Source organism: Tiliqua scincoides, chromosome 1 (assembly GCF_035046505.1).
Source record: "Tiliqua scincoides isolate rTilSci1 chromosome 1, rTilSci1.hap2, whole genome shotgun sequence".
NCBI classification, from domain to species: Eukaryota; Metazoa; Chordata; class Lepidosauria; order Squamata; family Scincidae; genus Tiliqua; species Tiliqua scincoides.
In genome coordinates, this window is record NC_089821.1 from 66,363,262 (window position 1) to 66,434,281 (window position 71,020).

At 45.2% G+C, this 71,020-nt stretch overlaps 2 protein-coding genes across 3 annotated transcripts; both read left to right on the forward strand.

Moving 5' to 3' along the window:
- The first annotated feature begins 4,746 nt into the window (after window positions 1-4,746).
- On the forward strand, window positions 4,747-33,627 carry PATL1 (PAT1 homolog 1, processing body mRNA decay factor). Of its 2 annotated transcripts, none has more exons than XM_066611343.1 (19): window positions 4,747-4,857; window positions 11,382-11,493; window positions 11,983-12,197; window positions 12,637-12,723; window positions 15,760-15,954; window positions 16,596-16,697; window positions 17,841-17,930; window positions 20,253-20,458; window positions 20,559-20,648; window positions 21,492-21,675; window positions 21,959-22,082; window positions 26,210-26,307; window positions 26,499-26,558; window positions 27,273-27,421; window positions 28,272-28,431; window positions 29,064-29,219; window positions 30,185-30,276; window positions 31,445-31,594; window positions 32,165-33,627. In XM_066611343.1, exons 1-19 carry the CDS (start codon window positions 4,843-4,845, stop codon window positions 32,184-32,186), a joined length of 2,307 nt encoding a protein of 768 aa, XP_066467440.1. In that variant the 5' UTR covers window positions 4,747-4,842; the 3' UTR covers window positions 32,187-33,627. The 2 variants fall into 2 exon arrangements, with proteins under 2 accessions (XP_066467440.1, XP_066467441.1); XM_066611344.1 differs by having other exon boundaries at window positions 12,640-12,723.
- A 2,985-nt stretch (window positions 33,628-36,612) lies between these two features.
- On the forward strand, window positions 36,613-59,866 carry OSBP (oxysterol binding protein). The gene is made up of 14 exons (XM_066611345.1): window positions 36,613-37,082; window positions 45,143-45,351; window positions 46,948-47,198; window positions 50,844-51,042; window positions 51,241-51,343; window positions 53,629-53,683; window positions 54,482-54,613; window positions 54,857-55,102; window positions 55,353-55,473; window positions 55,906-56,009; window positions 56,221-56,316; window positions 56,685-56,866; window positions 57,353-57,573; window positions 57,904-59,866. The coding sequence occupies exons 1-14, from the start codon at window positions 36,724-36,726 to the stop codon at window positions 58,044-58,046; spliced, it is 2,421 nt and encodes an 806-aa protein (XP_066467442.1). The 5' UTR covers window positions 36,613-36,723; the 3' UTR covers window positions 58,047-59,866.
- Window positions 59,867-71,020: the final 11,154 nt, after the last annotated feature.

Genomic DNA, 71,020 nt, shown 5'->3' on the forward strand with positions numbered 1-71,020 from the left:
CACAAGAGGGGGGGGCACAATTGAATCAAACACAGTACTTCTTACCACTTGGAAAAGAGTATGAGGGTCCAATGCTATCCAACTTTCCATCACCAGTGTAGCTGCAAGTAGTTGGCTTTCCGCCTGGGAATACCAGGTGCTGTAGGCTTACACCATAGTCTTTCTAGAATGAAGGTTGCCAACCATTCGTAGCTGCAATGCAGACCCGAGCTAAGGAAACAAATACCTTGAGCAGCTCTCTGTGTCAGCCTCCCCACCACAGGATTCAGAATATGCACAGCTGCACTGGCACTGGAAAACTGGATAGGACTGGGCCCTGACAACCCAATCCTATCCACACTTTCCTGGGAGTAAGCCCCAATGACTCCAATGGGACTTACTTCTGAGTAGACATGCATAGGATTGGGCTGTGAGACAGCTATTCCCAGCATGAAATGCAAAATGGGAGAAACTGTTAAAATGTGGATTAACTCTAATACTTAGGATTACAGTCAAAACGAACAAGGGAAGTAGTTCCCATGAAAATCATACAGGACTAAAAACTAAGACAGAAATTCTGATTCCATGTGTTCCCTCCCCCAGTCTTTTGTTTTATGAGGTCATCTCACTGTTTGGCAAATTTTCCTGATCCTCATCCATTCAGACAACTTCCAATTTGCCATGATTTGCAGAATTCAACATACTTTGACTTCTGTTGCCCAAGTTGTAAGAAACACACTAATAGCCCAATCCTAACGTTGGCATGCACTGGTGTGGCAGTAGCTGCACCAGTGCTCGATGATGTAAAAATGCTTTTTGACACCCAGAGAGTAAGCAGTGCTGGCGAGAAGGCCTGTGCTATCCCGCTGGCACTGAATCCAGGGGAACAGCCTCCGATACCAGTAAGTACAGTGCTGAGCAGTGTGGGGGCAGGGGTAGGGTGGTGGAACGGAGGAGGGGAGAGGGGTTTCGAGGTGGGAGAGGGCAGGGATGGGGTGGTTCAGGCCCAGGTGTGGGTGGGTGCAGCAGAAGAGGAGTCCACCATATCTTAACCCCTGTCTCTGGCCTGAAAGCTCTACACAGGGCTATTCAGATTTGCACCAGTGATTTAGATGGTGTAGATCCAAGTAGCCCCATTGAGCAGGCTGGGGCTTGACACGGGGTAAGAGTATAAATGTTCCTGTATTATGAGGAGACCTACAGCCTGCCCAGTTTCAGTACTGGATACTGTGCCTAGGCCATGCAGCCCCACTGCACCAGCGCTGAACAGGATTGGGTTGTAACAGACTGCAAATTCTATTATTAAATTATTATTCTGCAAATAAAATAGATTGTCATACATCTGGCTATCTTATTAAGGGCACAATCCTAACCCACTTTCCAGCACCAGCATAAGGGCAATACAACTCCGAGGTAAAGGAACAAACATTGCCTAACCTTGAGGAGGCCAACGTGATTGCCCCCCAACTACAGGATGCAGCACATGCCCCACTGGCACAGCTATGCCAGAGCTGGAAAGTTGGTTAGGATTGCGCTCTAACTTATTCTGGTTCTCATAGGCATGTTCAGCTTTAAGTATAACTGGACCAATTGCTCCCAGTTTGGCCCCACACCAAAGGGGGCCATGCTAGGATAAGAACATAAGAACAGCCCCATTGGATCAGGCCATAGGCCCATCTAGTACAGCTTCCTGTATCTCACAGTGGCCCACAAAATGTCCCAGGGAGCACACCAGATAACAGAGACCTCATCCTGGTGCCCTCCCTTGCATCTGGCCATCTGACATAACCCATTTCTAAAATCAGGAGGTTGCGCATACACATCATGGCTTGTAACCCATAGTGGATTTTTCCTCCAGAAACTTGTCCAATCCCCTTTTAAAGGCATCCAGGCCAGATGCCGTCACCACATCCTGCGGCAAGGAGTTTCACAGACCAACCACACGCTGAGTAAAGAAATATTTTCTTTTGTCTGTCCTAACCCTACCAACACTCAATTTTAGTGGATGTCCCCCGGTTCTGGTGTTATGTGAGAGTGTAAAGAGCATCTCTCTATTCACTTTATCCTTCCCATGCATAATTTTGTATGTCTCAATAATCTACTGTAGTTTTGTATGCCATTTCATATTTAAAATGTGCTTAGATCCATTTGGTTCATTAACTCATGTGCACATTTTTATTGCTTCCCATTCTACCATAGAGATTTTGGGCACAACCCTACCCTGCACTGGAACAGGCAAGCCAAGAGACTTGTGCTGTATCCAGCGCAGGATAGGGGCCCAAAACGGCTCAGCCAGAGGCAAGGGGAAACTTTCCCCCTTACGTCTGGGTAAGATGCCCTTGCCCCTATGGGTCTCCTTGGACTTGCGCCACCTCCTGAGGTGGCACAAGTTCGAGGACAGCAGAATGACTTGAAGCCGCTCTGAACTCCCTGGGAACAGGGGTTGGGATACAACGTAAGTGCTGGATCCCAGCCCTGCCTCCTGCTCCCCACCTGCCCACCCCCAGGGCAGCCCAACACCCACCCTGCCCCCCATCCAGGAACGCCCGCCTCCTCCCTGCCCACCCCAGAGCCTTGCATCAGCCCAGCCGGGCGACACAGAAGCCTCCATGGAGGCTGGATTCAGCCTCCGTGCACCGGCGCAGCTTACTCCCAAGGAGGCGCAAACGTGCTTTATGGCATGTTTGTGACCCTCTTGGGTCAAGTCATTGTCTGGATTGTGCCCATAAAGTCTGTAATTCATTTTATTTATACCTCTAAGATTCTACAGACTTTGCTGTGATCCTGGGGCCCTGCAAAAAAAATAATGTTTCCAATTGAGCCCTGCACTTCCTAATGCTGGCCTAGCTCATAAACTTGGAAGAGGCAAAGAGTAAACCACCATCTTATTTTCACACAGCTACTAGCTTGTTGTTGTTGTTTTAATGAAAGCTGAGATTACTGAGATATACAGTAGCATACACTCAATTTCCTTCACTAATAAGAGGGATGTCTGTTAATGCCAAAAGTGTGTTAAATCCAAATGCATTGAAGTCAGTGGAGACACACATGCACAAAACATATAGAACTTGTTTTTAATGGAGCAGAAAACATCCATTGTTTCCAAAGCCTGTTAAATCAAGGTCTGTAAAAACAAGAGTTTGCTGTACTGAACTGTGCACCCCCTACATAATCCTGCACCTTTTTTCTGCATTTATGCTGAATCATGGGTGACAACAATAGAAAGCAAAGGGTTGGGTACTCCAAACTTGTCTGCTGGATGCAATCTGAGCATCCATGCCTGTGTAAATAGCATCTGGCTTCAAAGGATTGCATTGTTAAACTCTAAAGCAGGAGTGTCAGACATTAGGCCCTTGGATGGAATGCGGCCCCCAGAAGTAATTATCCAGCCCCTGTTATAATTGGGCTCCCCCAGCTTGATAATTGGGTTCTCTCATATCTTGAAAATACAAACAAGATTTGCACATTTTCTCTTCTGTCATTTGCAGCTAATGAGTTTCTATGTGAGAACAACGAAGTCCTTATTTCTGGCCATCATCTGCTTAATGTTGTCACTTCCTGCTTAATGATGTCACTTGTGGCCCTCAGCAGGTGCCGTAAATGCTAACTTTGGCCCTGTCTGCAATGAGTTTGACATCCCAGCTCTCAAGCTTTATACTGTTCACTAGACTGAGCAATCTACAAAGGGTCCAGTGGCACCCTGAAGACTTAGGGCCCATTCCTATCCAATTTTCCAGCACTGGTGTAGCTGCAGTGCAGTCCCAAGATAAGGGAATAAATGTTCCCATACCTTAAGGGGATTTCTGTGACTGCTGCCTCATCACCAGATGCAGTGCATGCCCCACTGGCATGGCAGCACTGGCACTGGAAAATTGGATAGGATTGATGATGAACAACAGCCCACATGCATGAAGCATTTATTCTCAGTGGGCAGTTACATCTTCAGGGGTGTGTAGAGCACTGTTTCCCAACCAGTGGTACTCATACTTGAGGTGGTGTCTGGTGGTACTTGTGGGGCTGCCAGACTTCTAGAACCTGGCAACCAAGACCAGCATGGCACTACGACAAGCAGTGGTATTGTATTGGCAACCTTCAGTCTCGAAAGACTATGGTATCGGTGGTAGGAGGCTCAGATCCCAACCCTATCCAGTTTTCCAGTGCTGGTGTAGCTGTGCCACATGCACTGCATGCTGTGGTGGGGAAGCAGTCACAGAGGCCTCTTCAAGGTACCACTAGGTACTGGTGGTACCTCTGGTGGTACCTTGAATAGGCGGTCCATGTGAAGTGGTACAGTGGGGGGACAAACAGTGAGAAGGGTGGTGTACAGCAGGGAGGTGCAGTGTGTGGGGAGGCAGGGGAGGCAGAGCCTCCCCACCGGAGCCCTTCAAGAAGTGCCGCCGCCGTGTGAGGCATGCTCTGCGCGTGGGTTGTGGGTGCTTGGGTGCCTCACATGGTGGCGCTGCTTCTCGAAGGGCTCCGGTGGGGAGGCTCTGCCTCCCCTGCCTCCCCGCACACCTCACCTCCCTGGTGTAGAGAGCACAAAAGGCCCTGAAATGCAAGGACTGAGCCATTTCCAGGCAAATCTCCTCCATATGCCCCTGCAGGAGGAGCTGCAGTCTGGCTCTTTAAAAGGACACTCCCCCTTATAAAAAGAGGCACTGTCTCTTTAACAGCAGGACAGGGAAAGGCCCACAATGCGCATGCGTATTGAGTCTACGCAAGACGAACCCTGTCTGGAGGATCTTACACGATGACGTCAGGACGTAGGGCACGTCGTAGGGGCGGGGTTCCGGACCTGGAGCAGGGTCCGCGCGGAGCCTCCCGGGCGTTGGGGGGCGGGGGAGCCTCCGCGCCCCGCAAACCATGTTCCGCTACCAGGTGAGAAGGTGCCCGACGGCTCATGGGAAGTGGGCGCGGTCCGGCCCCCCCCGCGGGTGGAAGAGGATGGAGGCGGCCAGCGCCACCCTTGCGGTGACCTTTGACCCTTCCTTGGAGCTCTGCGCTCGCCCGCTTCCCTCTTCGAATGGTCCCACCGCTCGTGCCGAAAGAGGGGCCGCTCTAGGAACGGGGGGGGGGCTGGGAACAATGACCCAGGAGGTTGCGTGCCCTAGTGTGCAAGGGGGGCAGGCAGGCAGGCAGGCAGGCAGCCTGGGCTGGGGAAGGCGAGAGAGCTGCGCACTCAGGGGGGTGGGGGGGAAGGCTCAGAGCAGGTCCCAGTTGATAACTAGCAGCATCAATAGACATTAAGCTCTGCCGATTCCCTCGCCCTGGAGCCTGTCCCAGGCACCCTCTTCACAAACGAGCCACCCGCCTCAGCCACTGTTGGCCACAGGGACGTGTGGGGGTGGGCAGGTGAGGCAGAGCCTCCCCTCTGGAGTCCTTTGACAAGTGCTGCTGCCGTGGGAGGCACCCAAGCACTCACCACCCATGGGTGAAGCGTGACTTGAGAGTGCTTGGGTGCCTCATATGGCAGCGGTGCTATTCAAAGGACTCTGGTGGGGAGGCTCTGCCTCACTGCGTGTGAGTTGTGGGTACTTGGGCGCCTCCCATGGCAGTGGCACTGTTCAAAGGACTTCAGTGGGGAGGCTCTGCCTCACCTGCCTTTCCACTCACTGCACATCCCTGTTTGGCCATAGCTTACTGCAAGTGCTTTCCACTGTGAAGCCTTTTAGGAAAGAGAACACTGAATGTGCTTGGGCATTTTTCCTAATGGCTGTTTTCATGCAGTAACATGATTAACATGTAGAGTAGCCTTGAGATAGTACAACATGAAAGTACTGTACTTTATTGTTTGTAGACTAAAGAGGCCTGTAAACTTGTTATTATGGATCAGGATGGGTTTTCTTTAGGAGGGTCACACGGAAGTCGCAAATGTGTGAGGTAGGACTGTGGTAATGAGGCCTGTTAATCGAATTGCCAAGTTTGAGGTGTAGGAGAAAACTGATGGACTGGGGCCAATGATTAGGATCCTGAGAGGTAGCAGTCGTGGGGGGGGGGCTGTCTGTGTGGTAAAGATGATGCTTGTGAACCCCAGATACCAATAGCTCTCTGTGTTTTGATGGGCTCTTTATAATAAGCAAGCATCTCTTGAAGCCAGTCAGGTCTGGGTGGGAGATTGCTTGGGAACCCATGTAAGCAGCCTTGAGCTTCATGATGGAAGAAAGCTGAGGTGTAATTGTAATTGGTACCTCCACATGCAAAAACATGTTGCGTTCCTGAATAGTACAAGTAAGCGACATGCCTGTGGACTAGTGATGTTTAGATCCCAAAGGCAAACTTGCAAATATTACTTTAAAAGGTGCATCTGCCTATCACATTGACCCTTGACAGAAGAAATGGACATGAGAAGTCATTTTCGCTTAAATAAATGGTGGAAGTGAAGAGCAAAACATTCACCCTTTTGTATGCTTTCTGTGCAGTGTCATACTAATGGAACAAAGCTATTGATCTGAGCAAGTGACAGATTCTGTGCTCTTCGACCCTGTTTAGTAGTAGCCTTGTAGGCTTCAGTGCTGAAGGAACCTTTCCATAGTTGACATACATTGGGATATAGGCATGAGAGGCAGTGTAATATTTAATAAAAGGCTGGACCAATTTGATAGAATTGGGAAGAACCAGGTTCAAACCTTCTCTGATGCTCACTGGGTGACTTGGGCATTTTGCTATGTGTTGGTCTAAATGACATCCTGTGGTTATTGTGGGGAGTGGGAAAACCATGTACTTCTCAGACTAAGGAAGGGTGAGACAAATGTGGGACATGAAATAAAGACTGCATTCAAGTGTCAGCCTGCAACGTTTGTCTAGTGCAGGGCTTTTCAAACTAGGGCGTCACGACGCCCCAGCCTGTGGGCCCTGGCCTCTGCCCCCTTAGGGGGCAGGGGCAGCCTGGAGGCAGGGAGGAGGCAGCGGCGTGATCCCCCGGATTGCGCTGCTCAGGGGGCTGCAGGGGCTTGGGTGCACTTACCTAAGTCTCCTGCAGCCTCCCCAGGGTGTGGGGAACCCGGTGCAAACCTTTGGGAGGGCTCCCTGCAGCAGTGAAAGTGAAAGCGGAGCGATCGTGTTCCACTTTAGCGGAGGTGGGGCGCGATCGCTCTGCTTTTACATTCACTGCTGCGGGAGCCTTGCCAAAGGTTCGCACCGGACTTCCTGCACCCTGGGGAGGCTGCAGGAGGCTTGGGTAAGTGCACCCAAGCCCCTGCAGCCCCCTGAGCAGCGTGATCCTGGGGATTGTGCCGCTGCTTTCCACCAGCCCCTGCTGCCTCCCCCCCACCCCCACAAACACTTGCCTTGTTGGCATCCTTCAGTCTTGGAAGACTATGGTATCACGCTCTGAATGGTGGTTCTGGAACAGAGTGTCCTCTCCAGTGCGCAAAGCCTGGGTAAAGTAGATATGGAGGATAGTCTGTTACCCATGCAGCAAATTCCCCCTCTCCACGTTGCTGAAATGGTCCGGTGGAAAGGCAGAAGCCAATACAGTTGGTTCCAGCGGCGTCGCAGGAGTTGCCAGATCGTGACTGTTCAGTCATGAACTGCCTCAGGGACTCCGGCTCCGGATTTTGCCTCGAGGTTGACTCCTGAAGCCTCTTCCATAACTGGATGTAGCCACAAGGCAGTGGAGGTTTGGGATCAGAGTTTTCCTTCTCTCAGATGAGCTGCCTTCCCAGGCTGACAAGTCCCATCTACCTGGTGGCTGTTTAGTCGCCTCTTATGAAAAGTACAGCCAAACTGAGGGCCTATTCTTATCCCCCAGCCCCCAGGGGTTCACAGTTACAGTGGCTCAAACTCTCCATGAGAGTTTGAAAACCACTGGTCTAGTGGGTTGTATTCTGTTATCTGGGCATTCCCATGTGAGATGCAAACTGTTACTCTAGGTTCCTTGGGAAATTTAACAGATTGAAGCTCTTGGTGGTCTTCTAATATGAATCTTTCCATTTTATCTCCAACTGCAGTCTTTCCCATGATACTGTCTATATCTAAAATGGCTTCACTGTGGCTTTAGTGGCATAAGTCACCTGGGCAATTCAAGGGTAGCTCTTGGAGCATGCTCAAGATCATATCTTGCCCATATTGACCTTTAAGTATTGTGCCCCACAATAATCATGGTAAAAGTGTTAGTTTTCTTTCAGTATCTTTTTGGAAAAGTGAGGATTCTAATCTGCGTAAGTGATTTCTGGGAACATGAAATAAGAATTTAGGGGTTAACATGGCATACAAGGGTATGCTCTTGTGCATATTGTGTGAGAAAGTGAACAGAAGCCCTTAGCTTGCATGTGTAGTCAGAAACTCTTACCTACTCGTATTCCCACCAACTAATCATACAGCAACCAAAGAAACTCCTTCTATTATTATTTTTTAAAGACCTTTTTCAATCTGTTTTGTGCATGCAATTAGTGCTCAGTAATACTGTTTGGTGGAGATCCATGTTTTCCTCCAAGTTTGCCCTATTGTTGTTGGACAGCTCATAGTAAAAATATAATTTCTTCCTCCAGTTTGACAATTATGCAACTGTCCTTGGAACTAACAGGGTAGTGTCTGTGACATGGATGACTAAGGCTGCTGTCCTGTACACACTTGGAAACACACCTGTACACACCTGTCCAGTCCACACCATCACAGCACATTCTCTCTCTTAAAATGTTTTGGTGGCTACCCTCTTAGTCATTGATAAAAGCTCTCTAGACTTTTCCTTGAGATGGAATCCCTGGGAAGATGAGGACAACAAAATATATTGGAGTTCATTTCTCTTCTGTTGATACAGAGCGATGAAAGTCTTGCACAAAGCCTACTTTAAGGAAATAGTGCTGTTGGTGTACACTAAGCCCAAAGATGGTTGAACTCTGGTGGATAATGTCAGGTTAGCACATTGATTAACTGAGTGGTCAAAAATGTCATTGTCTTCATGGCAACATCCCTTTACCTTGGCTTTTAAAAATAAGTTCTGCTATTTTATTGTTTAATAGTAAAAACATAACATTTCCATTTTTAATTTAATTTTTTACAAATTTAGTACTTCTAAGCTGACCCTGGTGTTTCAGGATAAAAGCCAAAGAGAATAACTTTTTCAGTGAATTGTATACTTTACCTATCAATGTGCAGTCCTTAAAAAATCATTGTGTTACAGTGTTAATTAATGTGTTTTTTTTAATGCTAAATTTCAAAACTGTTAATCTTTTTTGTTCTAAAAAAACTAACACTTTAAAAATATTTGACCGGTCAGTTGACTAAATTGCCTCTTTTGGCTGGTCATATGTCCAACCCTAGGATAGTACTTATCAGATTTATCTTGGACAGATGTCTCCCATTGCTCATATTGGACTCCTGGATGTCCTTCACCCACTGGCTCTGTTTGCCAAACTGTGTCTTTCAAAAGAAACCAGATGAGACAGTGTGCTAAGAATGTGCTTCCTTTGGGAAAATATATTGGTTGGTTCTGTTTCCTGCCTTACTATCAGTTTTGGTTCACTGCAAATACCTTTTTTACATGTGTTTCCTTGGGTAGCCAGCATAATTCAGATAATGATACCTTTTATTAGAAATTAAAATATCACTATGATCCAAATGCAACTTGAATTTTCTCATGAGTACAACCATTCTGTGTAAGTACCACACGCTGGCATAGCAAAAAAGAAGTGGTAACCTAAAAATATTGAACAATCCAGGGTGCAATCCTAACCCCTTATGACAGTACCTTCCAGCAGTGACATAAGGACAATGAAGCTCCAAGGTAAGGGAGCAAACTTTCCCTTACTTTGAGGAGGCCTCTGTGAGTGACACCCAACTGCAGGATGCAGCACATATCCCATTGGCACCGCTATGCCAGTGCTAGAAAGCACTGACATAAAAGGGGTTAGGATTGCGCCCTCTGTTGCATATGTAACAGATGCTGTCTTGTGGGAGAGAACATTGTCCTGTAGAAAAAGAATAGCCAGACTTCCATTTCTGAGCTCCTTTTTAGCAATTATTCTCTTTAAAACCAATAAGATTGCTGCAGAGTGCATTATTTGTGGGATGCACTTTCACTGATGCATATAACACAACATATTGTAACAACATACTGCCACTTTGAATGCCCACTAGGAAGCTAAAGCAGGATGTAAATTTGTAAATAAGATACAGAATTTTATGAAAAATAAAGGTTGTGAGCAAAGGGCGTGACACAACCAACACTTACTTGCCTGGCTGAAGAGAGCAATTGATGCAGATCACTTCTACACAGATCTCAATACCACCCCCTTTTCTACTTCATGCCGTCCCGCCCCCCCAAATTAAGACCAACATTTGTCATCTGAATTTCACAATGCCCGAAGAACCTTTTGTAGAGTTAAGAATATTACACTATGAAAAAATGGGGATTAAGTGAACGTGACAGAATTAAGATTTTGTCGTGGTAGAGAAATCAAACTGGCAAATGGGGCTGTTGGCTAGATTTGACCAAACATGATCTCAACAGAGGTTTCTTCTTTGATGTCCTGAGCAGTATCTGTTGAAGTAATAAATTGTGTTTGCAAGTCCCATCCTTTTTCACAAGGATGAAATCCTATTTAATCCTGATTCACAACATAGAAAATACTGCAGAAGTAGAATTTGCACTGGGAGTGTTGTCTGTGTAGTCCGGGGCAATGGTTCTCAAATTGTGAATCTGGGACCCACCAGTGGGTCATGACCCAGTTTCGGGTGGCTCATGAAACTGCCAGGGCAGATTAGACTATGTGCATCAAGGGTTAAAAAGCTGCTCCTTGGCTGGGGGGAGCACTGCTGCCCAATCACCATTATAGCCACATCCCTTGACATTTATAAATCAGGCATTGGTTTCCAACTTAGATTTATCAATCTAAGGCATTGGTTTCCAACTTGTGGTCCATGGACCACAGGTGGTCCATGAGAGCCTGAGAAGTGGTCTGCAAGGTCTCAGAAAAAAGTTCACTTTCTATCACTTCCAGAGTCTCACCAAGTGAGTACTCCCTGACATATCACCAGAGGGGGCAGAGAAGCACCCCCTGCAGCCACACCGGCAACAAAAGCAGCAACCCACACATTTTTTTCCTATAAATTATAAATTTAATAAATCTTTTCTATTACAAATTTAATTGTGTTTTATGTGCAGGGAGGAGGGTGGGGGGTTGCATGTCTTCCATGATGATCCAGTTTTTGCTTCAGTGGTCCTTGGGCTCCTAAAGGCTAAGAACCAGTGGTCTAGGGCCTCAAAAAAAGTTTGTGAAGCACTGGTCCAGGATAATAGATCTGGAGATTGTGTGGCAGGTTCAGAGCAGTTGAGATGAGTGTGTAGGTATGAAACTACAGTAGTTGTCAACCCACTTCCTTATGGAAGTGGAAAGGTTTTTCTAGTTCTTGAAATCATAGTGGTTTATGTTTGGTGTTGTGTTTCTGTTTACCTTTTTAAGTCCCTTGAGGACTGCCCTCTGGATGAAGATGATGAAGCCTTTCAGAACTTGGGTGAGGAAGATGAAGATATTGACCAGTTTAACGATGATACATTTGGAGCTGGTGCAGTTGGTAAGTTGTGTAATGTACTCTTTCCCACTTGTAAATGAAACATAGGAAGTTGCCTTCAACTGAGTTAGAACTATTGGCCCATCTATCTCAGTACTGTCAACACTGATTGGCAGAAGCTCTCCAGGGTGTCAGGCACAGGTCATTTCCCCATTGTACCTGGAGTTGCCACGGATTGAGCCTGGGACCTTCTTATACTAAGCAAGTGCTTGGCCACTGTCATGTGCTTGGCACACCGTTCCCCACAGTGTGCCCAATTGTCTTGCACTGTCTGTTCTTTTAGACAATGTCATCGTTGTGTTGAAATGTTCTAATTTCTTCCCTGTGGAATAGCATTTGGCCCAGCCTTGAGTTGCACTGTTGATAGTTGGGCTACCTGTGGAGCCCTGTCCTTATCCCAGTCTTTTGCCCAAGAGAGTATTGAATTGTAGAATGAGGAGTGAAGGATATAGAAAGCATTCCAGCAAACAGTCTTCCTATAATTTCTTTTAGATGATGACTGGCAGGAGGCCCACGAGCGCCTGGCAGAGCTGGAAGAGAAGCCTGCACCTTCAGGAGAGCAAGCGAATCAGGCAGTTGCTGATGAGATGGACCTGCTGGGGGACCATGAAGAGAATCTGGCAGAGAGACTGAGCAAGATGGTGATTGATAATGAGTTGGAAGATCCAGCCATCATGCAGGCTGTGCAAACCCAACCCCTGGTACAGGTCAGTAGGGTCAGCTACAAATGGTGAAGTGTCTGATCCAGGGGTGTTAAACATAAGGCTCACAGGCTGAATGCAGCCCACGAAGGCCGTTTTTCAGGCCCTCGGGCTCTCCCAACATCACCATAAGTTGCTGAGCTATGTTGAGTTGCCACAAAGGGCAGCTAGCATGATAATTGGACTCTTCCATATCTTGAAAATATGATCAAAATTTGTGTGTTTTCTCTTGTCATTTGCAGCTAATGAGTTGCTAAGTGAGAAAGTGCTTATTTCCGATCATCATTTGATTAATGACATCACTTCCAGCCGTCAACTGGCATCATGAATGCTATGTGGCCTGCTGTATGAAATGAGTTTGACACCCCTGATCTGATTCATATGGGATTGAATGGGAGGGTTTTTCTGTGGCTTTAACTCTTTGTTGACCATCAATTTTTTTTAGCAGCCACAGCAGCCAGGTGGCCTCAATTCAAGCATCTGGGATGGACCTTCAGTTCTCAGGCGCATTAGAGGGCCCCTTCTCACTCAGGTACAGTACTCTTATTTTCCTCCTTTTCCATGGAAAAGAATCACAATCTTTCAGACAACTGGCTGTTTTTCCCTGCTACTTCAGTTATTTAATGCTTATCCTAATGTGTTGCATAGAAGATAATGACACTGTCTTTTCCTAGAACATGGTTCTCAAACTTTGAGGTAGATTTACTCCTTCAATAAGTCTTTGTGGGAGAGGGTCAAGGGCAGTGAAGCGATCCCCAGGATTGTGTTCCTAAGCGGGGGGGGGGGCGCGGGCGCGGCAGTGGTGCTTTCACTTACCTGTCTCAGTGAGGGCTGCTGGATGCTGCAGAAAGTGTGGGTAGCCCAGTGCAGCCCTCCGCAGGGCTCCCCGAGGCTTGAAATCTTGAAACAGAGTGATTGCAGTGCACCTTCTGCAAGCAAGAACTGCTTTGCAATCACTCTGTTTCAAGATTTCAAACCTCAAAGAGCCCTGCAGAAGGCTGTGCTGGGCTCCCTGCAGCCCTCACTGAGACAAGTAAGTGAAAGCACCCTCCTTTTGCCCCCCTTAGGGACGCGATCCTGGGGATCACTTCCCTGCCTCTCCTCTTCCTCTGCCCTCGAAGAGATGGGGGAAGCATTACATGAACTGGTGGGTTGTGACCCACCAGTGAGAATCACTGGCCTAGAAGATGTCAGTGTTCAGTTCTGAAAAATCTAAAAATAAACATCTCAGCTCACTTCCAGTTTTGCAATCAAAAAGCGAAAATGGGTTGTAGTCTTTATTTTTAGATTTTTTGAGACTTGGGGAGCCCTGCGGACGCTTCCGTGGGGCTCCCCACACCCCCAGGAGGCTGCTGCTGCTGCTGGTGAGTAAAACAAAGCCCCTGTCAAAGGGCGTGATCCTGGGGATCATGTAGCTGCATTCCCCCCTCCCCAACAAGATTTACAGCAGTTTCCAGACTTCCATAGAGTTTAGGAACTGCTGACTTAAATGGTTTTAAGGAAGATTTTAAAAATGCATAGAGAACAGGCCTATTAGCTATGATAGCTCAGAACCTTCTGACTGAGAAGGCGCATACCCCTGGATACCAGAAGTGAGCTGCAGTAAGGAGGGCTGTTGCCTCACATCTTGTTTGTGGCATAAGCATCTGGCTGACTAGTTCAAAACAGTGTGCTGGATTAGATCGGTCCTTGGTCTGATTCAGCAGGTTAGTTCTTATTTGGACTTGGGAAATGTGATTTAAATTCATGTTTCCATATTGACCCTGTCTCTAAAACACTAATTGGAGGAGTGGCTTTCACTTCAGTGAAACATATTTGCCAGATTCACATGGGATAAGAACATAAGAACAGCCCCACTGGATCAGGCCATAGGCCCATCTAGTCCAGCTTCCCGTATCTCACAGTGGCCCACCAAATGCCCCAGGGAGCACACCAGATAACAAGAGACCTCATCCTGGTGCCCTCCCTTGCATCTGGCATTCTGACATAACCCATTTCTAGTTGGGTAACATTGGTGACATAACCCCTGCTAATTGGGTAAGAGGCACTTTTTCAAGTGGGTGCTCCTTTTTTTAGCAGGGGGAGAGTAACTGGCCCACCTCACCCCAGCACTGTCTGTTCTAGTGGCTGTCTGCTGGTATTCCTTGGCATCTTTTTAGATTGTGAGCCCTTTTGGGACAGGGAGCCATTTAGTTATTTGATTTTTCTCTGTAAACCGCTTTGTGAACGTTCAGTTGAAAAGCGGTATATAAATACTGTTAATATAAATACTGTTAATTAAATTAATTAATTAATTAAATTCTAAAATCAGGAGGTTGCGCATACACATCATGGCTTATACCCCGTAATGGATTTTTCCTCCAGAAACTTGTCCAATCCCCTTTTAAAGGCGTCCAGGCTAGACGCCATCACCACATCCTGTGGCAAGGAGTTCCACAGACCGACCACACGCTGAGTAAAGAAATATTTTCTTTTGTCTGTCCTAACCCTCCCAACACTCAATTTTAGTGGATGTCCCCTGGTTCTGGTGTTATGTGAGAGTGTAAAGAGCATCTCCCTATCCACTCTGTCCATCCCCTGCATAATTTTGTATGTCTCAATCATGTCCCCCCTCAGGCGTCTCTTTTCTAGGCTGAAGAGGCCCAAACACCGTAGCCTTTCCTCATAAGGAAGGTGCCCCAGCCCCATAATCATCTTAGTCGCTGTCTTTTGCACCTTTTCCATTTCCACTATGTTTTTTTTTGAGATGCGGCGACCAGAACTGGACACAATACTCCAGGTGTGGCCTTACCATAGATTTGTACAACGGCATTATAATATTAGCCGTTTTGTTCTCAATACCCCTGTCTGCCTCTTCAGACTCTGCCTCTTCAGGTTCTGCCTCTTCAGACTCTGGAACTATTGATATTTATATTTGGCAAAAGCCGATTACTGGAAACAGAAGCCCAGCATTAAAGTGGAAAATTATCTGAGCCTTGGAGCTCCATAGGTCCAAGTGGGTCCAGGTGACTATGCTTCCCTTCCATTTTAAATCTATTAATCCTAAAAATGCAAAGCACTCTAGCAGGCTGCAGGTGACAGAGCAGCACCTTTCTTTGATCCCTACCTTGTTCAAAGAACTGGTGGTACAATCTGTCAGGGAAGCACAGGTTGCTTAGTTACAATTTAATTTCCAGTGCACACATGCCTGATCTGTCTGATCTCGGAAGCTAAGCAGAGTCAGGCCTGGTTAGTACTTGGATGGGAGACCGCCTGGGAATACCAGGTGCTGTAGGCTTATACCATAGTCTTTCGAGACTGAAGGTTGCCAGCCAAGCAATTTCCAGTGCACAGGGCTATACTTGTCTGTCTGCTGGTGTCCAGTCACAGGTGCAGTCCTAAGTTGCCACTATTTATTCTCTCTACCTAACTTGCACTTTCCGCAAGGTTCACTTTCATGACTGACTGAACAAATTATCAGTAGTGCACCTCCTGCTTGAGAATGAAATGTGCTCGGCTAAGTTACCTATTTCTCTTTCCCAAGTAGTGAGAGCAACTAGCAGATGTGTTTCTCCCCTCTTCTGTACAGGAGGTGCCATCTGTCTCTGTGCTGGAGTATGCCCTACCACAGAGGCCTCCACAGGCCCGAGAAGAAGAGCAGGACCTCTCGGAGCGGGCACTACCCAGGCGGTCATCTTCACCAGTTATTGGCAGTCCTCCTGTTAGAGCTGTTCCTATTGGAACCCCGCCAAAACAGCCCACCATGCCTAACTTTAACCAACAGGTATTGCATCTCTATTTTTCCCCCTTCTGTAGTGAGAGTGGTTAGAGATCCTGGTTTGTGGCATCAAAGAGGAACAGATAAGAGAGAGCAACTGACTAGCCTTGGAATGTGCTGTGCAACATGGGGGTTTGCCATCAAGTGTTTTTCAGTACGGCACCTACAGAGTCAAGAATATCTTTCTTCAATTAGTAGTTTGTTTCCTTTTGGAATATTGCTTGCCCTCTCAACTCCTTTTTCACCTTTTGGTGAGTCACAGCTGTCTTCTTGTCCATGCATGTCTTTTGCCTATGCATGTCTGCAAAACCAGGAAAATTATTTTAAATGTCTGAAACCTGGCATTTTCCAGACAGCATTTGTTCAGTGAATGGCAATATAAAGACCCTGCAAGTATGTGATGTCTGTTCAGGACTCTTGGAGTGAGATGTAGGTTATGCCTCTTACTGAAAAAGCCCCTATTCTGTCTTCACTATAGATGACTTATGTGTTTTGGATGCAGTGAAAATACTGACTAGCTATGTTTATATACCCTTGCAAATATGGAAGAAGCAGTCTAATATTTGGGAACATGAGGAATAATGGGTAGTTGAAACTTTAACTTGTGCTTCCGCTACCTTATTTTTCTTTTTTCCTTTGTTTGATAGATTCTGTGTCCAAAGCCTGTGCACATCAGAGTCCCAATTCAGCAGCGTTACCCAAGTCCCTTCAATGAGAGGATGTCCCCAAACCAGCTCTGCAATGTGACGGTAGTTCCAACCACACAATTCTGTTTTGTTTGTGCTCCAATATCTAGCCTTGCCTTCTCCCCTTTGCCAATATTCCTTACAGTTCCAGTGTTCTTGAAGGACATTTTTCACAAACAGAACCTTGAGTCTCTTCCCTATCACTGTGTCTTGAAATAAACCTCTTTAAATAGAACTTTACCTTGGTTTCAGTTTCATTTTGCTATTCTTGTAAATATTCTCTTGGTTGCTTATGGATATATTTATGTTTAATTGTTTAGAAACACTTTTTATATTGTGAGCCACCTTGTGGAGCTCTGATGGAAAGTTGAGATATAAAGAGTTGAAGTTTAATACTATCGGGAGTTCATTATACAGTATACTTGTTACAAACTCTAGCAGTTATCCCAATTGTGAAATGCAGGTTGAGACTAATTATTCGCATGGGTCCCGTTCCATGATGGCAAAAAATGCACTACAGCAAATCAGTTTAAAAAACAAAGTTTCTTTGCTCTGGTGATTGAAAAACAGCCTTGCTGACCTTTTGACTCTACGATAAGAGTCATTAAGAAGACAATCCATCTGTCCTCCTCCAACCGATTCACTCAGCCCCTCCCTTCACCCATGCAAAGGTGCTCAGGGGGAAGGGAGGAGCCGCTGGAGAGAGAAGGATTGATGGATTGTCAGCCAGCTGCCCTCTCTCTTGCTCATTAAGGAGGCTGTTGTTAAAGGACTGTTCAGTTTTTTAAACTGATTTTAAAGGGATGCATTTCCCCCCTTCTCCAGGGATCAGCACATTCCTTCTCATTTGCAGTGGCCATTCGTGTTGAGTCAAATCTGTGTATAAAAAATCCGTGTATAGATAGGCTGGACCTGTACCAGCAAAACCTTTAGTGTGGTCCTCCAGTGTTTGAATGTATTGTCTACTACTACACTGAATTCTGTTGTCTTTCTCTCTCATTTCCACCCTGTTTCCTGTTGTGGTGTCTAGAAATGGCCCATGTACTGGATGTTCGCCTCTTCTGTCTTTCCTGATTCAGATGTCTCTAGCTTCTGTATTTCATTTTTTCTTTGCCATCTGAATGTGTCCAGAGGTGGAACTTAGTAATGTTCTTATTGAGATAATTTATATAGCATTCATGGTGTGTTTTGTTTTTCTCTCCCCAGAACTCCTCGCTCTTAGGCCACCCATTCCCTCCCAGCGTTACTCCTGTTCTCACCCACCTCCAAAGAGCACAGCTCCTAGGAGGTGCACAGGTAAGCATCTGAATACTGCCTTGTTCTTTGTGTGTTTCGTGGCACATAGGATGGTGTGCAGATCATCTCTTGCTCTGCTGTAATGAGTACTACCTCTTCAAGTCCACCAGCTGCCCATTGTACTCCACTGAAAGCATTCTCACAAAAATCGCCAGTGATCTCCTTGCCAGAATGCAAGGTCTCTTTGTTCTATTCTTTCTTCTTGATCTTATCTGTATTTGATTCTGTCAGTCAGTTGCCTTCATGACTTAAGCCTCTGTGAATCTGTCCTCAGATAATATTCTTCATATCTAGTCTGATTATTATTCAAAATTTTCACAGGGGGAAGCCCTTCCTCCTCTTCCTCTTTTTCTTATAGGGTCTGTTCTTAGTCCTGTGCTACTCATCCTTACACAGTGTCCTGTGGCTTTCAGTATCAGCTATATGCAGATGAAACCCAGCTATACCTCTCTCACCCCTGAACTTTCTCCTTCTGTCCAATTCTGCATCTCAAATTGTATCTAAATTCTGTTTCTCCGACTTCCTATCTGACAGATAAGCTTGGGCCCTTCATTACTGTCTCAAGCTCAATATGTCCAAGCCCAAACTTCTTAATTTTCCCCAAGCCCTCCTTCCCTTATATCCTCTCCTTATCATGTTGCCACCCACCCCTTAGAATAGGCTCACAGGTTTGACTTTATCTTTGACTTCTCGCTCCCTTTGTTTTCCAGTTGATTGTCACCAAATGTCATTCCTCCCTTCACAGTCTTGCAAAATCTGACCTTATCTCTTGCCTCTGGTAGTCTCCCTCCTTGACTATTGCCATTTCCCCCTTCCTAGTCTTCTGTTAGCTCATCTTCATTTCTTTGTCCTTATCCACAGTGTACTTCTGAAGTCATTCATCATACTGATAATGTCTCACTCCTCCTTTCTTAGTAGCTTAATTTTTGTGCTGGGATTCAGCACAAGCATTTTGTCCTTGCATTCAAAGCCTTCCATGGTATCTCCTCACCTGCTCTCATTTCTTATGGCTTGCTATGCTCCTGCCCATGACTACCTCCACCACTCTTAACCATTCAGCAGTCTCCTGCTCCCTCAAACATTTCTACCCTTTCTCCTTTGTTGCCCCTTGTGCCTGGAACCTCCTCCTGAACACCTGCAGGATGTTCCTCACTCACAACCTTGCAATCCTGTCTGGAAACCTACCTTTTCTGAGATACCTTTTGGAATTCTGTGTTGGTCCCCGTTTCCTACTGTAACCAGTGGCATAGCTAATGAACATGTAGCCCGTTGCGGAGCTCAAAATGATGCCCTGGAAGTGATGTCACAAACAGAAGTGACATCACGCACAGGCTTTTAAAAAGTGCAAATTGGGGGGAAACCTGCCTTCTTCTCCCCAGCAGTTCATCAACCACTTGATCTGCCACCTTCCCCCAGCTAATGGCATAGATAAGGCATCTATTTGCTACCTGGGATCAAAGAAGATTTTGTAGCCCCCCTCCACTAAATTTAATTAAGTAAAGAAATAAAAAGTGTGCCCCTTATTGGTTAGAGACACTGTGCTAGGGTGAAGAGGGATGGTTATACTCTCCCTGCTAAATATAAGAGGAGCACTGCTTGAAAAAGTGCCTCTTTACCAGTTAGCAGGAATAGCTGTATTATGATAAATGGAAATGAGAGCTGATTCATATTAACACCTTATTGGTTCCATGCAGTATCATACTAACATCTCATTGGCTTTCAGAACAATCAGTCTCATAGGTCAGTTCTGAGTTAAAGAAATCTGCTTTATGTTCCTTAAGGCAGTTATGTTTTTATTTTCTGGTTAATTGGCCATAACTTTTGATAGAATACAGATATTCTAATGTGGTTTGTTTCATTGCATTCTGCATTAAATCACCTTTCCAATGATATATAACATCATGGTATTATTTCTACATACCTAGATTTTCACAATTTTTGCCACTAGTGTCAAGCTCAGATTGTTGCTCTCTAAAGCTTGTTGCCCGGTGCGACTGCTACACCCTGCACCCCCTTAGCTACGCCACTGACTGTAACTAAACTTAAATTCATGACCCTGGATGGATCTCGTATGTTTACCTTTCCCTTTCTCTGTAGTCACCTAAAAGTATTAATTTTTAGGCTGTAAGCTGCTTGGGACAGGAACTTTTTTGTCTTTTTTTACCCTTATGTGAAGTGCAATGTACATTGATGGCACTGTATAAATAGCAACTACTCTTGTTGACAATTCTGTCTCTCCTTTCTCTCTCTCTCTGTACTGCCTTATCAAATGGATCCGGTATTTGTACCAGTGATACTTCTTTCTCTTTCTGATTCCTGCAGGCAGGCAGAATGTCTCCCAGTCAGTTTGCTCGGGTCTCTGGACTCGTTAACAACCCTCTTGCGTCCATGAACCCCAAGCTTCTCCAAGGCCGAGTTGGGCAAATGATGCCTCCAGCCAGCGGGTTTCGTTCTTTTTTTGGAGGACCGCCTGCACCACCATCACAACATCACTCCCCATGTCCTGGAGCGCACTTGCAGAATTTAAGGTACCTTGTATACCTCCCCTTCATTTAGTGAGTCAGCTAAATTGAATTGCATTTATGAGACTTCAGCTGTACTTCTCTGAGAGAGAACTTTATTCCTTAGGCCTCAGCCACAGATGTTCAGGCCGGACACGACCCACCTTCACCCGCAGCACCGGCGACTCTTGCACCAGAGACAACAGCAGAACAGAAAGTGAGTGTTGCATGCAGCTGTGTGTGTCTGTGGACAGCTTAAAAAGTATGTTGACTGTGCAAGGCGGTTAACATGAACCTTTAAGGCCAAGAGATGTGGTTTTGTGAGAGTTATGATGCTTGGCATCAAGAAATTACCCAATTTCTTGGTAAACCAAGTAAACCCAAGTAAACTTGGTAAACCAAGTAAATTTCTTGGTAAACCAAGTAAACTTGGTAAACCCAATTTCTTGGCAAACCAAAATTAACCTGAGCAGATTAGGTGCTTTTGCAATAAGTCTGTTTTGAGTTGATTGGATTTTCAAAGAATAATTAGAAAAATGGCAAGAATTTCAGTGAATGCAGCTGACTTTGTGAATTATACTGGACCACAGTGTCATTCTGCAAGTAGCCACGTGCATAGAATTCCTTGCTACAAAATGAGATGGTGGCTACCTGCATAGCTAGTTTTAAGAGATGGTCGGTAGGAATTAGCATATATGGTAGGCCAACAGTTATTTGCCATGATAGCCAAAAATAGAACCTCCAGATTTAGGAGCAGTATATTTTTGAATAGATGAGAAAAACTGGGAGGTGGTGGTTACCATCAGCTTTTCAGGCGCTTTTGGTTGATCACTGGTGGAGAAATGTAGCTTGGCTTGGCCAGGCTACAGGACACTACAGTTGTACTTCCAGCCTAGTATTCTTCTGGTTTTTTAAAGCCTTCAACAAAATTGGCCTCTACCAAGAAACTTTTTTTCTTCTGAATCTTCTAAACTTCTAAATCTTGCACTGCTTGTGTCCTGTGTCACTTTTATGTCACTGTTCTCTGGCGGGTTCCTGAATTTTATGGCCCTTCTTTCAGTCAGCACCGGAGTCTAAATGGGTCAGCAGGGGACCGAGGGAGCCACCGGAATAGCCATCAGGAGCAGATTCGGAAGGATCCGTATGCCAATCTAATGCTGCAGCGGGAAAAAGACTGGGTGTCCAAGATCCAGATGATGCAATTGCAAAGCACTGACCCATATTTAGACGACTTCTACTATCAGGTTGGTGCTTCAAAAGGCTACTGTTGACCAGCATGTTCTAGCCTATGCCACAGTGGAGTGCAGAGTCCATGGGCACTAGCAGCTGAATGTTTTGGCCATACTTTCTTCTGTGCAAGCACCTTCTCATTAACAGCCAGAGAAAACTGGACCTGTCTGTTCTCCTAGTGAATTCGCTTTGTCCCCATGCAACACGTTTAAGACCCATGGTAGCAATTCGCTTTCTGTCTTATTAAGGGTACCGAGCTGCTGCTGCTGGGCTTCTAACCATCTTTCTGTGCCTTAGAACTACTTTCAAAAGCTGGAAAAATTGTCTGCGGCTGAGGAGATGCATGGTGATGGTCCTAAAAAAGAACGTACCAAACTAATCACCCCGCAAGTGGCCAAATTGGAGCATGCCTACAAGCCAGGTAAGTGTTTCTTATCCCTGTGCATAGAGGCCTAGTCTACACATACTGCAGTTACTTGAGACTGCAGGTAGAGAGTATTGTGTGTTAAAAACTATTCCCTGCAAGTAGAAGACTAGCACATAGGGAAGGAGGGATGGGAATATCTTCCTTGTTATACTAGTTTGCTGCCTACGTGGATGTATTTAACTTGGGAACTTTCAAAAACGCTGTTTTCCTATTCGCCTGCTGTTTGAAGTGTTGTGGTCCATTCCTCCTTCCAGAGCTCCTCATTCTGCTGCATGTGTAGATGAGACCCAACCTGCTCTAGTGAGGGGAGGAAAGGAAAACAAACTTAGAAACAACAAAGACCAGAAGGGCTTGTAGGGCTTCATTAAGGCAGGCCACTGCATAGCTTAATAGTATTTGTAGTGCATTGAGTGGAAAGTGCATCATGGGTATTATCCTTGGTATACTTGCTTTACAGGGTTGTTACAAGTAGCGTTATCCCCACATTGGAGCTGGGATTGAAATGAGTCGCTTGCTTAAGAAGTTCATGCAGAGGCAAGAATCAAACTGGGGAAGTTCTGGTTCACATCTCAGACCTGCTCCAGTCATGCAGTTATTCCCTAGGTTTCAACTTGCATGGGATTTGCAACCTCACATTCACTGCAGTTCAGGGCTTACTTTTGGATACATACATACATAAACCTTTATTGGCATTAAGAACAATATAACAGCAATAGCCAACACAGTAGCCACATTACCAAGAGAACAAAAAAAGAAAAACCACAACAAGGGATTGGTAAGGTAAAGGGGAAAAAACAAGAGGGGAATATAAGATCAGGGTGGGGATTTTAACTTAGAAACTGCGAAAAGAAATTCTGCTACTGCAATGGTAACATCCGCCGAGTTGTCACTCAAAAGGGCATGTAAGGGATTGATAAAAATATCGGAGAGAGAAGACAGCAAAGGTTTCAGATGTTGATCCCGGAGAGATTGGTGGGCCAGGCAACAAAATAATATATGGACCACTGTATCCGGTTCAAGAGAACAAAAGAGACGTAATCTGCGGTCATGCGGAATATTAAGGAATCTGCCAAAGTGAACAGCAGATGGAAAGATATTAAATCTCGCAAGCATAAACGCTCTCCTCTTGCTAGGGTTAATTAACGTACTGAAGTAGTTGAGCGGACGCCCAAGTGAAAGGAGAAGGCCAAAAAACCAGGGAGAACAAGTGGGGTTGAGATTGGAAGAGAGTTGGTTAAATTCAGATTCCCAAAGTTTGGATTTGATAATTGAATGGGCCCTATGAAGATTAATGTCTGCAAGGGATTCAGGAGACAAGTCTAATGATAGAAGTTTAGAATCAATAAGTTTAAACCACTTAGAAAGATAAGAGTCTTTTAATAAATCTTGCAAAAGGAACTCAGAATGTGAACTTAAATGCAGGTGAAGCCAGAACTTGAAGGTAAGGGACCACGCGATGGTAGAGGGGAGGTGGATCCCTAGTTCGAGCATGAGGGTAGATAATCTAATTATATTGGGAACCCCCAGGATTTGTCTAAGGAAGGAGGCTGCCACTCGATCCAGATCTTGATTCGCAGCCTCTATCCAAATGGGGGCACCATACAACAGTTGAGAGAGAATTTTGGTTTTGAATATATGAAGGGCAGCAGGGACATACTGATTGCCACTAGAATGATGGAAACGGGCAGTCGCATTTAAGTGGAGTGAAGATAAAGAAATAACGGATTTTCTATGAGGAAGCCAACTATGACGAAAATGAAAGGTGATCCCCAAATATTTAAAGGTTTGAATTTGTTGAAAAGAAAGATTACCTATCTTCCAGGGGCGCGGGGCCCAGGATTTAGCGAAAACTAAAATTTTAGTTTTCTCAGAGTTAATTATTAAATCGTTGGATAGACAGTACTCTTGGAAGGAGAACAATGAATGGCGTAGGCCCAGTCTTGTGACAGACAGAAGAACTGCATCATCTGCATAAAGAAGGATAGAGAGAGGGACACCATTGAGGAAGGGAGGGAAATTCTGACAGCTAGATAGATGCGAGAATAGATCAGCCAGAAATAAATTGAAGAGGAGAGGAGCAATTCCCCTATTCTTTGCGATTCCTCTATTCTTCCCCTATTCTTACCCCTCCAAATTTCCCGGATTGGCCACCCGTTTCTCCAGATGAGGTGGTAGCGCTGATTAATACTCTGAAACCCGGGAAAGCTCCCGGCCCTGATGACATCCTGAGCGAAATTTTAACCAGCAACCCCTCTTGGTGGTTGGAACCCTTATCCAACCTTTTTACCCTAATTAATCAAACTGGCCTTTTTCCAGATTCCTGGCTTTCCTCAACTCTTGTCCCTGTCTTTAAGAAGGGTGACCCATCTGGGAAATTACAGACCAATTAGCCTTCTTTCCTTTATAGGGAAGCTTTATTCTAAATATCTATTCACCAGATTATCAGCTTGGGCTTTCTCCAAAGCACTACCAGGTAGAGAACAAATCAGCTTTCGCCCAGGTACCTCCACTGTTGATCATGCCTTTTTACTTTCTTATCTAGCCAAGAAGTATTCTGTCCTTCATGGTGCCAAACTCTTCGCAGCCTTTATAGATCTCCGCAGAACGTTTGACTCTATTAACAGGGCCATGTTGTGGAATAAATTGGCCAGCGGGGGGATTGATCCCCGTCTCCTTTTTTTAATTCGCCGCCTTCACTCATCTAATTCTTGTAGGGTTCGTCTTAATGGCCTGGGTACCACTTCTGATAAAATTCCCATCAATAAAGGAGTCCCCCAAGGATGTATACTTTCGGATAAATGTCATGCTAGTCCCTCCTCCTGTGGTTACCCTCTGGCAGTCTGCAGAAATCCCACAAGCACTTGCCTGCTGAAAGGGGCAGGAGTTCTCGCTCCCCCCCCCAGGCTTTGCCTTTCTGAAGATAGGAAACTTACTGGTTTGGGCATATGGTGTGATTCCCTGTCCCAACATTCACTGGAGTGCTTTCCCCCACATTGCTCAGTACAGTTCTTCAACCAGGGAAGTGGGGTCTCCCCCCCCTTTTGAAGAAATGGATGCCCCTCCCTGGTTCCAAGGAGAAAGTTTCTACCAGAATTAATCCTAGTTCATTTTTTATGACTGACTGTGGTTTCCTAGGGCAACGTTCCCATTCAGAAGCAGGAAGGAGAGGTTTTAGGTACCTGTGCAAGTCCCTAACCCAGCATTTCCCAACCCTGTTTTTGGTGCGTCATGGGCCCATCGAGGCCAGAAAGCTGCAGAACAAAATGGTGCATGACCAGGAAGTAGCTTCCAGGGTGTACCTGTGCACTCCCTATGTTATTAGCTGTGTTTTATGCTGTGTCACCAAACTGTGTGTCGCACAGGTGCACCAGAATGCCAGATGCAAGGGAGGGCATCAGAATGAGGTCTCTTGTTATCTGGTGTGCTCCCTGGGGAATTTGGTGAGCCACTCTGAGATACAGGAAGCTGGACTAGATGGGCCTATGGCCTGATCCAGTGGGGCTGTTCTTATATTCTTATTGCAACACAGTTTGGGAAATGTGGTGTGATGCAGCCAGTGACGCAGGGAGTGTACAGGCACACCCCAGAAGCAACTTCTGGGTCACATGCCATTTTGTTCAGCAGTTTCCTGGCCTCAGTGGGCCCTGGAATCACTGTGGATGACGCAGTGGGCTGCCAAGGTAATAAATTTGGGAACCCCTGCACTAACCAAATCAATCACTGTGCTATAGCGCAGTTAATTCATGCTCAGTGGTGGCTGGTCACTTGACTTTCTCCCTCCCCAACTTCAAATTTTGGGGACTATAGTAAAAGTGAGGATGAGGAACTTCAGTGGAGAACATGGCCAAGGGAAGGAAAGTTCCACACATTTCCACCTGCTCCAACTTCATGTGATTTTTCTTTGTGTATTCAGAAAAACAAGCTCCACAACTACCCAGTGCACATACAACCACTACAGTACACTACACCAGCTCTGGGTAGCTGATACAGAAGTGTTATTTGGGAATTAAAGTGCTAACTAGAGAGGGTCAGAAAGCTTAGAAGTTTGTATATGGTGGCAGATTATCAGACAGGTTGATTTGTAACAATTCTTCTGTATTGCTTTTTCCTTGTGCTTGCAGTGCAGTTTGAAGGCTCACTGGGGAAGCTCACAGTCTCCAGTGTGAATAACCCCCGCAAAATGATTGATGCTGTAGTGACGTTACGAGGTGAAGAAGATGTAAGTTCCCCTTGATGTGGATCCTCTGTGGGCATCTTATTGTCCCTGTTCCTGAACTTCAGTCTTTCCTCTCAGCTGTGGGCTTGTGCGGTTTTCTGCCCTTTCATGTTCTGCTAAGGTTACTGAGCAGAACTTTTTGTTGTGGAAATGTGAGAATTTTTCCTAGCAAGTCTTGCATTCTCTTTTACTAGGAGACAAAAGAAAAGCAGGTTCGTGATAAGAGACGCCAGACTCTCTTCACTATTGAGAAGGTGAGCTTGAGATTTGAATTCCTTTCATTTGAAAATTCATCCAGACCACTTTGAAAGGGGAGGGGCAGCTATGTCTGTGCCCCATGGAAGGGGTGGTGGCAGCAACTTAACTGAAATAGGTTCCGGGCTGCCAGAACACCATAGACCAAGGATATTCACTTGCATTCCTCTCTCCTTGTAAATAAAGTGAAATTTTCAGAACTTTTTTTCTGACAGTTTAGCTGTGGTTACTTCCCTTACTGGGTTAACTTTTTGTACATAGTTCAGTTTTTCTCATAAATGATTTCTAAATGGGTTGTGTGATTAGACAGGCACAAATGCTAATGTCTAGAGTAGTGATTTTCAACCTTTTTCATCACACAGCACACTGACAAAGCCTTAAAATTGTCAAGGTGCACCATTAGTTTTTTACAAATGACAAGGCACACCATGCTGCCAGTGAGAGGCTCACATCCCCCAGTGGCCCTAATAATAAATGATCCCTCAAACTCCAGGGGCTCATCTGCAGACCATTGGCAGCACACCTGTGTGCTACAGCACAGTGGTTGAAAATCACTGCTCTAGAGAAAGAATCTGCTGAATTAATAGCCTTTGGGAGACAATGAGATTTTTGTACTCTAGCTCATATGGGAGTGAATGTTCTTTAGATATTAGAACTGAAGTCTTGGATTGTTATGTGATATGAAGTTTACTTGTCTGTGTTTTGATACCTAGACATTCAGCCTCCTCCTGGATGTAGAGGACTATGAGCGGCGCTATCTCTTGAGCTTGGAGGGTGATAGGCTAGCTTTGATGGAGGAGAGGAAGCAGAAGATCTGCGACATATATGACAATCTGAGAGGGAAAATACCCAACCAGGAAAGGTAAGAATCTGCTCTGTATGATACTGAGGCTCTTGTTTAAGAGAAACACAGATGTGAGATCTTTTCCCTTCAGTTGGCTGTTTTTGCTTCTCTTCATGAAGAGCTCATTCTTTAGTCAGCATTTTACCACAGCCTACAACTTAATCTTCAGTGTGCTCACCATCACAGTGCCCCTTGGGCGTGGAGAATAGCTTGCTAGTATTCTACAAACCGAATTGATAAATGGGCAGAACAGATGCAAGATAGGAAGGCCATGATAATGGTGGCATCTGAAATTATTCCTGTTCTAAAAGAAAACTTATCTTGAAATCTGTCCTTCTGCCGTGGCACTTTGCATGCTCAGAGGGTAACAGAAAGTCATCCCAAGCCTGGATATATCTGTTTTTTAATCTGAAAGAAGAGTAATTACAGTTTGATCACTATAAGTTAGTGCATGAGAAATGAGATCTGTAATTGAAAGTGCTCTGTACAAGGGAATAAATTTACCTGTTGCTATCTTCCAAATCAGAGGGATGTAGCAAATGTATACTTTCCCAAGTTACAGACAATGTTTGTGGAATGCAGTGTGGTCACTGTTCCCCTTAAAATCCTCTCCGACCAAAACTCTCAAGTTTAGAAGGATATTGCCTGGATTACTAGACATTTAACTTCAGGAAGAATGAGTACTGGTTTCTGAAATGGATCAGTGTTGTGGCAGTGGAAGAAGCCATGCCCTTAACGTGTTCTCATGTTCACAGCACTCAGTATGATATGAGAGTGCCTGATTTGCATGCCACTCTGAGAGAAAAATGAGGAAGTGTCATGTGCTCTGGTGCTGCCTTACAAGAGGTTGTTTGCTTTCTTCTGGCAGGCAGAGTGATGACCCTTTTGTGCAGATTATGTGTATTCGGAAAGGAAAGCGACTGGTTGCCCGGATCCTGCCCTTTTTGTCCACTGAGCAAGCAGCTGACATCCTTATAGCAACAGCCAGGAACTTGTCCTTTCTTATCAAGAAGGATGCTCAGGATGAGGTAAAAAGAGGCAGATGTTTCAGTCCAGGGGCATCACTCATGTCCAACAGCCCACTTGCGTATCTAAGACTTTATCTTACTAAGGTAAAAAGTGTTCCAAGCTTTGGATGAGTTTAAACTCTTCCAACATCTTTCATGTTCCAGTTTCTTTTCCCAGTGAATTTTATGCTTGACAATGTGGTTCTTCAGACATATTTTAGCAATGATTGTCTGCTCTAGTGTAACTCAACCTATATGACTAGTGGTATGGCCATCTGCTATTTCTCTGGATCACCATCTTTACCTGAAAATGGGTGCCATGTACTACCTCATATAATGCCTCAAGGGACTTATAGCAATATAATTAGTGCTTAATGATCAGGATAAAACTAGTTTCCAGCCTTGATGTGATACTGCACTTCGATCCACAGAAACAACATTTCAGCCTTTCTTCATCTCTTGAAATGTCTTTCCTCAGTATTCTGTTGCTCATTTAAGAAGAAACTTGTGTTCTTTTTTTGCTGGACCCAAGGTTCAGGAATCTGCATGTTGTCGTCTGGATTTGTTCCTCTCAGGCCCCCTCCTGATATGTAGCATTGTTCTAGTCTTGAGTAAATGGTACAGGTATCTTTTTTGTGTTGCCTCTTTCTCAGGTGCTGCCCTGCTTGTTGAGGCCCTTCTCTCTTGTTCTCTATCATCTTCCACTGGGGACTGTGGCCAGCGTCCTGCAGCAGCTAATGAACCTACCTCAGAGTGCAACGGCACCAGCGTCTGCTAACCTGCACCTCACAGCTGTGCTCCAGAATAAGGTTTCTTCCCCTCCTCATTCTGCATCTCCTACCCCAAAGTACCAGTTAGTAGTTTTGCTGCAGGGGGGTGTTTCTGTTCAGGTTCTAAAGGTAAAGGTGGTCTGTTCAGTCATTGCTAATAAGAATTCAGCCCTGTTGGCAGCAGCACTGAAGCTGGAGGATCAGGGCTACAGGCTTGGACTTTTTGGAGAAAGCCATCCCAGATTTTCTTCTTGCCTTTTTTTCTCAGCTTGAGAGAAAAGATCCTATAACTGAAGAAATGGATTTTCCTAATTGGTGTGGTCTATTTAGCACTCAAAGCTGCACACAAAATCACTGACAACCATCTGCAGTGTTGGCACATCTGATGACCCATTGGCTATATAACAGAGAGCCCTTGTACACTTCTCTGAATGACACTCTGAAGTCAATATGCGGGTTCCAAGCAGCATCTCTACATCTTTCCTTGTATTATGGGGTACAATGAGTGACTCTCATTCCAGTTGCATACCTGCCATTGGCTGCCCTGGGGCAAATGGCCCAGGCACCGGTCGCTGGGACCCCGCAGAAACCTCTCTGAGGCTCCTGGCAGGTGGAAACTGTGCTTCCGGTTTGCCGGAAGCACCGTTTATAGCGCTGGGGAAACTCACAGAGGTTTCTCTGGTGTGGGAGGAGGTCATGTGAGGCTCCGTGAGTCTCTGGTGAGTGGGGGGGATTTCTACCCGGGAGGGGCGGTGATAGCTCCCAGGGGAGTGCCATCGCAGAGCTTTGCCCTGGGTGCGGGGCTGCAGAGGTCTGCGGCTGTCTCAGTCTGCTTTTTGTAACTCTACTTTGTATGCTCTAGTTCTTTAATCCTAACAGGGAATTGCTTAAATTGATTCCTAACATGCAATTCCTTTAAAATCACAGGAATTCGCTTCTACTAAAGCACATGCCATGTAATGTGTTTAGCGTTGCTGAACTAATTTCCCCCTCTTTCTTTGCAGTTTGGCCTCTCCCTGCTGTACTTGGTCTTGAGCCGTGGGGAGGAATTGCAGAGTTCAGATTCTACTTCGGAGGTCATGCAGGACAACCAATGGTGTGTCTCAGTAGCCCATCTCCAGTTGTCTACTTCTCAAACATGTATATTTTAAATAAAAACAGGGTGTGATTTCTAAACTGTTGTAGAGAATATCCTACAGTAGGTAAAGGCTAGCTGAATAGTTGGAAGTATACACTAGGAATCTTTCTGATTGATACAAATACCACATGATTGTAAGCTATGGGAATCAGATGTGGCCCATCCTCCAAAGAGCTCTCTGAGGAGCATTTTGTCATTGCCAGAAATTTTACAACAGAAGAATCAAGAGTCCTTGGACCTGTTGCTGTTCTTAATGAAAGACTGTAGATGGGGAAAGAACATTTCTGTCTCAAAGCTCCTGGGAAGGGTAGTGGATGGCAGAGACACAGGGAGGTCACTCAAAAGCAAGATGCCTCCTTGCTGCTGCAACAGTCCTTGCCAAAGAAACTGGCACTGCAACCACTACTGATTTCAAGGAATCACACTGGCTGACATAGTCCTACAAGGATTAGATTCATGATCTCTCCCTCCCAGTCAATGATTGTAAAAAATTCAATAGCTGCAACACTTGCTATAGCTTTTTTTTACTGGCAGTTCAGTTAATTGCTCAGGTTTACTTCTTGAATTTATAATCCTAGCAGTAATTACAGTACTTATGCAGACTTGATGATCATGTTCCTTTTTTGCCTTTTCTGTTTCCTTAAAGTTGAATAAGACAAAGATCTTTTCAGGAACTGACTCAATAGTAAACCCCCCCCCCCATTTCCCAATATGTCACTGATGTATCTGTACAGCAGTCTGAGAATAGTGTCCTGGGCCAGATTAACCCATTTATGCCCAGCCCACAGGTGTACACATTTAATCCCTGTTGTGTATATGCAACATTGGGCAGAAATGGCTTAACTCAAGGTGACTTCTTCAAGCCGTTTCTGCCCAACATTGCATATACACAATAGGGACCAAATTGGTACACCTGTGGGCCGGGCAAAAATGGGTTTTAAAGTCAGAATGTATTGTGTTCACCTTGTTTCCTGAAAGTTAACTTACAAAACATGGCTTTCATTATCATTTCCTGGTAATAAAACCTGTGGTACAGTAGACATGGAAACCAGGGAAAGCTATTTGGTGGCAGACTTCCACTCCTTTATCAAGCACATTCTTACCCCCATCATTTTGTTTTTGGCAGGACGGAGTTGATGTTTATGGCAACCAGAGAGCTTCTCCGCATCCCTCAAGCAGTCTTGCCCAAGCCAGTGTCTACCCCTTCTAATCTTCTTTCTCTCTTCTCTCGCTACGTTGATCGGCAGAAGCTGAATGTGCTAGAGACAAAATTGCAGTAAGTATGTCCTTATGTCCCCCACATATTTATAGATGGTATGGGCCAAGGATGGTGATGGTCAGAGTGGGCCTAGTACTGCTTTTGTACTATGTACTATGTGCTTTTAGTACTATGAAGACTGCCTTTGCTTACACTCTTCATAGTTGTTCTTGCCTGTCACTTTATTGGGTTTCCCTACTGGCAAAGCTCTAGCTCGTTCTTTGAAGCAGAGACCTGCCTCTTGGAGTATGTGGCATTATAGGTTGATAGCACTCTCTGTAAATAATAAAACAATACTCTCCACTTGAAGTTGATGCAAAGGATGGGTGTGTGCTTGGGGTGGTTTTTATATAATTGATAGAAGTATTTGAAAAACATGTTGTTTAACTCAGAAGTAAGCTCATTTTGTTCAGTAAGACTTAGGCTGTAATCCTATCTTACTCATCAGAAACAAATACCTCCAGTTGTATATTTAATTAACCAAATGGAAGGGTGGCTTATGATTTTTGAACTGAGAAAAGGCCATAGTTTAAGTTTCCATATTCTACTACTACTGCAGCTAATCTGACCACTCATTTTCTTTTCCAGGTTAATTCAAGGAATACGATAGAAAATCTCAAACGGCTGTCACTGCTGGTTTCCGTCATGCTGCCATCTCAGAGTATTTCAGTGGGTGAAGAGGAGGCAGTGCCTTCTCAGATAAAACCCTGTGGGATTCTCTCTCTGATCCCACACAGAAGATTGCTCTCTTGCTCTGAGCTTGGCTGGGGATGTGCTTTCCATCTCCAACCCTCATTGCCAGTTTGCAGTTCCGCATGTCCTTGCTGCATTGAATTCACCCAAGGCACACCCCCTTCAGCATTTTAATGACTGCTGCTGCTTCTCTTCCCTACACAGGCCCCATTCCCCAGCACACTACTGATGGACTAGTAGGGAAAATTGTCCTACCTTTCTGTCTCATGTCATTAAGAACAGAGGGATGGGGAGGGAATTAATAGTTGTAAGTTAACGCCCTCTGCTGTGAAAATTGACAGACTGGATGCTTCTGGGTCTCGTGTGTTGGAGTGTTAAATTATGATGATTCCCTCTGGCCCATTGGTGTGTTTTCCCTTCTTCCAGTACCATATGCCCCAGTGTGGCATTGCCAGTGTTCTGGGGGTGGGGGGAATTCACCTTTTGGAACCTTGTGATGAAGCAACATCATCTTTGCACATTTGTCTAGTCTTCCCAAGACTCAATTTTCTGCCTGAGCTTTTTGTCTCCAATCAGCAGCTTGCTTCATGTGCCAGCTGGTCAAGGTCCCTTGTAGACTAACTAATGAGGTACTAGGAATGAATTCCCCTGGAACGGATTAATATTAACAAATCTCAATAGCCACACACAGCTAGGTCCTACTGGTTTCCCACCCCCCGTTCCCAGAATGCAGTGAGGTTTTTAATTTTGACTTTGCTTTTAAAAACAATTTGCACATGTAGGTATTCTACAACCAGTAAAATTCCTGTTACTAGCCAGCTGCCTTTCCATGGTATTGCCCTTCCACCTCCCATATCCAAATTTCTCACTAACTTGCCTGACACATCCTTCCCTCCCATCCACTCCCTAACCCTTGCCTCACCCTTCTCATCACTGACTCCCTCCGATGCACACGATCAAGTGGTCCATTATTATTATTATTGTGCTTTTACTTTTTGGTTTGGTTATGATTAATGAAATTTCTAAATTTACATTTTTATAGGGTATTGTAAATAAAAAAAAATTCTATACTTGTGGGGAGTGTGTACAGTGGTGTTATGTGGAAGCAGCTTGTATTTCTCTCAGCAGGGACTGTGTCACACTTGAACCCACTGCTAGGTGCTTTTTCACAGAAGAGAAACCACATGAGGTCCCTGTAACTGGAGAAACCTGGTGTAGGAATAAAGTGTGAATGAATGGCTTGCTCCATATCTGTGGAGGTTTCGCAGCCTCTTAACAGAAAATATGCTGCATGGATTAGTTACTGAGACAAGTACTTCAAGTTGTGTGATTCTGGATTGGATTAAACCACATATTCTTTCAGTCCTCTTGCTTCTTGCTCTGCATAGTTTGCTTGTGATAATTGAATCTAGCCCAGTCCTATGTGTTTCTACTCAGCCTCTTTCTCAGATTTCTCAGCCTCTTAACAGAAAAGGGGAGGGCTGAGTATGTAGGGGATTGATAACAGCTGCCTTGGTTTCCTTCCACCCGGAAGTGTCAGGCTGCAGTGTATTTGCATAACTCTGGAATTTAGCGTTTTTTGTTAATCGTGCTGAGTCACGGAATGGAACGCAGATAAATAGTACTGTACTCCACCTGTACTGTTTTTGGTAATTGATTACGACAGCCGCAATAGGCTAAAGTGTGCATAGCTGTTGCCCAGTGAGATGACTCAGAATGAGAAGCAGTTCCGTTGCATTTCATATGTTAGCCAGGATGTCCAACCTCTGTTCATTCGCCATAGTAACAGATGATTGATTGCAAGCTAGATAACAGCAAAAAAGGCTCTACAGAACTTCTCTGTAGAAAATGTCTCTGAGACCCACCCTTGCTTCTAAACAAATATTGATAGAGGTCTCAATAACGCAAAGTTATTTACTGCTTGTGTAGATAATCTCTTGCTGTAACTAGATGCCAGAGTGTAGTAAGTTGATACAACTACCACTGATTCTTGAATACAGGCTCAACCTTCTTATACATGGATTTTTTGTACACGGATTTGACTCAACACGAATGGCCACTGCAGATGAGAAGGAATGTGCTGATCCTTGGAGAAGGGGGGAAAATGCATCTCTTTAAAATCAGTTTTAAAAACTGCTTTTCTTAGGGCACAATCCTAATCAGGTCTACTCAGACGTAAGTCCTATTTTGTTCAATGGGACTTACTCTCAGGAAAGTGTGGTTAGGATTGCAGCATTACTGTTGTAGAGAGTCATGCAAGTGATCATTCCATTCTTCAGCTGAGCCAGGTAAAGGCAGGGGGTCCTTTGCATTTCTAACTGTTGACTGCCTCTAAGAAAAGCTGTTTTTAAACCACAATTGTAAAGGGACACACTTTAATTTTTTTAACTGCTTTTATTTAACACATTTTATGGTATCAGCAGGGAGTCCCAGAATCAAGCCTCTGCAGATGTTGAGGCACAACCTTATTCTAATAGGAGCAACAGAGGGGCAAGAAACCTGGAAGTGGGTCTTTAAATCTGTTTCCACTGTTCTTTTTATCTACAAATTTTTATCCACAGCAGATAACAGGGTATGACCTGTATAAGTTGATCTCACAGGTAAGTCGAAAGCAGGTTTTGAGTCCAAAATCATTGAATTTTCTATGACCCTCAGATAAGTCAGGGGTTAAACTTAGGGGGGTGACTGACTATAATTTTGTCTTATTTTATCTGAGGCCAGATCCTGAAAAATAACATATCAGTAATTGTTACCTAAGAACTGTACAGTTCTTAATTCATTAAAAATTTGGTAAAAGATAATAAGATTTTTATTCATTAACTTTTTTAATTCTGGTCTGCACAACCTTTTTGTAAACACTCAAAGGAAATGCACTGTAAACAACATACCAGTAAAACCATTAATAAAATGATTCTTTAAGGTGCCTGGTGTGTTAAGCCAGAGGCTCTACATATAACACATAACTGGGAGAGTGCAATTCAATTCATAGCGGAGAGACAAGCTATCAAGGAATGAGCATGAGCAAGTGCAGCTACGCATGCTTGCAACCCTATTTACTCAGAAGTAGACTCCATTGCTTTCCATGGGTCAATGGTGTGCTGAATTGTAGCCTTTGTTTCAGATGGAAATGAGGATTATACCCTGGTGTTTAAAAAACCAGACCTCTGCCAAACATTTGCAAAATGGAAGGAGGCTGCAGAAGGGTCTGCTAAAGAAAATGAGGCTTGCTTAATTTAAATAGAAACCTTGAGCTCTGGCTTGCCTCTAGACCAGACCTCCTGCCCATTACTAATTACTGTGGGCTTTGGGAATCCAGGAGGCCCACCGCTTTGCTTCGTGGTCTGGCCAGTTCCCACTGCCACGATCTGCAGCTGATAACAATGGTCCATTAATGGGATTTAGCAGCCAAAAGCCATTGTATTAACATAAATAGAGAGAACCCTGCTGGATCAGGACCAGGACCTATTTGGTCCATTATCTCATAGTGGCCCACCACGTGCCCCAGAGAGCCACCAAGACAACCAAAGCCCTGCGTCCTGGCGCCCTCCCTTGCACCTGGTCTTCTGAAGCAGCCCGCTTCTGAAACCAGGAGGCTGCGCATCTCCACCACGGCTCGACACCCGCGATGGACTTTCCTCCAGAAACCTGTCCAGTCCCCCTTTAAAAGTATCCAGGCCAGGCGCCATCACCGCGTCCTGTGGCAGGGAGTTCCACAAGCCTCTCGGCTTATTGCTCGCGTCTTCGTGCGGCTGTGAGCCCCGCTGGCCGGAATGGCACTTATGCTACAGTCCTGACCACGCTTTCCTGAGAGTAAGCCCCATTGGACAGAGCAGGACTTACTTCTGAGTAGACCCGGCTAGGATCGTGCCCTTACTTTCTCAAACAACTGTCTGCCTGGCAGTTCCGGAGGCTGCGATCGATCCATCCTTTGCACACTCCTGAGATCCAGCAGCTCTTACTCCCAAGTAAACCCGCCCGGCGTGAAGATGCGGGGTTGCCGCGCGGAGAGCCCCGCCAGCCACTCCCACCCGAAGAACAACCAGCAGCCTGCACACCAGCTCGCGCCCAGCAAGCAGAGCGCCCCTTCTACGATGACGTCAGAGTGGACGTCCCTCCTCCAGCGAGCTTCCTAATGGCTGCGGCGAGGGACAGACAAGAGGAGTGGCCAATAGGAACGGCGAAAGGGAAGCCGGCGGGGAGGTACCGGCTGCCAATGAACAAACAAGGCGCTTTTGGGGACCAGTAGCGAGGGAGGGGCGGGGCCTGGGGGACTCCTGCCCCCGGAGTGGGCGTCGCCGCCAATGGGGAGGGCGGGGTGACGGCGCGACGCGGACGGTGGTGGGGGGAGGGAGCAGCCAGAAAGGTGGGAGGCGCTCAGCCGCCGGCTGTTGCTCGTCCCCCGTTGGCAGAGGAGGCGCTTCGGGCTCGCGGGGGCTGCGGCGCTGAGCGGGGCCATGTCGGAGCTGCGAGCGGCGGGGCCCGGGCCGGGGGCGGTGCCTGGAGGAGCGGCCGGTGTCGCCGCCTCAGGCCCGGGGGCTGCTTGCGGGCCCGGCCCGGCGACTCCCCTGCCCTCGCCTGGGCCCGGCGGCGGAGGAGGAGGCGGCGGCGGCAGCGGCGGGACGCTAGGCCCTGGGGGACCGGCCCCAGGGGGGGTGACAGGCGCTCCGGGGGGCAGCACTTCTTCCGCTTCCGGGTCGAGCATCTCCGCTTCCGGGTCGGCACGCGAGGGCTGGCTGTTCAAATGGACCAATTACATCAAAGGCTATCAGCGGCGCTGGTTCGTGCTCAGCAACGGGCTCCTCAGCTACTACAGGTGAGGCCACGCCCCCTGCCCCTGGGGGGCAGCTGGCCAGGCCTGCCGGGCCAGGGACTCTTGCTCTGCCTGCCTCCCACCCCTGTCAGGCCTGGAGGGCGGGGGACCCCGAGCCTCCCCTGGCACTCCCTGCCACGTGGCACCAGAGTGGCATGACAGCCTACAGCCTCCCAGGGCTCCAGCCCTCTGGAGTGCTTCCCCCACTGGCCTCAGTAGCACGGAGCAGTCCACAGTCTGCTCAGTAGGCAGGGAGGTGCGGTGGGTGGTGAGGCAGAGCCTCCCCCCCAGCCCTTCGAAAGGCGCTGCTGCTGTGGGAGGCACCCAAGCACCCACCACTCACGTGCTTGCCTTGGGTGCTTCCCACGACGGTGGCGCCTTTCGAAGGGCTCTGGCGGGGAGACTCTGCCTCCCCACCCACCACACCTCCCTGCCAGAGTGTTCCCCTCTTGCCCAACTCTGTGGTGGCCTCCTCTCCTTCGCTCGCGTCCTCGCTTCGCCCTGACTTGCACAGAACAGGAATGGCTCATGTTCAGGCTCCACATGCAGCTGCCCTTAAAAGCAGAGCATGGCACCTTATCCTCCTTCAGTTAAGTCTCAAGCTAGCTGCGGATCGCAAAGTCACAATTACCCCGGGGTTTCCGTCGCTTGTAAAAGCATTGCTTTCCTGGCATCGCTACTGTCTAAGGGCCCGGTCCTGTCCAACTTTCCAGCTCTGGTGTAGCCCCGAGGTAAGGCAGCAAATGGTCCCGTACCTTGAGGAGGCCTCTGTGCCTGCCTCCCCACCACAGGATGCAGTTCATGCTCCACTGCCACGGCTACACCAGCACTGGAGGATTGGATAGGATTGGGCCATCAAATCCTTAGTAATGAGGGAGATTCCTCCAAGCAGGTTACTGAGATAGCCCAACATATGTGTGTTGATTTCATTGAGGAAGGCTGAGTTATAAGTGTGACAAGTCCAGGCAACTGAGTTCTTCCCTTATGGCAAGATTCAATTTGCATCGACCTTTAGGCAACTGGTTCCCAAGCTGCTTTGCTCATCTTCAGGCGATTGGACTTCGATGTGAGTAGCTTCTGCTAATCCAGAAACACACAATTATGGGTACAGTATTTATCACCTATTTATCAAAGTGACCCTTTGCAGCTTAAGAAAATAAGAACAGCCCCTTTGGATCAGGCCAAAGGTCCATCTAGTCCAGCTTCCTGTATCTCACAGCTGCCCACCAAATGCCCCAGGGAGCACACGACCACAAGAGACCTGTATCCTGGTGCCTTCCCTTGAGGCTTACAGAGTTGCCTGCTTCAACCATGTGATTTCATGTAAAATATTAGTTGGTGTAACTGTGGAAGAGTCAAGGACATGCAGTTTTCTTTGATATCCTGCAAAATCTTACATACCCCCTTTTAGGCAGTATTTATAAGTGGACCAGGCTGTCCACTTCCACGAATTCTGTTTCAGTCATAAAACAAGAAGGGAGAACTGGTAGGAAGCAAATCAGATGGGGCTCTTCTGGAGACAGACTGTGAATTGTATTCAAACCCTAGCTTCTACTGGTGGGAGAACTTATGATTGCCTGTGGTGTACATTTTCACTGGTTTCCTCCTTCCCTCTCCAGTTTCGTCTACCACATGCTATCCTGTTCCTTGGGGACCTCAATCTTCAGGACCATATTTTAGGAAGGGGCAATTAGTTGATCCATACTTTCGCCAGTTCTTCCACAAGTGGAAGATGGACTGCAACCCTATGGTTTCATTATTTTACTAGTTAGGTGCTGAATGTACAGTGTTAATGGAGTGCTTCTGAAATTGCTGGGGAGGGAGACTAGATTTACCTAGACTTTACTCATACAGCTGTAGTGTTCCTCAGTTGTCCAAAGACAATAGGAAGATAAATGGCACAATGGTGAATGGATATTTTTTGCATTTTTATACCATCCTTCCTCCAGGGGTGATGTCCATATTCCCTCCTTTTGTCCTCACTACAATCATGTGAAGTAGGTGAGGCTGAGAGATAGTGATTGGACCAAGGTCACCCAGGAAACTTCATGGCTGAGCAGGATCTTCCAGGTTCAAATCCATCTTCCAAACTGCTATACCATCCTAAACTCTGTATCTGTATTGAAAAATAGGATAGTGAGAGGAACTTTTAGAATCTGCTTACTGATTATGTATGTCCTGTTTAGTCCACTCCCCCTTGCCAATTGTCTGTGTAGATAGGATTGCCAAAGTATACATATCCAAATCTTCTTGTGATTGCTCGCGGGGTACTTGGGTTTCATGGTACAGTACTTTAGATGCAAGTTCAATAGAGGCTTCCTGTGTTTCCCTCCCCCTCTTCTTCTTTTTACCCCTCTTGAAATGGAATCCATATGTCATTTCATAAATAAATCCTATTTGAAGGGATGAATTCAATGAAATAGTGAAAAGTTTTACTTGTTCTTCTCCAAATAGTTTCACAGAGGTTTTCTGGCTTCTTTGGCTACTGTAGGCAGCTAAGTACAAAGGAGCATTGGAAACTTAGAATTGTACGTTCCAGTTGGATAAACACAAATGGTTTTTTAAAAAGAGGGTTTTTTTTAATTTAAACTGATTTTATCTTTTTAAAATTTCCTTTATGGTAAATATTTCTTTAAAAATAAGTGGTTTAAAAGGAAATCTGAGTTTAATAAAAACATATGTTAAAACCTAACATAATTTGTTAAAACTGAATTTTGACCATCCATCAAGCACATTGAGTTAAAGTCTGTTTTTCTGTGTATAAAAAGGAAAAGCATGTGTGAAAATATATATCTGGATTTAAGTATTGTAAGTGGCATAATGTCATGTATTCTGGGTTTCCTTGTGTACCCAGGAACTGGCAAGATATTGGAGGCACAAGGATCCCAGAGATATCATCCTTTACACCAGGAACAGCCACCAAGCCCATATGGGTGGTTGTGTATTGTGTGTGTTTCCAAGTATCTGAACTCTGGAACTTGTAAGGTTTTAAATTATAAATGTTTGTGACTCTATCAGTGAAGTACTATGGGGGCTCTCTTTCCACCATGAGGAGTAATTCTATCTTGCCCAGTAACCTGCTCTTTCTTCTGGACACTTGTTACAGCCTGATCCTATGCATGTTGACTCAGTGGGATTTGTTTCCAAATAAATTTGCTTAGCTTTCCAGTAAATAATTTTGCTTAATATTCGGGCACGTGAACAGAGATGGCCAAGCAGAAATGTGCCTTCTCTCTAAATAGATACAATTCTGCAGTTGAGAAGGCCATTGGTTTTTTATTATGCTCCTGTGTCATTTACAAATTATATTTAGTCTCAAACCAATTTGTTTTGTTTGTTGTAGCAACCAGTTAGAGGTCATGCTTGTTCAAGAAGTATATGAATTTCAAAATGGTAAACTTGATTTAAATCTGTCCATCTTACTGAGAGCTATCCTCTTGTTAAATTAATTGATATCATCTGTGCGTTGATACCATAGGCTTTGAAACGATAGCTTATTGGTCTGGATATATTGAGTGGTTTTGGACGTTTTCAGCACAAAGGAGAAGATGCCACTTTTTGCTTATGTATGGGATAATGTGGCACCTTTTTGGGGGCATAAATTTAATTTCTTCTGCCCTTGTCAGACTTGTGTTGTCTCCTATATCTTGTTGCCACTTTCACATTTAAGAAAAAATATTAGGGTAATGCTGACTGATGACAAATTATGCATGGGAAGGATAAAGTGGATAGAGAGATGCTCTTTACACTCTTACATAACACCAGAACCAGGGGACATCCACTAAAATTGAGTGTTGGGAGAGTTAGGACAGACAAAAGAAAATATTTCTTTACTCCGCGTGTGGTTGGTCTGTGGAACTCCTTGCAGCAGGATGTGGTGACAGCATCTGGCCTGGATACCTTTAAAAGGGGGTTGAACAAGTTTCTGGAGGAAAAATCCATTATGGGTTACAAGCCATGATGTGTATGTGCAGCCTCCTGATTTCAGAAATGGGCTATGTCAGAATACCAGATGCAAGGGAGGGCACCAGGATACAGGTCTCTTGCTATCTGGTGTGCTCCCTGGGGCATTTGGTGGGCCGCTGTGAGATACAAGAAGCTGGACTAGATGGGCCTATGGCCTGATCCAGTGGGGCTGTTCTTATGTTCTTATGACAGACAAAATTTACTATTTATTATCAAGGGCATCTTTTTTTGTACCCAGGTTCCTCAAAGATGTAGGAAAATCAGTCTTTCATTTAAGGTGTCTCTGTACTACAAATTTAAACCAATTTGATGTGGTGTAGCTGTCTTACAGCCCAATCCTATGCATGTCTACTCAGAAGTAAGTTGCATTTGAGTCAATGGGGCTTACTCCCAGAAAAGTGTGGATAGGATTGGGCGAAAGTTTCCTACAAGAATTTTGGGAGCAGTAATTTTGTGAGGATGCTGAAACATTTCTAATAGATCCCTAGTTTTTGCACATCTCTGCAGCTCCAAGGACTCCTTGGTTAGGGGTTGAGACAGTTAACCATTTTAAAAGTAATTTACATTTATAGTGCAGACATGCCCCTGTTCTTTGGAATTTCTTGCTATTCCTCTAGGATCCCAGCCTATTTGAAAATAATCCCTCTGACTTGGTCAATATAAGTGATGTATGTACAAATTCAGTGCCATATGTAGATCCTTGACTTAGCTGCGTGAGATTGATCAACCCCATTAAAAGAGTCTTTGGCAGCTCCTGGGCCTCAATTGTCAGGATGTGATGATGAGAGTCCAAGAGTGTCCTACTGTGATGTTTGTAAAGCATAGTAATAACAATGCCTAGTTTGGCTGTTTGTTGTGTAAAAATGTGTCAAACTTGATTTGTGTGTTTGGCAGGGAAATGTAGAGTAGGGGGACTTGCAGGGCTTTAGTGATTTGTGCAGGGATGGAGATTTAGAGTAAATATCAAAGGAAAATTAGAATAGCAAATATTCCTGTAGCTCAGTGTTTCTCAGCTTTTGTCTTCCACCATACCACTTCACACAGTCCACCTGTTGGAAGTTCCACTGGAAGTAACTGGTGATGACATCATCTGGTTTGGGAAGGTCAGATGCGATGTGACAAACAAGAGTAAGAGGCTCAGGATGGACAGGAGGGCTTTTTCCAGCACAGAAAAGCATGCTTTGGAGCTCTGCCCACGGAGTCGAGCCTCCTACCACTGTTTGTTGTGTTGCAGTTCCTTGTTTCACTGCCAGATGTTCCCATAAGTACTACCTGACACCATCTCAAGTACCACTGGTGGTACCCATACCACTGGTTGAAAAACACTGCTGTAGCTTTGTCTGCCAAAACTATGAAACTTTCTTTGATGAAGCTTGTTGGTTCTTCTGCCACAGGAGACATATATGTGGATGTCTGTCTTTCGCCCTTTGTATAAAGGTCTTCAGCAGTGTGTTGCCCTGGGGGGGGGGCAAATGTCCCTATTATTGGGATACTCAAGATACTCCTTTTCTCCAGATCTAACAGATGACTGCTTAATTCTTAAGGTGCGTGTTGGAAACACCCAGAGCCAATTATTTGGGATTTTGTCCCCATGCAGGTGGCTTGTAGCAGAAGACTGTCTTGTTGAAAGTTTCAGTGCAAAGGAATATGTTTAGAGGACATAGTTCTTTAATCAGGGAGCTTGTTAGCCAAACTACTGTAGCTCACTCTGCATTATTCATAAAGTAACTAGACTTGGGAGGAGAACAAGAGGGCTTGGGTTTCCTTGGTGGACTCTGCTTGCTGAGAGGGTAGAGTGACCAGTTACTTTTTTCCCAGCCTCTGCTATGTGGAGTGCAAAAAAGTATGGCATCTGCAGTGCCAGATGCTGGAAGTTTCTGTATGTTCTCCCCAAGCAGGGCTTGTGTACCTTGCCACCCATGTTTTTCAACCTTGCAATAGGAAGGAGATGGTTCTGCTTTGTACCAGGGAATACATGGTGACCTTTGAACTTATCCTGGGTGTGATCAGGGGAGGGATTGTGTGACCATTAACACAGGCCAAAGGAATGCACCTCCTAATGCAGTGGGTGTGGTTCTGCAAACTTGGGTGGACAACAGGCTCAACTTTGGCTTTAGGGAATGTTGGGAGAGGTGGGACTGGAATAAATTGTGACATTGCTATCCCAGACCCTTGTGTCAACATTCCGATTGCCTCATTAGTTAGATCAAAGGGCATATTCAGCCATTGGGTTTGTATCAGTGCATTCTCCCAGCCAGCTCCCTTCTGGGGTGTGTATGTAGATAAACCTACCCACACAAATAAATGCATTGTGTTATAGAAGTTCCTCATTGCTGTTGAAGAGTCTCCCCAATCCAGGATTGTTAAGGCATGGGCAGCGTTATCCCATGCTCAAACATGGACAGTGGGTGCCACAAATAATCCTGTCTCTTCTCACTTGCTCTCTCCTTGCATTAGAACTATCATTATGTGTTTCGTATGTACATATATGTAATTTTTTAATAGGTTTATAGGCAAGAGTATCATGGATCAGCATAGTTACCCCCACCACCACCTCCAAATGTTTCTCTGTGAATGTTCTGCCTATGTTACATTTTAGTTTTAATGCCTCAAAGTACTTGCAAGTCTGGCTGAATCCCAGTTTTGAATGTTAAAATCCATGACCATCTGGCCTGTCCACTCTGTGCGTGTGTGTGGCTGACTGACTTGGTCAAATTAACAGGCAGCTCTGTGAAGTTCAAGAGATTGCCCTATTAATAGAAACGCCTGCCAGTAGTGATCACAGTAATGAAGAAGTTTTTCCTCATTCGGGCTTTAAAGGGGGCTCGTATCAGCCTGGGAACAGCTTCATATATGGGGAGGGGGAAAAAACTACCTAGGAAAAGAAGCAAGCAATTTATATTTACCGGTAATTGCCAGTCAGTGGTATATGACTTTGAATGACAGTGGTGAATGACTTCCATAAGCAGAGGGCCTAGAGCTTTCAGCAAAAAAATTGTGTGATTGCCATGCAGTGGGCAAACTTGCCTCCACACACTCAAAAACCAGAATTAAGGAGACCAGAAAGAGAAACCCAATGTAGTCTAATGCAAATGGTGAGAAGCTGTCTAGACAATTAGCTGTGTGATAACAGTGGTCCTGGATAATACAGTGCTACTTCATTCTGTTCAGATGTTTGTGTGATTGAGCTGGTGGTGGGAAAAATCCTGCACATAAAAAATTAGCACGTTAGGGAAAAGGCTGCCTCTTTGTTTTCTATGTGCATGGATATTTGAATCCTTCCTACATCAAATCATGTCATTCCCCCCCCCCCCGCTGTATTTTGGAATGATATAGTCCAAGAATAGTGTTGCCATACACTAGACTAGGCTGCTATAGTTGGATCCTGGAGACCTGGAATCAAGTCCTATCTCTGTTGTGGGCTGATTTTATGGCCTTGGCCAAGTTGCTAGTTCAGCTTCCGTTTTCTGTCTGTAAAAGTAATCATTGCCACACAGGAGAATTTGGAGGACAAATACAAAATATGACTTTATAAATCAAAACGAGTGATTTCATAGTGGCAGGAAGGGGTGAGAGGAACTCAAAGCACTGGAGGACCAGGGGTATGTAGAAATAAGGGGTCAGAAATCAGAGGTAATAGAGACAGTATTCTGAGTGGTGGTATTTCTTATTCTGGATTGCAGAAGTGCTGCTGCTATTGTTGTCCACATTCATTGAAAGCTTCAACCTGCCCCCTCTTTTTTCTATAACATTTAATTTAAAACACTTGCACATTTTTTTGCTGGGTGTATTTCTTTGCTTCAAGAACTAGAAGTCCTCCTTGTTGATTGGCAGCTCATAATTCCTTGAATGCTGCTTAATTCTGTGATGTTCGTTCACTTTCATTCTGAAGTTTGCACAACAAGCATTCTAAGACCAGTTCCTACATATGGGAATAGTAGCGGATTGATTTCAGATCAAGAAACAGTGGTGTTTCTGATGTTCTAATGTTGGGAAGCAGCAAATGGGGATGCTGGTTGTATATTCTAGAAGGGGATACGGTGTCCTTTTTCTGTTATCCTCATTGCAGAGTTTGTTCATTCTCATACTACCCACAGATCAAAGGCAGAGATGCGTCACACTTGTCGTGGAACCATCAACTTGGCCACTGCCAATATCACCGTAGAGGACTCTTGCAACTTCATCATTTCCAATGGAGGGGCGCAGACCTACCATTTGAAGGCCAGCTCAGAAATTGAGAGGCAGCGCTGGGTCACAGCACTGGAACTGGCCAAGGCAAAGGCCGTCAAAATGCTGGCAGAATCAGGTAAAGATCTTGTTGAGGGCAATGAGACACAGAGCAGAATGTGGAAAGGGGGAAATAGATGGAGCTGGTTGAGGGAGGAGGAATCTAAGAGATTAACATGGATAATGGGCTCTGAGTACATTTGGTATTGGCTAATGGCATTGGTGACAATGGAAAGCAGCTGAGACATCACTGGATTTGTAGTGTAGATTTTATTTTTAAGAATACTTATACCACTTTTTAACAAGAGTAGTTCACAAAGCGGTTTACATAGTAAAATAAGGCAATAAGTAGTTCCTTGTCTCCAAAGGGCTCACAGTCTTAAACAAAATACAGAAGACACCAACAACAGCCACTGGAAAAGATGCCATGCTTGGCTGAAGAGCGACAGTTCTCTCCCCCTGCTGAATTTAAGAGGGCACCACTTTAAAAGGTGTCCCTTTGTCCAGTTAGCAGGGATGCCCACTTAGCAGATTTTCCTCTTCTTTCTATCCCACTCCCCTTTTCTAATAGTGATTCTGGAACTTCCCTTGGTGATTTAGAGATTGAAACTTTCCACCTGAAGTGCTTCCAGGTTAAGAGAACTGTGCATAACAATTGCTAGTCTATTTCAAGCATGTTACAAGGTTAATCTAAGCCACTGACTATTGCCACTTCTTTTGGCAAGGAATTCCAATCATGTGTGTTGTGAAGAAGTACTTTTTGTTTCTTTTGAATCTTCTGCTAATCCTTTCTGTTGGGTGATCCCTAAGTTATGTTATTATGAGAGAAGGATATAAGTTTCTGTCATAAGAACATAAGGACAGCCTTGCTGGATCAGGCCAAGGGCCCATCTAGTTCCACTTCCTGTATCTCACAGTGGCCTACTAGATGCCTCTGAGAAGGCACAATACAACAAGATACCTTTATTATGTTGCTATTCCCTTGTACCTGACATTCAGAGATATGCAACCTCTGTGGTTTAGCCTACAGTCATCCTAACTTCTCACTTGTCCTGTCTCTCTGCAACATTTATAACTTTATAAACCTCTTTTGAGAATGACATTCTGCCTTTCCTGTCTTTTGTGCCCACTGTTACTTGAGAGAAAGTTTACAGTGTTGAGATAGATAATTCAAGAAGTTTTGGAAAAATGGCATGGTGATCAAGTAGTGCTGCAAAATGGGAATAAATTGTCAATATTCTATAATGTAAATGAGACCCCTAGCTTGAAATAGGAGCGAACAGTTGATGTATACAGTGAGCAGTAGGGTACTTGGTTTTCTTAGTTTGTCTCCTGGGGGTCACTGCTATTGAATTCAAACCTGAATACTTTGCACAATTCAGAAGTTCCTGGTGATCTACCCTTTGAATATCTGTTGTACAGGAGGAATTGGTTCTCGAAGTCCCTGATGAGAGAGTAGAAACTTCATCATTTGTTTCATGGAAGCTACTGAACAGGGATAATTTTCAGCCTCAAGACCCTTTATCTAAATAGTTGGTTGCATGAACCTGTCCCGTGGTTACCTAAACTGGTGGCCAATGTTGACAGCAGAGAAAGATCTGATAATGTGTCTGGTGTAGTGATGCGGCTCCTGTCTCAGCATGAAAGTCATACAGCTACACCTTATTCTTTACAGATGAGTCGGGTGATGAAGAATCAGTTTCTCAGACGGACAAGACAGAATTGCAGAACACCCTGCGCACCCTCTCCAGCAAGGTAGAGGACCTCAGCACATGCAATGACCTGATTGCCAAGCATGGGACAGCATTGCAGCGCTCCCTCAGTGAGTTGGAGTCCCTAAAGCTGCCTGCAGAGAGCAATGAGAAGATCAAGCAGGTCAACGAGCGTGCCACACTCTTTCGCATCACTTCCAATGCCATGATCAATGTAAGTGTTCTTCCAGCAATTGGCTGTGAGCCTCCTAGGTTGAAAAGCTCTGTTACCAATAGAAGTATAGAGTGCTTATTTGGCAGACTTATTTGGATCTGAACTCTCTTAGGCAGAGTCCCTGGCTTTGGGTGTTGCATTGATACAACTACTGGAGCTGTGCATTGTTGATCTCAGTGAAGATCCTGTGTCCTCGATTGTATTTTTGTCTCTTGAAAAGAGAGATAATCTGCTGTGCTATGTTTTGGTTAACTTTGTTTAGCTTTCAGATTCACTGGCTGTAATGTCACATGTGTAAGTAAAGCATAAAACTTACACAAAAAAAACTCCACACAAGCAAAATTCCTACTTATCCTGAATTTCCTGTAGTACCCTGTACTCTTTCGATTCATCATGGTTGCATTGAGCCAATGAATAGGATGGCATTAAAACATGATCACCCACCCTGGAGTATAGGGAGAGGGCAGAATAGACATACAAATCAATAAACTGTATGGAATATTGGACTTCTGAGCCCAGGAAGAAGCAAATGAATGAACCCTAATGGGTAACCTGGGGAAGCAGCTTCTAGAATTGTATTGAAGCTTGACAAGGCTGAGATTTGATGATTTGAAAACTGCTGTTTTATTCATCTGTCATGGAGTACCATCAGACTAGCCTTTCAGAAGTTTGGGGGAGAGAGAATGTTCTTCTCCCAGAGGATGAGGGAACAGCCAGAATCTGAGAAGTGTTCTGTGGTAGGCACTGAACTGTGCTTAGGCTGCAGTTGTAGGCATGCATCCATGAGAATGAGCCCCATGGAACATGGTGGGACTTGCTTTTGAGTGAATATGTGAATTCTGTGTCCTTTTGTTTAACTTTGCTTAAGAGAGCTGGTATTTACTGTAGACTGTGTAAGTTCAAAGTACCTGATGATCTCTTAATAGGAATGTGATGACCTGGGTTAGTAACTCACGCACTCTTGAAACTGCTCTGGAATGACTTTGACATAGCTGAGCTGGGTCAGACAGATTTTACTTTAGCAGGTGGTGCCATCACATGTCTGTCTTTACTCCTAAGAGTGGAAGCCTCTAGGAAATAAGAGCAGCCAGGAATTTCACTCTCATGTTTTCTTTTTTTAATTCTAGTAGCATTCTCACCCATTGCCCATCCCTGCTGGTCAGGTATGATCTGGGATGGCTTTATGTTTTGAATTGAACATTGTACAATCCAGTGGCAAAAAAGAGAGCCAAACATTTCAGGCATATTAAACAAGTGAAAATCAAATAATGTTCTAATATTCTGACTTGATGCACATATGAAAAGCCATAAATTGCAAAGAAAGGAAAATAGCTAATTAGTAATAATTGGCTGTTTACACTACAAAGGACCTCAACACAGGGGAGTGAATGGGATGGAAACTCCAGTTTAGAAATCTTGTCATGAACCAGGATTGCCACCTAAATGTGGAGGAAGCCTCCAGGTGGGTTAAAAGAGAAAAGGGAAAAAAGTTCGCTTTGTGTATACTCAGAAACAAAGGGTGGCCTTTTCTGGAAGCTGCTTCTCTCTTCTGCCAGAATTAACCACCATGCATGCACCTTCATGTTTCTGCTCTTGGCAAAGGCACAAGTTTGTATAGTTGCAACGCATGGCATCTTTCACACTGTCAAATACCAGAGCTTTCCTGCTTTGCTGAAGGAAAGGTTTCTTTTTCTTTTTCCTACTATTTAGATCAGGGGTGTCAAACTCGTTTCATACAGAGGGCCAAATGGCATTAATCGTTCCTGTTGAGGGCCAGACGTGATGTCATTAAACAGGTCATAACTAAAAATAAGCACTTTTTCTCACTGTCGTATGCAAAGGGGGGGTTTAGGTGCTCAGGGTTCTTGGTTTTCAAACCCTAAAGCCCTCAAGGCCCCTGCTCAGTAGTACTGCCACCACCCTGTACGTACCAGTGCCTCAGTCCAGGGACACTGAGACCCTCTAGACTTAATTCTATCCCTTGCAGGCACTGAGCTCTTTCTCCAATTAAAGCCTCAGTCCTCAAGTTACTAGACCTCAGTGAGCACTTAGTAGCTTGCTGAACGGCTAGGCAGGATTCTGAACCTTTGTCCCCAACAGACAATGAACAACTTAGTAAAAGATATTTTAGTTTATTAAGTACATATGGTTACACACTCTACAATAAGGCAGCAAATGCTAGAGGCATAAACATCTAGGAAACATATTTAAGCTAGCTGGCTGTCTCTATTAATACCTATCTCTCATCTGGGTCAGTTACTCTTGTAGATCTCTTAGCTCCAGAGCTACCTATGGGGCCAGATGCCCATGATGGACAATGGAGCTCACATGCGTGCTGGATGTTGCACCCAAAACTCTGTCCAAGAAGGACCCTCTCCCCCCGGGCACTCATTATTATGCTTCTTATGCTAATAGTACTGAGGTCACTTCATACTTATTAGACTGTCCAATCAGTCTTGAGGAACAGAACCGTCTCGAAGTTGGCCTGGTTGCTAACCCCTCTTAGTTCTTACCCTTCCCAACTGGAGATCCACAGCTGCACTCAATCGATCAGGCACCTCTGTCTGCTAAGGTGCTAAACATTCCAATTGGTTGTAATTCTTGTCATCTGTCCTTCCTGGCCAGCAAAGGAGAGACAACAAATCCTTTTGTTTATTTACTCACATTCTTGCAGCTGGGAACTTCTAGCAACTTCTCAGTTACACTGTCTTAGTTTGGTTCAGGCTTCACATGCCAACCTAGGCCTAATATGTACTTATTCATGACAGTCACTTAGGAACTCATAAGCTGCAAATGCCAGAAGAGAAAATATGCAAATCCTGGTCATATTTCAAGATGTTGGAGAGCCAGATTTTCATCTGGCCTGCCCTTTCAGCAGCAACATCTCAGCACTATTCAGCAGCTGAGATTCTGAGGGCCGGTTGAAAAGCTTCCAAGGGCCGCATCCGATCCCCGGGCCTTATGTTTGTCACCCTGATCTAGATGTAGAGTAATGAAACTCTAGCACTTTTCTATAAAGTGAAAGCTTTCCACAGATGTGTCTGCATTTAGAGCAGGCCCTGGGAGGGTTTTCCCATACTTTACATTTCTCTGCCCCCTCTGGGGACCCTAGTCTTAACTTTCCTGTCCCCAAGTTCAAGAGCAGAGTTCCAAGAGTTCCTCCCTCCTTGGCTATATTGAGCAATTGTGCTGTTTTGCATTTAGGAAAGACTTGTCAACTATGGGTAATGGCTGGACAGCTTCATCTGAGTTGCAGTGTAAGGTCAAACAGTTCCAGTGCTATATTTCTGTGACTTTCACAAAGGCTTCTTCCACATCCAGGATTGTGGAATGTTTTGTTTGCATTGTAGTAAACTAATGCTCCTGACTTGTGTATTCCAAGCATCTCTGCTCAGTAAGTGCTATTTCTGAGCAATAGCACCTCTGAGCTTGCTAGGAGACTGGTACTGCATGCTTATTGGGCTGCCCTGTGGAAGATAACAGTTATTACTTCTTAAGAGAAGCATTCTTCTACAACTTCTCTTTACCCAGAAGAGGATATTGTTTAACATTTGAAACTGCAAAGTCCCAAAGGGCAGGAGGCACTCTGATGCAGCTTTGGCTGGGCAAGTGGAAAATGTTGTCTCGTTCTGGTCTTGCTCACAGGCTTGCCGGGATTTCCTGATGCTGGCTCAGACACATAGTAAGAAGTGGCAGAAGTCTCTTCAGTATGAGCGAGACCAGCGCATCCGTCTGGAAGAGACATTGGAGCAATTGGCCAAGCAACACAACCACCTGGAAAGGGCCTTTCGTGGAGCCACTGTCCTTCCAGCTAATTCCCCTGGCAGTATGGATGCCTCTAAAGGTAGGACTTTGGACCCAGTTTCAGCAGGTTTTTCTTTTGACAGTCTTCTCTCGGGGGGGGGGGGGTTCCTTTTTTCCTCATGTATCTTTTAGTCAAAATAACTCCTGCTATGAGACCCTAGATCTGAAGTTCCAGGAAATCCAAATCTTTGTTAATCAAAACCATGGGAAATTAAATGAACATATCTTCTTCTTACAGATCGATGTTGTTCATCAAAGGGAGATATGAGTGATGAAGATGATGATAATGAGTTCTTTGATGCCCCTGAAATCATCACCATGCCTGAAAGCATGGGCCACAAGTGAGTGATCATCTGGCTCACTGAAAACTGTACCTCTGAGCCTTTGACACAGCAAATACTCTTTCCTGCTTTCATAGCCTATTTTTTTAGAACAGAATAGAAGAAAAGAGAATGGAAGAGCACTCCAAAGTTCTGGAGCCACTACTAGGAGCAGAGCTTTGTCGGAGTATATCTGATGATGATCAGAAACTAGAGTGCATCTATCTTATCTAGCCAGGATGGGGAATGAGGGAGGGGGGTTCCATATGGGAGAAGACTCTCCCTGAGATGATCCGGATCCATGCCTTTTAGGAATTAAAGGTTAAAACCAGCACCTTAAATTGAATCTGGTAACAAACTGGTAACCACTGTAGATGTCTTAAAGTAGGTGTGAAATGATTGTGCTATCTTACTCCCAATGGTAATCAGGAGGCAGTGTTTTATATCAGCTGAAGTTTTAAACCATCTTTGAAGTAGCAGCAGGTGGAGCACATTACAGTAATCTAATGCAGTTGGGAACTCACCGTGACATGGGTCACAGTGGCAAGATCTCAGTCCTTCAGGAGTGAATGCAGTCAGCAAACCACCTGACACTGGAAAAGGGCTTTCCAAGCTACAGCCGCAACCAGAGATTCCAGGCAGGTCCAGGGGTATTCTCAGGCTGCTCCTTAGGGGGAATGTGATCCTTATTTAGAATAGCTAGCCAGCCTGAGTTCTCTCTCATTATCTCTATCCACTGCCACCTGGATCATTCCATGTCAAATCATCACACTATTTCTGACTCACCTCCTTAGATTTTTATGAAATATAGGGTGCTTATTTGGCTACGGTATAATGCAAAAATATCAATTTTAGCGGCCTATGTTCATTATGTGAAATTTTATAGCTATGTAAAATTTTAAAACTTCATCAAAAATGGCATGCTAGTGATACTTTTACTAGTTGTAACTCAGGCACTATTTGGAGTATAGAGTTAGGAGTGTCTCATTTTAATAGGCTTTCATATAACGTACAACACAATGGGTTTAATATCTTGTAATTTTTTTATTGTAAAATCAGTTTTATAAAAAATTGACACTTTTAAAATTTTGAAAAAAATCTCAAAATTAGTTCATACTTTTCTGTAATTACCCCCAAGAAAAAATTTTTCTGTTTTTCGTGGTGTCTGAGTTACAGCTAGTTATGAGTATCACTAGCATGCCATTTTTTGATAACATTTTGAAAATTTAGCCATTTATATTATCTCTGAGTTTAAAAAAATTTTAAAATGCATGTTTTCAGTAACTACATAGGATCATCTGACAAGTTTTATCAAAATCTAAGAATGTGAGGCAGAAAAATATTGTGTGATTTGACATGGAATGGCCCACCACTGGGTTAACTGAACAGGAGAAATGAAGCTGAGTGTCATCAGCATATGTCATTGAACCCCATATTCCAAGTCACTTGCCAGTGATTTTGTGTAGATATTACATAGCATGGGAGACAAAAGTAAACATTATCTAATCCTGCAGGATAATTCTTATGGAAAGAAACAATAGACTTCCAGTACAGCTTTCTGGAAATATCTCTAACTCCCAAGCCTTAGAGGTGGTCCAGAATGTTACCATGGTCATTTATACTAAATACTGCTGAGATACTCAGAACCAAGAGGATTAGATTTCCCTTGTCTCTCTGCCATCATTCAGGGTGGCCAAGATATTTTGTCCCCAGACTCATTAAAAAGCAAAATGGGTCTAGAAATCTGCATTGTTGAAAAAGCATCTGAAATTGAATCTGAGACCTTCTGTGTGCAAAGCCTGAGCTCCGATCTGTGGCCTTCCTTCTCATCTCAAATTTTGTTTGACAAATAGTCATTTCTTTCCTTCCTCTCTAAGCCATTCCAAACTTAAGGAAAGAGAGATAAAGAAGGCAGAGATTCCTATATCTCATCTAACCCACCCCAAATTAGTAGCCCAAACTATTCATGTGTCCAGTTGTTGCTAAGCAATAGTTTCATGCTGTCTTTGGCATCTGGATTCTAGGCTATCCTTATAGTGTTCCTCTCCCAAAACTAGTCAAAGTAGTTATGCCCTTTTTTTTAACTTGTAAAATGTCAGGACCTCTGGTCATCCAAGGCCACAGGTGTTTAATATTTGGCACTGTGCTCATTTCTTTTCCATTCTGACAAAGACATGTCCTGTTCCATCATGTTGTTCCTTTGTATTACTGCTTTCTTTCTTTGGCTAGGAAAAAATATCTCATCTGGAGCATCCTAGATCCCTCTCCAGTGTTTCTCATGATCTCTCTCTCTCTCATTTCTTTAGAAGAACTGGCAGCAACATCAGTGGTGCTAGCAGTGACATCAGTCTTGATGATCAGGTAGTCCATGGCTTTAATTTGAGGGAAGAGATGGGAGTGCCACCCTTTTCATCTGCTGCGTTCACACATTTCTGAGTGACTTATACACATTCTTGCCTACTAAATTTGTATTGCCTGCATAAAAAGTTGGATTCAGAGAGCAGTGGGTACAAGTTTGGGAAACATAGAAAGAGAGGGTGAAGGTCTAGGATGTTGCTCTTCCTCATGTGATGTTGCCTTATGTAAGACTTTTATCATGCTCTGTGGGAGAGCTACATATGGGTTTACTGGATCTACATATGAGTTTACTAATGGGTTTACCATCTCCTTTTTTTAGAGATGAAGGGAGAATAGAGGACCATACATAATTTACAAATAATTACATTTGGTGTACTTTTCCCATATTTTGCTCCATATCTTTGTCCAGTTAAGAGCATATGTCTTAATGCATTGAGAACAGTGATTCTAGGTATAGCTAACTATCTCACAGTGCATAGAAGAATGTGCTGGAGAAGGGAAAAGGATCTTTCCCAAAAATTGAGAGTTTCCATGTACTCAAACTCTCCTGCTTAAGTGCAGGTTAGGTTCTAGACATCTGTACTTAAATTGAAACTTACTTAAGTTGAAACAATATTATCATGCCTGCACTAAAACTACTGAAGGACATACTGCACCTGCACAGAAATGCTGACACAGCTGTCCATGATGTGGACATTCATAACTTGGAGAGCTCAGGCAACTCTTCCTTGACTGTGCAGGGTTCACTGAGCACCTCTGCTGTGTCCACCTCCCTTGATGACTTTCCTGTTTCTCTCATAGTATAAACATCAGTTGGAGGACACCAAGAAAGAAAAGAGAACTCGAATTCCCTACAAACCAAATTACAGCCTCAACTTGTGGAGTATCATGAAGAACTGCATTGGCAAGGAACTCTCCAAGATTCCCATGCCAGTGAGTCCCCTTCTTTTGGCTTGGGTAGCACGATGTGGGATTTATAGTAGCATACCCCACAGGTGAAAAGGGAGGAAAACCATTCCCCCCCCCACTTTGTCCCAAGGCGGGAGGTTAATGATAGCACCCTGCAACAAGCGGTGTTGGGATAAATTCATGGCATGTTTACTGTGTTCAGCCCTGTATCACATACTTTGTCCCAGAAAGGCTCCTTTGTGTGTAACTTGCCACTTCTGCCTCCAGGTGAATTTCAACGAGCCCTTATCCATGCTGCAGCGTCTCACAGAGGACCTGGAATATCACGAATTGTTGGACCGGGCAGCCAAGTGTGAGAGCTCTCTGGAGCAACTCTGTTATGTGGCTGCCTTTACTGTGTCGTCATACTCCACCACAGTCTTCCGCGCTAGCAAGCCATTTAACCCCCTCTTGGGGGAGACCTTTGAGCTAGACCGGCTGGAGGATAATGGGTACCGTTCACTCTGCGAGCAGGTAAAGAGCACAGCTCATGTCTTTTCTGATCCTGAATTGGAATGCTGAATTCAGGATAGTTTTGATATTTCAGTCTTAAGAATAGGAATGTACTTCAGTGGAACTTGCTTTCATAGAAGTGTGTTCATAACATACATGTTTTCAGGATTTCTGCAGGAACATCTTCCTGCCTCTCCATATCCTGCAAAGGCTCAGTTGCTAGGACCAAATACTGTATTCCCTTTTTTACCGTCTTTGTCCTGTCTCTTAGGTGAGTCACCACCCTCCAGCTGCTGCCCATCATGCTGAATCTAAGCATGGCTGGACCCTTCGTCAGGAGATTAAAATCACCAGCAAGTTCCGTGGCAAATACCTCTCAATCATGCCACTAGGTGAGTTTGCTGCTGTGTGCTATTGCCACAGTTGTAGGAAGTTATGATAGATTAATGGTGCCCTTTGCCAGACTGAGTTCTGCTTGTATTGCCCATGTTGTTCTGGAGACTGAGGTTTTCAGTTCGTTAGACTTTCTGGAAAGATGATGGGTCCCATCTTGTCATATATACGCACATTTTATTGTCATTAGTGCATTTATCCTTGTTGCACTCATAGAACACATGCATTCTTCAGAGTGCTTATAAGAGTAGGCACTTCTAAGAGAACTAATGCTGTGGACTAATGCCCTTGAGTAAATCAATAAATTCGTAGTAGAGTTGGGATTTGAACCGGGTCTTCCAGGTCAAATGCTCCTATCTTCCTGACTTGGCCCTAGTAAGGTATCACTTCTTCATTATGGAGTTGTCTTAAGTGCCATCTTCCTATTCTAGGCACCATCCACTGTATCTTCCATGCAACTGGCAATCACTACACATGGAAGAAGGTTACCACCACGGTACACAACATCATAGTGGGCAAACTATGGATAGACCAGGTGAGTCAGAAATGAGAAAACTCTTTGAGATAGTATTAGAGACACATATGTGCTTTGTAAGATAGAGCTGGGAGATAGAATCTTTCGGATCCATTTTCCTGATTTGCTTGAGTTGGAGACCTGCTCAGCAATTGCACAGCTCCACGTTGGTATTTTGCATAAACAGTGTTGAACCTGCTAAACTCTGCCCCTTCCTGCTTCTTTTCTTCAGTCTGGCGAAATTGAAATTCTGAACCACAAGACCAATGACAAGTGTATCCTCAAGTTTGTTCCTTATAGCTACTTCTCAAGAGATGTGGCCAGAAAGGTAAGAGATAGTGCTGTTTTAACTGTTTAGTGTAGAGTGGCAAGGACAACACAGGCCTCTCTGTGACAGAGAAGGGAAAGGTCTTTTCACTGTTCAATAGCAAGAGGGTCCATAAGAGGCAAGAGGGTCACTGGTACATAGAGCAAAGGGGCCACATGTTCAGCACCTAATGAGTCCATTCTCTAAATGTATTTCATCTGCTGGGATGTAGCTTGCCCAGCTTTTCTCTCCAGAGTGGAAGTCAGGTAGCAACCTGAGTTTGAAAAAATGTTTTTCAGCTGCTATAAAGCAGTCTTTTTGAAAAGGGAATGATGACAAGAATGCTGTCCCCATTGAATGCTGTCCTTCATGAGCTCTTTCCATTGCAGGTCACTGGAGAGGTGATAGATCCGTCTGGAAAAGTGCACTTTGTGTTATTGGGCACCTGGGACGAAAAGATAGACTGTTTCAAGGTGACACCAACTAGCATGGAAAATGGTGCTGAAGGCCGGCAGAGAGCACATGAGGCAGAGGACAGCAGGGTTTTGCTGTGGAAGAGAAACCCACTCCCGTGAGTAAAGGAGGTAGTTTGGCTCCCCCAAGTGGGTTGCCAATGCACAGACATGCTGTCCGTGGTGTGGAGTGGCAGAGGCTGGTTTAAAGCATGTGTTGGCTTAGCTAGCTTTTGTTGAAGAGAGAGAGAGAATCAGTAAGGAGTTTAGGGTAGGGCTTTGTGTTAGTTCTTCCCTCTCCCCCTAAAAGTCTTCAGAATTCTATTCTAAGAATTGAATCAAATGGTGTGTGTGTATAACAATGTGTTTTATTAATCATGAGAATAAGCCAAAGAATGCAAAACACTGAAGCCTTTCTCCTTGGGTATCTGCATTTGCATCACATAGTCGCAGGATATGTCCGGCATAGATCAGTGTTCCACTTACCCACTGTCATCCCAAGAGCAAAGTTAGGAAAACTTCTCAAACTGGAACTTAGACTGGGGTGCCTGGCCTGACAGAGCCTTGCTGCCAATCTGATGCCTTTTTCTCCTGTCATCATGCAGGAAGAACGCTGAGAACATGTACTACTTCTCAGAGCTAGCTTTGACGCTTAATGCCCCAGAGAATGGCACTGCTCCCACAGATAGCAGGCTTCGGCCTGACCAGCGACTCATGGAGAACGGACGCTGGGATGAAGCCAACGCAGAGAAGCAACGTCTAGAGGAAAAGCAGCGCATCTCTCGCAAAAAACGAGAAGCTGAGGCCATGAAGGCAACAGAGGATGGTAAGAGGCATTCAACTTGATTTTCTACTCATTTTTCAAAAATTATGTAAATGTATGAAGCTGCCTTATTTTATCGGACCACTAATCCATTAAATTTAGTATTATCTACTCTGGCAACTGCTTTTAAAAATAGCATCCTTCTTGATGCTGCATCCTGAGATTCCTTACCTGAAAGTGCTAGGGATTTGCCTGGGAAGGTCCCAGGATTAAGCATATGCTCTGCTGCTAAGCTGTGCAAAAAATATGGCACTGTTTCCTGAGATAGTACCAGCCTTTTTCATGAAATTTGAAAACTTATTCCCTCTCTCTTTGCCTTCCTCCTACCTCCAGGAACTCCTTATGATCCATACAAGGCTCTATGGTTTGAACGGAAGAAAGATCCTGACACCAAGGAGGTGGCCCATGTGTATAGGGGAGGCTACTGGGAGAGCAAAGAGAAACAGGACTGGACCATGTGCCCTGACATCTTCTGAGTTGGAAGCAGCAGGACTGTTAGGAGGAGGAGGGGAAGAAGGATGGAGGGGAGCAGCTGATCATGTGACTTCCTGCCTAGTGCTTTCCTCACTGAATCTGTCTGTCTTAACCAATCACTTGTTTTGAATCAATCACCCAAAGCAGAATCCAGCGGTGGTGATTGGCTGGGTTGCCTTAGCTGATTGAAGCTGATATTGATGTCTAGATCCCTGGATGACTGGGGTCATGTATGACTAGAGGACTGCATTCTCCACTTTCCCATCGTGAGAGTATTGCTTTGCTCCCAATCCTACAAGTTTGGGGAGGAAAAGGGGGACAACAGTGTTGCACGAATTGGCCCCATTTTCCATATGGGGACAAGCAAGTATAGTCTTGAGACCATGAATGTATGCACCATAGGATGGTTAGGAGAGATACAGAGACCCTTCTGCAGTGTTGACTGTATGGGTTGCACACTTGTTCTTTTCTCCTGGCCCCCAGAGATAGGGTGCTACACAAATGAGGCTTCTAAAGCACTGGTACAGGGCAGGGGAGGGGGATCGGTGCAAGCAGTCCTCTCCAGGAGCCATTATAGCTCTTGGTTCATGCAGGGGGCAAAGCAACTAATTGTGTCCTAGAGATGAGGCAGTGGGGAGACTTGCCCTGGTCCCAGTGGAACCTCTTTTGATCCATTACCAGCTGTTCATACAGGAGTGGGAAACGAAGCTTACTCTTTTCCATTCTCAAATTCACACTTCGTATGTCTTCCCCACATGCACTCAGGTGGGGAGCTACAATGAGGATAGAAACTCCCTCTGCCTAAAGCCCCTGGCCTCAAGCAACCTCTGGCTTAATGCACACCTGTTTATATGTATATTATATATATGTAGAGAAAGAGAGATCTAATTTTTGTTTTGATTTTTTTTCTGTTCCTTTCATCCTGCAGACCCATTTTGTAACACTTGTCCCTGCTTTGTCTCCCTCCACTGCCCAAGACCTAGGGAGATACTCTGCAGAAAGCATGACAGTGAACAATGGCTTGTCTTGCCTTTTTTAAAAAAATAAAAAGAAAGAGAAAGAAATGGATCCGATCTGAGGCAGGAACCAGAGCTCAGTGCTGTCACTTTTAAGGCTCTTCACGCTGGGCAGGCATAAACCAGGTCTCCCTCAGTTCTCTTGAGGAACGAGGATATTATAGAAACCCCCAAGCTTGGCTTGCACAGCTCTGGTTGTAGTTGCCAAAGCTGGATTGAAGTGGATGGAAATTATGATTGAAAAGGTGCTGCCACTGTGTAAAGATGGACAAGGGCACAGAGGCTGCCCAAGTCAGGCCCCTGCTAGAAGAGCAGGAGGTGGTAGACTAGAGGCAGCCCCTGCCCTTGGCTAAGGCTCACACAATGAGGTGCCTTCCTTCTGTATTTTTTCTCCTATTTTTTTTTTCTGTTTTGTTCCTTGACTTCTGAACTTTAGCCACTGAAGGGTAAGAGGGGATAAAAAGGTTCTGTCCAGGGCTGCTTGCTTTCGAGATAGGAGTCATCTTGCTGGCTGGGAGAGATGAGGCCATTGCTGCCTTTCCCAGCAGCAATGGGCAGTGCTGTTCCATGGGAGAGAAGGAGCTTTGGGTGGGGTCTCTGCACTACTTGCTGCTTGGGCCCTGTTCAAAGTCTGTTCTCTGCAGCCAGTGCAGGCTGATACTCCCTTGTATGGCATAATGGAAGGTTTAAGAGAGAGAGAGAGAAAGAGAGACTATCCCTGCAATTCTATTTTTGGGATTTTTTTTTGCCTTATTGTCTTTTTCCAAGAAAACTAAATTAAATAATAAAACCTTAAATATTCAAAAGTGTTTGTGTCACTTTTCACTATCAGAACTGAGGAGGCTTAGTAGTATATTTGTCTTTCTCACTTTCTTCAGCTGGGCTGCATGTATAACAACAACAACAACAACAGGTATTTATATACTGCCGTTCTTGGTCTTTATTCAAGACTTTATTCAAGGCGGTTTACATAGGCAGGCTTTATTTAAATCCCTTATTAAATAGGGATTTTTACAATTGAAAGAAGGTTCTTTCTTTCAAGAACCACTACATTCAGGTGTTTCATTCCGATCTGGCTTCACATTCTGGCCTCCATCCTCCCTTGCTCAGAGCAGATGGAATAGCTCAGCTTCAGCTTGTCAGCTGCTTCAAGGTCACACAGTGCCGGTGGCCTCGAACTGGCGACCTTGTAGAAGTTATCTTCAGGCAGACGGAGGCTCTACCCTCTAGACCAGACCTCCTGCCCTCTAGACCAGACCTGTATAAGACCGTGTGTGCCACACAACCTGCACTTTTTCATCTCCTTGCTGTGCCTTGGGCAGGGCCTAGGAGAAGGGGGGTAAAGGTGGTAATTTGTACCTGGGCCCAGGAGCCAAAGGTGGGGACTCAGAAATTTCCTGGGATCTTAAGTTTTCTAATCTCATCCAGACTCACTGCCCATGTGGGATGCTGGGGGCATTACCGTGGGCACATTGAGACTACTGCCACAAACATACATTCCTTAACAGTGTCACATCAGAGGAAACTGACCTGCTACAGTAGCTCTTTGGCTTGTGGATCTGCTAACCATGAAGGGGTGTAGAGGAGTTCAGTGACACAGCTGCAGGACTGCAGCTACTACAGAAGTCAGTTTTGGTGTACAGAGGACACTTTCCATTCTAGTGTGCGCCTAAATACAATGATGCTAATCTCCTGCAATGATTTTCTATGTTTGAAAGATTTTAGAGAGACTTGGGGATCTTTGGTTTTCTGTATCTAGCTGCCAGTGCTGGGCAGGCAGGCAGGCAGACCTGAGCTCTGCATTGGGAAGCCTGGTAGACCTGGGCTCCAAAAACTATTCCGCTATTGCCAGATTCCCCCTGCCTGTTTTGCCCCCACCCCATTGCCACCCCCCAATCTGTTTCACCCCCTCCCTCTTTGCAGGGTGACCAGATACAATGGAGGACAGAGTGCCTATACCTTTAAACATTATATAGAAGAGGGAATTTGGGCATGTGCAGCTCAATGTGGAAGAGTTTAAAAAGATGCACCTGCCCAAATCCCATCTTCTATACATTGTTTAAAGGTATAGGCACTCTGTCCTCCATTGTATCTGGTCACCCTGCTCTTTCAGAAGGGGCCCAAAAGAAACTTTGTACCCCCTAATAAAATTCCTCTCGGAGGCCCTGGCTTCTCTAGCTAGTTCCATGTATAGCTATGTTGGATCCTGAAACAGAATGGTTTAGAGTTTGACCTTGGAGTCTGTCTGCAAGGCTACTTTTTGAAATCCATTAGGTTGTAAAGGGCGGGAGAAATCCTTACTGAAACTAGGTAGGCTACTTCCTGGTAAAAGTTGGATCTTGCCAACAACTTGATCTGTCTCAGGTTCCTTTAGCCCAAATGGTATGTGTCAGAATCGACTGGTGTTGAGAAAACTCTATGCATTTAGGCGTCTAGGCTGAGGTCCAGCTGTTAGACTGAAGAACTGTTCAATAGGGTCAAGTACTATATTTAACCGAGCAGATCTTGAAAGCACATTCCTAACAGTATTTCTCTGTACTAGGAATGATTCTGCAGTGTAAAATCCTTTAGCTAGTCCCTGTGTACTCTGCAGTATCTGGGGAGGGGGCCAGGTGGATTGGTGCACTGTCAACACTGTTACAAGCTTTCAGCCTTATCATTGGGTTCACAGTTACTATAATGTCAAAGTACATTTGGGCTCTTCAAAACCATCATGCACCCGCCTGCCACCTCATTATAGAGTATATCTGTGGCACCTCTTATTTATCAGCCACTGTAAGTTCACTACCTTCAGAATTGTAAGACATTAACCAATATTATTTAGGAGAGTAGTAATTGGGTATTTTAATAATAAATGCAGAACTCTGATAATAGAGCTAATCAGAATTTTCTCAGCAGACCTGATTTTCTATCGCAGCTAGGTTGGTTTTTAAACTAATACGCGTGTATTTATGGGTTATCTCTCTAGCCCCTCTCCGCCTAAAAATATATTCAGATCCTCACTGCTACCAAAACTTGCACTATGCGTCTAAAGTCTTACCTCACAAATCTTTTAAAACACTATTTCTCGAACTGTGGGTCAGGACTCACTAAGTGGATCAGGAGCCAATTTCAGCTGGGTCCCCATTCATTTCAGTATTTTTAATATAGTAGACTTGATGCTACCATAGCATGTGACTGCATTAGGGAAATGTTACAGATCTGTACTTTCAACAGGATACTCTGTATATGCTTTTAACAATGATAGTAAATGGGACCTACTCCTGGGTAAGAGTGAGTAGGATTGCAGCTTAAGATTGTTAAAAAAATGTTCCTATTTGATGTCACTTCCAGTCATGACATCACTTCCAGTGGGTCCTGACAGATTCTTATTCTAAAAAGTGGGTCCTGGTGCTAAAAGTGTAAGAACCACTGTTTTAGAATTTTTTGAAAACTCAATATATATAGGGATATGGGTAAACCTGGATTATATCTGGACTTTCAGATGGCGATTGACACAGTCCCTTCACCAAAGGCTCCTGAGAACTCAACAGTCAAGAAATAAGAGCCGGTCCTGTTATGAATTAGGGCAGGGGCCAACAAATCACTGTCCTATGGATTGGATCTGGCATCCTCGAATTACCAGCGTGGTGATAGCAGAGGCTTTCTGTTCCGTGCCCCAGCCCCCTTGTTTCATTGCAGATCTCTGAAAGTTGCACTGGGCAGCTGCTTTTGGGTGCAGAGCCTATAGGGGTGCAGAGCCTGCATGGGTGATGGGCAGTGGAAGCAGCTGCCCGCCATCATCATAGAAGATGAAAGGGCAGCAGGTCTGGCTCAGCTGGTAGAGCTGCCGCCTTGTATGCCTGAAGATCTGAGGCTGCCAGTTTGAAACAACTGGAAGTACCTGAGAACTGATGACACGCTGATATACTGATGAGCTGACCCTCGGTGGCAGAGAGGAGTTGCCGTCAAGTGGAGCGTGGGAGGCGAAGGGCCAGAGAGAGGCCAGACCGGGAAGGAATCCAGCTGGAATGAGGAGTTCTATGAAAGACTAGAACTATTCAATTGTAAAAATCCCTGCAGGGGTTTAGAGCAGCCTGCCTATGTAAATCACCTTGGATTAAAGTCTGAGGAGAAATCTGACGACCAAAGAAAGGCGGTATATAAATACCTGTATAAATAAATAAATAAGATCCGTAACAAAACAAGGGAGCTGTGCTGCAGGCCAGGGTTTGGAGACCGCTGGATTAGAAGCTGGTTGAAGAATAGGAAACAGAGTGGGCGTACATGAGCAGTATTTGTAATGGGAAGAGGTAAAAAGCAGTGTGTCCCAAGGATTGGTCTTGGAACAGGTGCTTTTCAAGGGCCAGCTGGCTGAGGAAATATATTTACGAATTCCATAGAAGCACTGTTTGCAGGCATATACTAATCTGAAGCATTTGTGCTCATAGCTCAGTAATGGAGAACACTTGGTATTGAAGGATTTCAACATGCTGTAATTGCTCTCCTACGACAGGTGTGTGAACATAGTGGTGAGCTTATATCAGTTTTTCTTTCTGTCTGGGGACACCAGAACTTTTGCCCAAAGAATTTGCCCATAACTTTCACCTATAATGCTGATTTCACTTCACCCTCTTCCAGTTGGCTTAGCTCTCAGTGATCACTTAAGCAATTTCTGCCAACAATGCATATATGCAACAAGGACCAAATGTGTACACCTGTGGGCTGAGCAGAAATGGGTTAAATTATGTATCCAAATGCTTTGCTATGCTTTGCTTCACTTGCTATTAATGAAACAGTTTTACTTAAGTCATTGAAAGTCTGTCTACTGATGTCAGTCTGGTAAGTCATTGATAACTGGTAAGTCATCAAATAACTGGTCATTGATATGTATAAAATGGCTTGGAACTGTATGATAGAAGAAAGGCAGAGTAGAGGGTAATAACAGAATAAAAATGAAAATCTAACACGTGTCAAGTACAATGGTGACACTGTAGACTTTTGTGTCGCCATTGTACTTGACACATAACTTTATGGTAGATTTTTGTTTTTATCCTGTTCCATGTACCTTCATGCGAGTAGATTTTTCACCCTTTTGAAGGCAAGGAACAGCTGCTAAAACCATAATAAAGCAAACTAAACTAGCCCAAGCAAGCAGATACAGTCCCAAGGCAGGAATCTATGTAGAATCTGATGATACAATATGCAATGTAGAATCTGATTATACAACAGCCAACTCTCTGGTTAGTGGTAATGATAAGGTGTCACCCCCGAGGACTACATTTCACAGCAACCTTCTTGTCCAAGTAACACTGATAGGGTAGGAAGGACCCTGACCCTTGTCCCTAACTCTCATTCTGTCCAAAACGTTTAATAGCTTCCAACTTACAAAGCATTCCACTGGAAGATAATGAGGGCAATATTGTAAGAGATGAAGTGGGTAAACAGCCCCTGGAATGCTTATGGTCACAACTTAGGCCCAGACCAAACCTGTGTAGCTATTATGAAAGAAAACACCTCCATAAGCTTCCACCTTTGGGGGGCTTGAGGCCACACATTCACTGTGCTCCAGGGTTTTCTCTGTGGCAAAAACCAGACTGGTCTTGCCTCCTGTGCTGCCAATCATCCTTCATCCTACAGTTAGTCTGTAAGTGACCCAGCCACACTTGCCAGATGAAAAGGGTAGGAACTTGCCCCTGAGGATTTGCCTTTCTGGGGGCAGTAATGTCCTGCTCTTGCCAGTGTCAGCTGGATTTGAAAGCAACTTGTTTTCTATACTTCTGAGCCGGCATGCATAGGGTTGGATCTGATAGCTCCTTTTCTTGCTTGTGGAGAAAAAAAGGCTGTGTCTCTTTTGCTTTTTGAATAAATTGGAATCTCATGTATGGAAGAATGGTGGGAAAGCCTCCATCTGTTGCTTTTGGGAACCAAAAGAGATTGCAGCATACACGCACACAAATGCAGGGGGAGAGAGACAGCCAAGAGTGAATGGAGAAGGGGGGCAGGAAAGGTGTTCTAGCCACTGCTTCAAGCTCTCTACCTGAGCTGCTGTCCTATGCACGCTTTCCTAGGAGGAAGTCCCACTGAACACAGTGGGATTTACTTCTGAGGCATGATGAGGATTGTATCAGAAGTACCTTTCTCTGTCTTTGTAGTCCACCCCCACCTCTTTCTGATCCCTTCTTTGTTGGGGGGAGGAGTTGTAAGTCACCTTTCGTCTGGTGGGGAGGGTCAGACTGAGGGCCACATGCAAATGAGCATTTTCCATGGAATAAGAGCATGTTAATAATAATAATAATAATAAACTTTATTTATACCCCACCCTTCTCCCCAAAGGGACCCAGGGCAGCTTACAACATGTTAAGAACAGATTAAAACATAATTTAACAAACAGATAAAAACATATTAAAACACATTAACAGATACCATAAAAACACTAAATATAAAAATTTAAAAAATATAAAAACAAACAAATATTACAAATTTTTTATTAAATTTATTACAAATTTAATAAGCAATACTCACACAGGTTTCCTTATCCCATGGGTTTCATGCTATGGAATATTCAAGCATCACCTCCACTCATGTTCCTCTTAATCTGTGAGTTCACAGCCTTTCACGTGGATTTTTTAAGGTGGCAGAATCCATATGGATTCCAATACCTGTGAGTCTGTTAGGTGAGATGGCATCTTAGACCCTCTTCCTCGAGAGCCCTTCTTCAGTACAGCTCCTCCTCTCATTGGTTAGGCATTCAGGGGCAGCCATCTAACCCCTTTGCTTGTGGCAAACAAGATGGAAAGGCACAAAAGGTTTGGGAACATTTGCCATTGATATGAAAACATTGATTTTGTTCAAGACAGAGAGAGAGAATTCTCCTGTTGCTGAAGCGACTTTGTGTATGTCAATAACTATTGCTCATGTAGCGTGCATTAACCATGCCATCGAAGACTATTTCTGGACTCTTTATTAACACACTGCTAACCAAGACAGTGTTTTTTAAAATAAATAAAGCCTTGTTTGTTCCCCACAAACATGTTGGGCCTAACTTTGGTCAGGATCTGTCTGCCCAAGATTTTTCACACTTGGGCAGTGTGAAAGTCCTGCCCAGGAAGCTACAAGAACTCATGCAAAGCATTGGAATATTTCTTGTTTCATCCAGGATGCAAAAAAAAAACAACTCTGTGACATTTTACTAGCCACAGCACAAGTACACCTATTTGGTTACCAAAGAAAGCAGGTGAGCTTGTGTGAGTCATTACTTTGCCCCTAATTTCCTTCACAGGTGGTGCATAAAGGTAAGATGGGTCATGTTCTCCCCCCCCCCCACACACACACAACACTATGTAGATCACATTCTTAGAAAAAAGGAGGAGAGGAACACAAATGCAATAATTAGATGAGACAGAAGTAAAGCAAGGGAGGTTAACACTAATTGCTTTTAAAAAGCCTGAAAAGAGAGGTAAAAAATCAAACTGGTTCATGTACAATTTCCCAGAAAATTGTTTATCTCTCAAAAATCCTTACACACATAACATAATGTATATTCAAGAGACTTGGTGCCTTCAGTGGTGATTACTAAGGCCATTCAAATGCATGCTAGTTTACCCTGACTACAGGTTCTGGGTTCTTAAGACGCGGATCAGGGACCTGGCATCACTCTGTTTATGGCTGTGCTGCCATCCTCTGGGCACATGTGGGAACAGCACTAGCTTCAGGTTCACACAACTAGCCACGTTGTTAAAAATACACTCAAACTTTGAGCATAAGTCCCATAGGAATTTTGAAGTGGCTGAGTACTGTCTTCAGGTCCTGTTAAGGCAGCCATTTTCAATCACTGTGCCATGGTACATTGCTGTGCTGCAGATAGTCTGCAGGTGTGCTGTGGGTGTTTGGGGGAGGATCATTTGTTAGTAGGGCCACTGGGGGATGTGAGGCCCCTTGCTGTCGGTGCAGTGTGCCTTGTCAATGGTCCAAAACCTGATGGTGTGCCTTGACAATTTTAGTGCCTCTTCAGTGTGCAGTGAGATGAAAAAGGTTGAAAATTGCTGTGTCGGGATGCCTAAAGGAAGGGTAAAATCTTGGGTAGACATCTGGCAATAGGGTGGCAATCCTATGCATGCTTCCCTGGAAGTAAGCCCCATTGGACACAGTAGGCATGCATAGGATTGGGCTTTCAAGTTTTATAGGATGCCAAAAAGCAAAATTACTCCCAGGAAAGTGGGTATAAGATGGCTGCCTTTTGCCAAAGATCTACCCAAGATTTTAGCCTTCCTTTAAGCATGCCTTAGGCTTAGCAGGAGCTGAAGAGAAAACGCGGTCACCTCAAAACTCAGGTCTGCATATGCTCCAAGAGAGAGCTGCAAGACAAGTGAGTTATCAGCTGAAGGGGGAGCCTGTAGGGTGTCTCACTCCAGGCGAAGCCAGGGGCAGTTCAACCCCCTTGAGAAGCTGGGACGCACCCCAGGTGGTCACAGCCCTGAGGGATGAGGCCCCTCCAAGGCATTCTGCTTGCAACCCGTTCTGGTTTCTGTGGCAACCTGGTTGGCACCATCCACGTGTCATGGAGCTTTGCACCCGGCTGCTCAGCGGAGGCGCCTCACCGAGGTGGAAGCCATGCAGGGCATGTGGTGGCGGGGGAAGGCAGGCAGGTGAGGCTGAGCCTCCCCACCCACCAGCCCTGTGAGGTGTACAAGCATGCACGCTGCTGCGCTCTCTGAAAGACTCCAGTGGGTAGGGAGGCTTGGCCTCACCTGCCTCCAGCCCCACCCACCGCACCACACTCACCTAGTCCAGGGGTCTCCAGACTTTTTGGCCAGACACAATCAGAGCGCAGTTCTGGTCATGTTCAGTTGAGTGGGCCAGAGGCTTTCAGGGGACAAGAGGTTGGCAGTGGTCCAGAAAGAGGCTTGCTGCGGGCTGCATCTGGCCCCGGGGCCGGGGTTTGGAGGCCCCTGACCTAATCTCCAGGAAAGGGCAGCAAGCCTGCCACAGCCAGAGTGTCCGAGGGGAAGCTTTCCGCAAGGCGAACTCAAACGTCCTGGGTCTGTCCACCTGCAAGCCCGGCAGGACTGCGGGGGGGGGACAATTTTCTGGGGTGGGGGCCCTCCCCCTCGGAGCCACTCCAGGCGAAACGGAGGCATCCAGTGGCGAAGGGGTGCAAAGCGCTAAGGTTCAATCCTATCCACACTATAATGGGACTTACTTCTGAGTAGACATGCGCAGGATTGGGCTCTAGGTTTTGCAGGGAGCCTCTCCGCAGCGTGCAAGCGACCCCTGTGCTGCTCTCCCCGCCCAGAATGGCTCCGAAGGGGAAGAGGAGGGGCCGCTTGCCTGCGAAACTCAGCGCTTCGCACCCCTCCAGCTACGCCACTGAAGAAGGCACGGCGGGGTGGAGGCAGGGGACGAGGATGCCTCTCAGACAGCCTCTCTGCCCGATCGCGCCTCTCCAGGGGAGACCGGGAAGGCGCCTCTGATTCGGGAGGAGGTGAAAGTTTCGGGCTCCTCTTCTGCGGGATGGAAAACTCTGGCCAGTGTAGACGGGAAAGGAGAGCGCGGAGCGTGAACGCCGCTCCGCAAGCCCAGTGCAGGCTTGTGGAAGGGAAGGGAGGAGCCCAGCGGACGAGCGAAGAAGGCGCAGTCGGCGGGCAGAGCGCACTTGCTGGAGCCGAGCCGGAAGAAGCGGGTGGAGCTGGCGCAGACTCCTCTTTCCTGGCGAATGAATGAACGCTGCTGATGAACCGCTGTTGGCCCAAGTGCGCGTGGCTCCGCCTCCAAGGGAGCTGCAGTCCCAAGAGAGCAGTAACTGTTTCTCGCGTCCTGTAACAACAGGTTGGTGTCATCGGAAAAGGGAAGAGAACAGCGCGAGAGGCGGGCTCCGTGGCGCAGCGGAGAGCGCATTGGGCCTCCAGGAGGGCTGAGTGATGGAAAGGTGGTGGGTTCGCGTCCCACCAGAGTCACCCCCTTTGGGGAAGAAGAGTGACGACTCTGTCGATTTGCAAGCAGTGCGCCTTGTAAGGGTCCTCTCGATCCCTTTGACGGGGGAGCGAGTCTCCCTTGTAACTGAAGCGGCCCAACTGAAAGCATCACCCCCTGGAGAATGAACGGTGCCATCTTCCAGGCCTTGGACGGGCTGAGGCGAAGGGGCCTGCGGTGTGCACTTGTCGCTTGATATCTCCGAACTTCTTTTTTGTTGGCAGGTTGAAGCAGTTATTGCAGCCTGTTCCTCCTCTGGTTTTTTCAATGGGTCTCAAACCGGCAGACAGGACTGTCCCTGGAATCTCGAACCCAGCGCTTCAGGCTCTCTGCTGTTGGCAAAGATGCCGCCTGCAGGGCATGCAGACCGCTCTGGAGACTTCATAGAACCACAAGGTCTAGTATGATGAGCTTGCCGGGAGCTGGTTTCTCTGTTCTCTTTGGGGACACCAGCTTCCTCCTCTGGAGAAAGGCAAGGAGACATCTGAGGATTCCCCTCACCTCAGGCTGTAGAGATGGTGTCTGCGCAGACATGATGCGGCCCATGGAACTTTAACCGACCACCAGCATAACGTGATGGCAACTCCACAGAGTTGCTGTGGGGATAAACCTGAACACTGGGCTACATGCTCCTTGCTAAGCTTCAGCGTATTATCCCTCCGAGACTCCGATATTCACCTGCCAGTGGCTCTCTGCATGGAAGATCTTAAATCAACCTTTCTCAACCAGTGGTACTTGTACCACTGGTGGTCCCTGAGGTGGTGCCTGGTAGTACTTTTGGGACTGCCAAACCCTGCCACCTGGGGAAATATGCCTGTATGAGTTCATATGGGGTTTGCCTAATTAAAGCCGCATCCAAAATTCATGTAACTGGGATGTGGTGTAAAAATGCAGGAACTGAACAATAAATTAAGCAAACAAAACATGTGGCAGGTACTAATATATGGACAATACAACAAAGTGTTTAAGTAGAACATGATTTTCAGGGTTGAAATATGTCCAAGACTGAGAAGAGCACCCGTGGAGGCAGAAGATCGCCCAACCTACATAGCCTCCCCCTACCTGGATGCACCCCTTAGTAAGATCCAAGTCAAGCTTGCAACTGCCCCATCTTCCAAATAAATTTTTTTCCCCTTTTGTTTCTGGAGTTGCAAAGCAACTGGCTGTTGGAGTGGAATGTTCTCTTGCATGAGGGTGGGGGCTGCAAACTCCCTGCAACTGCTCTCTCCCTGGCTGATGGATGCTCTCTCCCTGGCGTTCTTCCTCTGGTCTTGCCAAGACAGGTACTCAAGGCAGGAGGAGATGGCTAAGCCCACAGCTTTCCCTCTTCCCATTGCTCTGTTCTAAGCTGAAGCAATCATGAGGAACTCCATTTGCAAGAGAAAACCATGGCTATGGCTGACGAGCAAAGGGAATATACACTTATATGAACAGAAAAAACAGAATCCAAATTTCAAAAAATTGAACTGATACTGGTGAGGTTTGATTCCATTTCCAGGAGGTGGGATGGAGAGTTGGTTGAAGAAAAAGAGCATAGAGAACACTAGGAAGATGGGAAGTTTGGAAGGAATTGAGTTGAAGAAGTCCTGCTAAATTCTCATTAGCTATTTTCTCCTTAGCCTTTTCCAGCAACTGATAGAACAGTGTTCTTCAACCTTGGAATTGGAACCCCAATGGGGTTAATCTCAGTTGTAGGATCATGTCAAGGCCACTGGACTAAAGCACCACAAGGTGAAGGGGGAGGCATCTGGAATATCCCTTCAGGTACCAGGAGATTGTGTCCCAGTTCTGCTCAGGTTACACAGGCCAACACACATTTTGCTTCCTTAAACATTACACCAATTCCTGTGTATATTTGGGGTGCTGATTCCAAAAATGCCATCTGTTTTGCCCTATCACATCTAGTTTTGGAGATATAGTATAGCCTCTTTAGTGAATGGTTCAAGCAACTTCCTCATGAGGAAGCCTACAGCATGGATCCTATTCTCCATGTTGGTCTGCAAAACCCA

Bases quoted from the DNA above. Each gene is read 5' to 3' on its own strand.
- PATL1 (XM_066611343.1), top strand. The intron at 22,083-26,209 runs GTAAGTGTTTCT...TTGTGCTTGCAG, and splicing joins GGAGCATGCCTACAAGCCAG to TGCAGTTTGAAGGCTCACTG. The intron at 26,308-26,498 runs GTAAGTTCCCCT...CTCTTTTACTAG, and splicing joins CGTTACGAGGTGAAGAAGAT to GAGACAAAAGAAAAGCAGGT.
- OSBP (XM_066611345.1), top strand. From the start codon at position 36,724: ATGTCGGAGCTGCGAGCGGCGGGGCCCGGGCCGGGGGCGGTGCCTGGA. The intron at 51,344-53,628 runs GTGAGTGATCAT...TCATTTCTTTAG, and splicing joins CCTGAAAGCATGGGCCACAA to AAGAACTGGCAGCAACATCA. The intron at 55,474-55,905 runs GTGAGTTTGCTG...TTCCTATTCTAG, and splicing joins CCTCTCAATCATGCCACTAG to GCACCATCCACTGTATCTTC.